The following is a 72,089-nucleotide window of genomic DNA, read 5'->3' on the forward strand; positions in this document are numbered from 1 at the left end:
GTCTTTCGGGTCCATGCTCATCGCCGCGGCTCACTCCCGTCTCTGGAGCTCGTTTAGGCGGCGCTCTGAATCCCCTCTCCTCGCGCACCCCAAAACAATGGTCTTTTGCTCCTTCGGCAGGTCCAGACTTTTCCCGGACTCCCTCCCGTCTAGCTGTGGCGCACTAGCCCCCTTCAGGCTGTGTTCACTCAGCCAACCCCAGTCCTCTCCCTGGGATCCCCTCTCCTCGCGCACCCCAAAACAATGGTCTTTTGCTCCTTCGGCAGGTCCAGACTTTTCCCGGACTCCCTCCCGTCTAGCTGTGGCGCACTAGCCCCCTTCAGGCTGTGTTCACTCAGCCAACCCCAGTCCTCTCCCTGGGATCCAACTTCCGAAGCCTGAGCCTCAGCCCCCAACCCCGCCCTTTCCGGCGGGTGAGCAGACAGGCCTCTCAGGCTGGTGAGTGCTGGTCGGCACTGATCCTCCGTGTGGGAATCTCTCCGCTTTGCCCTCTGCACCCCTGTTGCAGCGCTGTCCTCCTTGGCTCCGAAGCTTCCCCACCCCGCCACCTGCAGTCTCCGCCCACGAAGGGGCTTCCTAGTCTGTGGAAACTTTTCCTCCTTCACGGATCCCTCCCAGAGGTGCAGGTCCTGTTCCTATTCTTTTGTCTCTGTTTTTTCTTTTATTCTTTTGCCCTACCCAGGTATGTGGGGAGTTTCTTGCCTTTTGGGAAGTCAGGTCTTCTTCCAGCGTTCAGTAGTTGTTCTGTAGGAGTTGTTCCACATGTAGATGTATTTCTGATGTATTTGTGGGGAGGAAGGTGATCTCCACGTCTTACTCCTCTGCCATCTTGAAGGTCCCCCGGCACTTTACTTTTTAAAAAACTAAGTTTTTGCATCCTTAAATATTAAGAAATATCACATAATATTTATATGATGTAAAATGTTATATATTTCACAATAGATATAGTAAAATAGCCACAAATTTATCCCACTTTTTAGCCTTCAAGTGATAGGTGATGAGTAAATTAATGTACTAGTATATCTAGAAATATATATATTTCAGAAATGCCATTCTGGGGCTTCTCTGGTGGCACAGTGGTTGAGAATCTGCCTGCCAATGCAGGGGACACGGGTTCGAGCCCTGGTCTGTGAAGATCCCACATGCCGCAGAGCAGCTGGGCCCGTGAGCCACAACTACTGAGCCTGCGCGTCTGGAGCCTGTGCTCTGCAACAAGAGAGGCCACGATAGTGAGAGGCCCGCGCACTGCGATGAAGAGTGGCCCCCGCTCGCCACAACTAGAGAAAGCCCACGCACAGAAACGAGGACCCAACACAGCTAAAAATAAATAAATAAATTTATTTTAAAAAATAAATAAATAAATGCCATTCTGACTCCAGCTGAGTTGGAGTAGAAACGAGACAGTTTTTGGTTGACAAAATTTTATTTGATGAAACTTTGATTTCCTGCTGAATAATTGGCAGATCACATCAGGCCTGCGGTTCTGCATGACAGCCAGCTCCGAGCTTCATATCAGCTTCCTCCCTCCCAGGAGCACAGGCTATTTTTTTACCATGCCCGTGGAGTTCCTCTGCACTCAAGCCAAATGTCAGTTACTGCCATATGTAGGTTATGCAGTTAATAAACTTTGTGAAGTTTAACTTTTTTTATATGAAAATTTAAATATATTTATATTTTATAAGGATGTCATGATGGCATAATATATTTTGAAACACTTTGGATATCTACTATGCTAAGCAAATTCAATATGCTATTAACAACTAAAATTTTTCTAAGGATAGATACTCATATTTTATTACTGCTAATCGAGGCTATTCAAAATCTATGTATTCAGTTTAGGGCGTCATTGCACAAGACAATTTGTGTGAATTACTGGATTTTTTTTTCACCTTGGTATCATATCTGGGATTCTGAAAGAGGAATACTTTTTATCTCCATAAACGTTAATATTGGTAGGTGTTTCAGATCCTCATAATGAAAGACATTCTGTCACAGTAACCAAGTAAACTTTTTTCCTTTTAAGAAGCACAAACTAAATGGGGATGGAGGGAGGAGAAGCCTTCCCAGAGTCGCAGCACATGGCTTGCTGCTAACTCAGGCTTGCTTTCTTTCCTCTGTTGCTGGGAATGTTGAAGAAAACAGTGAGGAAACATGTTTCCCTGTTCTCTGCCTTCTAGGCCTGGCCCTTTAATCTGCTGTTTCTCCAGAGCTTGTTAGATGATTCATTTAGGTGGCTCTGCTAAAAAGTGAAGTTTGATTTTCCATATATTTGTCTAATCATTTCCCTGTCTAGGTTCTCCATTTTCCCTGAAAGTTTGGCTTCAACCAAAACTTCTGGAACATGACCTTGGTTTGTCCATGGGCTTTACATTTTTTTCATTTCATTTATTTATTTATTTATTAAATTTGAACTGATACTAGAAATACAGAAAAGTTACCCAAAAAAAAAGTCTGAATAATTTCCTATATTCCTCACCTCATTCACTTCCCCTAATGTTAACATCTTACATAACCACAGAACAGTGGTAAGAACAGAAAATTAACATTGGTACAATAGTATTAACTATTAATGTATTGACTGGATCTGACTTTCTTCATTTTTCCCACTGATGGCCTTTTTTTGTTCCAGAATCATGTTGTTGTGATTTCTCCGTAGTCTCTTCTAGTCTGTAACAGTTCCTTAGCCTTTTCTTGTCTTTGTATGACCTTGACACTTTTAAAGTGCAGTCACTGATGAAGTGTTTTGTTTTCTTTTAAGTGGTCTTTTTACCATCCTCCCAACACACTTTGTGTCCTTGTGCAGATTTACATTAGGTTCCCTTCCTCTCAGTTTGTTGGAATAAGTACATTTAGGAAGATCTAGCTGCTTGTGAGGCTCCACGAAAAGAATGCAAGGTAGAATATAGCAATAATTTAGAAAGGGAAGAAAGAACCGAACTCTGGTAATTATGATAATCTGGTAAAACACCAGGAATGTTTAAAAATATAGGGCAGTCAATGGATCAAATTAAAATATCTTTATATCCCACAGTGTACTCTTTGAGTAGCTGGTGGAGAAGAATCCCTTAGGAGTGTGGTTGTACATCTGAAGAGCAGCCTTTGCTTGTGAAAAGCTGGGTATCTATTAAAGTGTGGGAGGTATCTGGTAAAGAGACTGGAGTAAAGTGCCCTGTAGTCCTTTTGCTGCTCTGCCTAAAGGAATGAACTTTGTTAAAATAACAAAGCGTGCACTTTATTTCTGGCTTTTAAAACCAGTGTCAGATAGCTCTTATAAACTGTGGAGAGCAACATGATTAAAATGAGAAATGTTCCTCCATCTTATAGGAACAAGTAGGAAGCAGAAAAAGTGTACTGGAATATATGGGTACATAGAACTTGTTAGGTGAAAGGTGTGTTGCATGTGCCTCTCAAGAAGAAATAGGTCTATCAATCTGCTTGTAGTGAGGAAGAGGAAGGACATGGTGTCACCAATATTTGGTCATAGAAAAGGGAGGTTACCATGTTGCTTTTTTTTTTAATGGACTCTTTTTTTTTTGCGGTACGCGGGCCTCTCGCGGCTGTGGCCTCTCCCGTTGCGGAGCACGGGCTCCGGACGCGCAGGCTCAGCGGCCTCGGCTCACGGGCCCAGCCGCTCCGCGGCACGTGGGATCCTCCCGGACCGGGGCACGAACCCGCGTCCCCTGCATCGGCAGGCGGACTCTCAACCACTGCGCCACCAGGGAAGCCCTAGGCTCATTTTTAAGAAGGTTTTCTGTGACTCATCATGATTAAACACTGTTCTATGAGGAGCTGTTAATCATGCTTCTGAATTTGTGGGAGAAAAGTGGATTTCCCCTCAAACCCATTTTATTCTGTCATTAGAAAGTGCCTTTATGTAGTAGGTACTCGATATAGTGATGCTGCTGCTGAAGTAACATAACACATGAGGATGAAGGAAGTATTGGGTTCGGTGCTGACTTTACCTAAGTGTGAAACTAAGTGGTGTCACCACAGTGCTTGGAAAGGAAAAGTAAGGACAGACCGGGAAGACGAGAAGAGTGTGACTATATAAGTGAGTGTGTGTATCAGAATGGCAATAACTTATCACTTACTGAGAGACTGTGTGTGAAGGGAAGTGCTCTAAAATCATACTACTACCTAAGTTTATAGAGATTTAAATGTGCTCTATTGATTCTGTGTACTTCAGGTAGGTGACAGAGTGCATTTTCCTTCCCTTATAGATGGAGGCACTAAGATACAGCTGTAAGTTCTACTTAAGACAGAGTCACCTAGCACGTGCGTCCCCAACCCTGAGCCGTGGGCTGGTACTGGTCCACGGCCTGTCAGGAACCGGGCCGCACAGCCGGAGGTGCGTGGCGGGTGAGAGCGCTAAGCTTCCGTCTGCCGCTTCCCCGTCGCTCGCCTTACTGCCTAGACCATCGCCCCCACCACGCTTCCGTGGAAAAATTGTCTTCCACAAAACGGGTCCCTGGTGCCAAAAATGTTGGGGACCACTGACCTAGCACACAAAAGGAAAATCTATCATTAAACTGAGTTCTGGTGATTTGGTCTTGGAGCCTCCAAGGAATGTGACTTATGGTTGCAATATTTTCTAGCTGAGAAAACACAAAGACTAAGATGATGTAAAAATTTTCCTTTTGTTAACCAAGTCAAATGCTGCCAAATGAAAATGATTTATAAAATAAGGGCTCAAGGTACCTAACCTAAGTCTGTTATTATGATGATTAGTAGCTCCTAGTTCCCTGTTTACTTCCCCTGTGCCATCTTCATCCTCATGCTCTGCATTCATATTCACGTGTTCTTTGTACACATGATGAGAGGCAGAGGACAGTCTATGATTTAACACTGAAGGAAATTAACCAATATTTCAAATGTACATTGAGTTAATAATCTAACAGTAAAGATAATTAAAATTACTGTACTTGTGACCAAGTTAAAAGCAAGGCTTTTAGTAAGCACTTCCTGGACCTTTCAATTAACATAAACTTTGCATCCAATTTCATATGCATTAGCATAGTTAATTTACTGTCATTTAATGCTTTCTTCATGAAGTTTTATATAGAAGATGTGTAAGATGTCTCCACACCCCCAGTCAAGAGTTGGAAACCTGATTTTCTTGCTTAGAACATAATCCAAACATTTAAGATTCAAGACCATATTGTTTGGAAAACTAGGTGGACCCCAACCTAACCAAATCATTCCTTATTTCATTAATTTTTCATAAAAAGAAAAATCCATGCTAGTTAAGGACTTGCCAATGATTAGACCTCTGAGTTTATTAAGTAATTTTTTTAAATAATGCATTTATAACTGATTTCCAAACTAGACCTAGTTCTCTCATATTTTGAAAATATGCTTCCTTATGTTACTTAATGTATTCTGAGTTGCTTTTAACTTTTACTGAATCTTCTTTACAGTCAACAAGTTATGTTTCTGCTTTTTAAAGAAAAGATATTACAATCAAGAGAGTATAGTTATCAAATTTTGTAACTTTACCTAGTGGTTTGCTTATCACAACATGTAAACTTTAAGGAGACTAATAATAATAGTATAGATCCAGATGAAGATAGTAAATAAAGTTGGACATGAGCTCAAGAATTATCTTTCAAGAGGTGACTTTTTCTATTAACTTTAAAGTAAGGCAAAATAGGTAAGGTGAGTTTCTGTTATAGGATGATGGTTTGTATAAAAATTTGAGCTGAGGTTATCTGTGTTTGCAATTGGGCAACTCAGAGCAATGATTCAAGAAATAGTATCATATGGTCAGAGGAAGCAGTTGATGTACCACAGGGACCCAATAATATAATTATAATAATGCATAATATTCATGGAACACACACGGAGAGGCAGACACTATACTAAGCACTTTAGAAATCTGCAAGACCCAGAATAGTCCTTCACCAAGGAAACCCATATTCTTTATTATAGCTAGACATGGCTAGGGATTATTCATTGGATTCTTGGCTTTCATGTGTCTTCGTTGTTGTTCTCTGAAACCTTTATAAGACCTAGTAACTATTTCACATAATAGGAAATGAAAAGATTCTCCAAGGTTAGCTCATCTACACATTAGACCAGACTACGGGTCACAGCTTCACATGGGTTCTGTTTTATTTTTTTTAATGATGTTGCTTCTGTTTCAACTTATAACCATTATAAGGCTGAGGGAATATATCATTTCAGCAGAAAGCTCCAGCTTCAGCTCCAATCCAGGTGCAATGCTATAAACTGAGGTTAGGGGTAAGAGGGACAAGAGGTTACTCGGAGGACAAGGAAGTGCTCTAGAGGAGTTTATAGGTTAAATGAGAGATTCAAAAATGAAAAGTTAAGGTTCTTCATTTCAAGGAGGTCCAGTGATGGGCCCAATATGTCAAGGACTTTTTTTCCCTGTCTTACTGAGGTAATAATTGACATTTAACTTTGTATTAGTCCAAAGTGTACAACATACTTTGATATATGAATATATTGCGAAATGTTTACCACAGTAAGTTTAGTCCACATCCATTACCTCACATAGTTAAATGTTTTTTCTTGTGAAGAGAACTTTCAAGATTTACTTTCTTAGCAACTTTCAAATACACAACGCATGATTGTTAACTACAGTCACCATGCTTTACATTACATTCCCAGGGCTGATTTATCTTGTAACTGGAAGTTTGTACCTTTTCACCCCTTTCACCCATTTCCCCCACCCTCACCCTGGCCTCTGACAACACCAATCTGTTCTCTGTATCTATGAGTTTGTTTTTTAAGATTCCACAAATCCGTGAAATTATACAGCATTTGTCTTTCTCTGGCTGACTTCCTTAACATAATGCCCTCAAGGCCCATCCATGTTACGGCAAAAGGCAGGATTTCCTTCTTTTTTAAGGCTGAACAGAGTATTAGAAACATAGATAATAAAGAACCTCACCGCCTGGAAAATTTGGGTAGGATCTAGGACAGAAATAAAAGACAAGCGTTGAAAAATGGGATTTATGTGCCAAATATAGGAAGAGGAATTAACAAGGCATATTTTTAAAAGATTGAATAGCATTGTATGCCTGGATATGATTATTTTTTTAATTTGTGTCTGCGGAAAGTTAAATTGAGTTCAGCTTTGAAAGACTTTTCTGTGTTGTTTTGATACAGTTAGACTAAGTATGCTAGGCAACACAGCTATTGAATATACATTTTTATTTTAAAGTTATACAAAAATAAATAGAAAAGATATCATTAAAATATATTTTTGCATCCTCCACAATAATACACAATGCCTGAGAAGTTTGTGTGTTGCTACCTACATGCTTGCATTATACTTACCTAGTTAAGTCTAACACTGCATACAGCATTTTTACTCTTTTATTTAATACCGTCCCATAAATATTTTTATATTTTAAATTCCTTCTTTATTCAGGCATTAGACAGTTCAATAAAAGATTGTCATACTTATATTTACATTTTAGAAAGTGTTTACATAAACCAAATAGACTGCCAATTATTTCTCAAAAATGGGTTTATTGAGGATCAGCAAAGAGCTGCAATTTTAGGTCTGCAACCATGGCAAGGCACTTGCAATCCCCCAGCAAAAATGAGGAGAACTCTTTTATAGAGTGGAAAAGGAAGTTGTGAGAACTATAGTAAACAAAGAGTCCAGGACTTTTCATTAGCTGAGCTGTGATAGTCTCTCATTGGCTGAGCTCTTGCCAGGCAAGAAGAGGAAGTCTTTTGTCTCCCTATTGGGCTCCACAAAGTGGTAGAGCATGAGAGCTCCCCTTTCTGGTCCCCTGACTCTACTTAACTGAGGTTTTTGTTTATTAAATTTTGACAAAAGATAGGTTCTATCTTTATAATGGAAGAAAGAGAGGTGGAAATAGGAACACCAAGTAGGAGATTGTTGCTATTCAAGTAATAAATGTTGAAGGGTTTTAGGAAAGCAGGCCAATATGAACAGTCTTGAGAAATGTTTCAGAGGTAAATCAGTGACCAGGAAGTATGAGAAAGAAATGGACAGAGAGGAAGTGAGCACTGAAGATGCAGATCTAGGTGTCATTGACCTAGTTGATAGTTGATGAGAATTGGAGCATTGGAATTTAAAATGTGAGTAGAGTAAAATCAATTAATTAAAATAAATACCTTTTTTATGCAAAGGAATAACATTTTATAAGGAAGGAAAATCTTTTGTGTATGACCATTTAAAAACACAAGATATCCAATACATCTTTTTAAGACTATTTTAAGGCAAAATAATAATTAATAGACATCTCAGAACTGTAGTTAGATAATTTAAAAATTACCTATAGAGTCAAAAATAAGAAACTCAGAAAGTAGAGAAATCAGGGAAGAAACCAAATCACACTTGTCAATGAGCTTCACCTTCACTGCCCCACATACTCCAATGACCACAAAGACTTGGTTATCTGCATCACAATTTGTGTATGCCTGTGTGTATCACTATCATGAATACAGCTTTGGCTCAGCAGCTACTTTGTTCATAAGATATATTTTGGTGCACTGAAAACAAATTAGGCTAATTGTATTCTTTGTTCCAGGGAATTGTCCTCTGTTCTATGACTCTTCTCTAGTTTCTCTATGTTCCTATCAAATAAAAAAAAGAGCTCCTCAGGAAAACATGGAAACATAGTTTTTGGTGTAACATCTATTCTCTCTTTTCTTTTAGGTCACTAGGAAATTTTTAGAAAGCTTTTACAATGATATAGAATTATTTTAAGTTTCAGGTAACTATAGAGATATGCAATAAGTTAAACAAACACTGGACTTAGAAATATGATCCTTGCCTTTGAGCCTCCACTCTGACATTATTTGTTGTATGGCTCTGAGCCAACCTTTTCACCTCTTCAGGCCTCAGTTTCCTCATTTTAAAAATGGAGTTAGGGCTTCCCTGGTGGCGCAGTGGTTGGGAGTCCGCCTGCTGATGCAGGGGACACGGGTTCGTGCCCCAGTGCGGGAGGGCCCCACATGCCGCGGGCATATTTTTAAAAGATTGAATAGCATTGTATGCCTGGATATGATTATTTTTTTAATTTGTGTCTGCGGAAAGTTAAATTGAGTTCAGCTTTGAAAGACTTTTCTGTGTTGTTTTGATACAGTTAGACTAAGTATGCTAGGCAACACAGCTATTGAATATACATTTTTATTTTAAAGTTATACAAAAATAAATAGAAAAGATATCATTAAAATATATTTTTGCATCCTCCACAATAATACACAATGCCTGAGAAGTTTGTGTGTTGCTACCTACATGCTTGCATTATACTTACCTAGTTAAGTCTAACACTGCATACAGCATTTTTACTCTTTTATTTAATACCGTCCCATAAATATTTTTATATTTTAAATTCCTTCTTTATTCAGGCATTAGACAGTTCAATAAAAGATTGTCATACTTATATTTACATTTTAGAAAGTGTTTACATAAACCAAATAGACTGCCAATTATTTCTCAAAAATGGGTTTATTGAGGATCAGCAAAGAGCTGCAATTTTAGGTCTGCAACCATGGCAAGGCACTTGCAATCCCCCAGCAAAAATGAGGAGAACTCTTTTATAGAGTGGAAAAGGAAGTTGTGAGAACTATAGTAAACAAAGAGTCCAGGACTTTTCATTAGCTGAGCTGTGATAGTCTCTCATTGGCTGAGCTCTTGCCAGGCAAGAAGAGGAAGTCTTTTGTCTCCCTATTGGGCTCCACAAAGTGGTAGAGCATGAGAGCTCCCCTTTCTGGTCCCCTGACTCTACTTAACTGAGGTTTTTGTTTATTAAATTTTGACAAAAGATAGGTTCTATCTTTATAATGGAAGAAAGAGAGGTGGAAATAGGAACACCAAGTAGGAGATTGTTGCTATTCAAGTAATAAATGTTGAAGGGTTTTAGGAAAGCAGGCCAATATGAACAGTCTTGAGAAATGTTTCAGAGGTAAATCAGTGACCAGGAAGTATGAGAAAGAAATGGACAGAGAGGAAGTGAGCACTGAAGATGCAGATCTAGGTGTCATTGACCTAGTTGATAGTTGATGAGAATTGGAGCATTGGAATTTAAAATGTGAGTAGAGTAAAATCAATTAATTAAAATAAATACCTTTTTTATGCAAAGGAATAACATTTTATAAGGAAGGAAAATCTTTTGTGTATGACCATTTAAAAACACAAGATATCCAATACATCTTTTTAAGACTATTTTAAGGCAAAATAATAATTAATAGACATCTCAGAACTGTAGTTAGATAATTTAAAAATTACCTATAGAGTCAAAAATAAGAAACTCAGAAAGTAGAGAAATCAGGGAAGAAACCAAATCACACTTGTCAATGAGCTTCACCTTCACTGCCCCACATACTCCAATGACCACAAAGACTTGGTTATCTGCATCACAATTTGTGTATGCCTGTGTGTATCACTATCATGAATACAGCTTTGGCTCAGCAGCTACTTTGTTCATAAGATATATTTTGGTGCACTGAAAACAAATTAGGCTAATTGTATTCTTTGTTCCAGGGAATTGTCCTCTGTTCTATGACTCTTCTCTAGTTTCTCTATGTTCCTATCAAATAAAAAAAAGAGCTCCTCAGGAAAACATGGAAACATAGTTTTTGGTGTAACATCTATTCTCTCTTTTCTTTTAGGTCACTAGGAAATTTTTAGAAAGCTTTTACAATGATATAGAATTATTTTAAGTTTCAGGTAACTATAGAGATATGCAATAAGTTAAACAAACACTGGACTTAGAAATATGATCCTTGCCTTTGAGCCTCCACTCTGACATTATTTGTTGTATGGCTCTGAGCCAACCTTTTCACCTCTTCAGGCCTCAGTTTCCTCATTTTAAAAATGGAGTTAGGGCTTCCCTGGTGGCGCAGTGGTTGGGAGTCCGCCTGCTGATGCAGGGGACACGGGTTCGTGCCCCAGTGCGGGAGGGCCCCACATGCCGCGGAGCGGCTGGGCCCGTGAGCCATGGCCGCTGAGCCTGCGCGTCCGGAGCCTCTGCTCCGCAACGGGAGGGGCCGCAGCAGTGAGAGGCCCGCGTACAGCAAAAAAAAAAAAAAAAAAATGGAGTTAATAATCCTTCCTTAAAACATTTGTTGGAGGATTAGGGCAAATGATCATGTGTAATAAGCCCTTTGTAAACTATCTGCCACTGTTCACATACAAGGCATTTTCCTCTTATTACCTATACCCATGCCTAGTGCAGAGATCTGGTAGGAAAAAAGGTCCACAGACTCTAGCCTGTCTCTGATCAAAACAGGTTAGAGTAAAACAATGTGATATTGCACAATGGAGAATATTAGTCCATGTTCAATGGCTCTGAGTGCTAACACCAGGGAAAGGCAACCCAGCAGTCTCTGCACACGTATTCCCTTCCTGAGAACATCTGAGCACCAGAGCTTGCTTGGAGGAGCCTTCCAAGGAACCACAGTCCATTTGCTTTCTCTCTGCTTCTTTCTCTGTGCAGGGTTGTTTATGAAGTCCATTTCTGAAAACTGTGCTTACAATATTGAGACAATCTCAAACTGAGCAGGCTTTTCCCAGAAAAGCCATCATCAATGTTGTCAGTGGCACAAATTGAATTAGTATGGTGAAAGGAAAAGTACTTGACATATATTTTTTCTCTCACCTTATTTAATAGCCCATGTATTTAAAAAATATGTCTGAGATTCTACATGAACACTCCTTCTGAGTTACGCTCATCCTCACATAATTCTATGGCAATATCTGGATAAGTCCTTCACGTATTTGAGGCTTTATTAGCCAATGTGATAAATAAATTACCTAGGATAACTCCACAGTATGAAACCAGGAGATGCGGCTCTTATACCTTGGAGAAGGTTAGCTGAGATATGCCTTGATTATAAGCATTGCCTGACATGTGTAGTGAAAGTAAGATGGGAAGATTCCAAAGAGGGAAGTTGACGGTAGTGGGGACGGCTGTCAGGAACTGCATGAGGCAGATGCTGAACTTTATTTTACCAGTAATGTTAATTGATACCAAATTTGGCCCCTGCAATAGTCTTGCCTTCCCAGGTTCCTAGTCCTTCCATGTTTTTTGTAGCCAGATTTTCCTGTAACAAACTCATACTTGTGCAATGTAAGGAGGATGATACAGAAAAATACTTCCAAACCCAAACTTTTAGGTTCCTAAATTAGGTTTTGAAATCATAGTTAAGAGGAAACAGTTGGGGAAGAAAGGCCCAGAATTTTCAATAAAGCTTGTGAAATTGTGAGGCTTTCCAGCATGTTATGGCTTTAGAAAGATAACTTCCAAATTCAGATTATGTGTCTCTGTGAAGAGAATAAAATTGTGGATAGAATGTAATTACAGATGGGAAAAGTAATGGTACTAGTGGGCAGCTGGGTGGGTGGAACATTTCTTCTCTGTCTCAACCCTAATAACTCTCATGCTACTCCACTCTTCCTTTCCTGTTTGCGTGACTAAAATGCCCTGAATTCAGTTAAGGATAATTGAGTTAAATCAGTTTCCTATCCAAATAATATTAAAGTAATGATGAATTGCACACAAAAAAATGAAACTGCTTTGTAAACCTTTATTTTAAAACTGAGAAGCATCCCAATGCAATTTATTCCTCTCTGCCCTCCCTCTGTGTTTGAGAAATGAAGCACTGTTTTGCAAAGCAATGTATTTTTTTTCCTTATGCTCATATCTATCTCCTTCATGTTGGCAAAAGATCATTGAATTCTGTTTTCAAACATCTGAACTCTTATTCTTTCTGTAGCGGCTGCCAGGTCCTGCCACAGAGTCAAGGGAACTAGAAGAAGGAGCCCTGGGAAGCGGCCTGCTGAGCAAATGGCTCATTAATATCATGCACTTTATAAGTACCCATAATTAAAAGCTTTGTTGGAGAGCAAGATAAAATCATTCATAGAAGTTTGGCTCCATGTCCCCCAGTAGGCGTGGTTACTTTAAAAAAAAAAAAGTCTCTTAAATTAATCACTGATGGTCTGCAATGTAAATGTTGAATTTTATAATGATTTGCTTTCTCTCCATTATCTTGAAAAGCTGCTTCTGAAGCTGAGGAGTAGCCTTGTTTGTTTGATGTTTTCATGTCTCTAAAATGAATTCACTGGAATTGTTACTTGGAGCATTAAGAGAAGCCCTAGTCAGGGCTGCCAGGTGTGGTTAAGCAGGCTGTAAACTGCACAACTCCAGAGAGCGTTATTTATTAACACATGGGCGATAATGTGACTGCCTCCTGGAATTGTGCAATGCAGCAGCCCTGCTCAGAGCATTATGTTATCAGTGCATCTGTGGCTCATCTTTCACATCACATTTTCTCTTTACATCAGGCTTTTCCTCCCTGGCACGTTTGGGAAGACATTGAGGTTCAGACTTAGGCTGTACTGATGTTTCATCTGAAAAGGATTAAAACAAAAACAAGGAATCTCTTTCTCCACTAGTCTCTGGCTCCCCTGATGGCAGACTTACTTTTATATTATCAGCGCTTAATACATAAGCAATGAATGGACAATGAAAATCACTTCTTGATGGAGTAATTTATTCCTTGGGTTCAAAGAATACTGAGAGAAGTTGAGTGAGATTTTGGGTCTTCTCACAGATAACAATATGCCAAACTCTTTGGAGCACTGTAGGAGCTTTCAAACTTGAAAAATTAAGTGCACTTGTTACATATGAAGAGTTCTACTTTGGTAAGACATTTGTAAAGATTTTGAAATTCCATTGCTAAAAGATTAATATGACTTGTAAAACTTTCAGATATTTTTCCTAGTAAATATTCTAGATAGGGTTATTAATTCAAAAGACAAACATTTGAATGCAGGCAATATATTTGTATATGACTCTGTAAGCGAATGGTTTTCTCCACTTTAGAAGAAATTAGTTTATATAATTTTAGGAGAATATTCATGTTTTATACTGTAAACTAATTTAAACCTATTATTTTTCCCAGGAATTCAGTAGGAAAATGTAGACAATAAGATTTTGCGGATGACAGGGCAGTGATTTTTTTTTGTAAACCCATTTTTAAATGGCTTTAATGCAAAACTGATAGTATGCAAAAGATAGAAACAAATTGTAGACCAAAACCGCCTAAGGACTAATGTAGTGTGGGGTGTGTGTGTATGTGTGTGTGTGTGTGTGTGTGTGTGTGTGTGTGTGATGCATCTGTTCAATACAAGGTATATATATACACACACACACACGCACAGCTTCTCTCTCTCTTCCTCTCTCTCTCCACACACACAATTTATATATAATATATATGTACAGACTATATAGACCTTAGGCCCACAGGTCTACATTAAATCTTTTCCTTTGTGTTCCTCTATACCCTGTCTATACCCTGTTACAATATTTATGTCGCCTTGTAATTGCTCATTCAATTGTGTTCTTCACAAGCTTGTACGTAGAGTGAGCTAAGCAGTTAATTACATATACCTGTAATGAGACTCCATGGATTCAAATCTTGACCTTATTATTTACAACCCCTGTGATCTTGAACAAGTTATTTCATGTGACTGTGTCTCAGTTTCTTTATCTATAAATTGCGGGTGGGGGTAATAATAGTGTCTATGTCAGAACTTGACAGTGAAAATTGAGTTTTCAAATGTAAAACACAAAGAACAATATTTGACATATATGAAATACTTAACATATGTTAACACTGTACTCCCAGTGCACTATAGTATGTTATAGTCTCATGGCAGAACTCAGTAACTATTTGCTGAGTGAATCATATTCTTTATTATAAAACAAATGCTTAGGACAAGATAGCACTAGAAAATATATTAAATAAACAAACAGAAAGCACATTATTATTGCCCTCAGTGAATTTAGAATGTCACCAGGAAGAAGAATCCCCCCATAAATTATTTTATAAAAAGATAAAAGAGGTGATCAAGTGGTCATACTGGTAGATAGAGCAGCATATGTCAGAATAAGTCCACATACAGGCTCGAATGGTCTGCAAGAGGCTTATTAGAAAGGTAGGACTTGAACTACATCATGGAAGCTAGTTGAGATGTAACTGAGTAAACACACACTGAAAAGGGGCTCCTTCCACACAGCAGACCAGTTAGAGCAACACTGCAGGTGGACTGAGTGTGAGTCAATCTGCGGGCTAAGAGGTCATCAGTGCAGCTGGCAGGCAGTCACTTTTTGTAACTACTATTTTAGAATAGCTCTTTTTTTTCTTCGAAATTTAAATTACTATCTATGTTTTGTCACCAATTTAAGAGTCATATTGTTAGAGGAGAGGTAAGGAAAAAGAAGATAGAAAATGAATATAACGGTTTATTAAAGCCCATTTGCTTGCTTCCCTTTCTTATTGCTCTCCTAAGAAAATACATCAATGTTAAGCAGTTTTATAGACAGCAACCTTTTCAAAAAGTTAACTGTGACTTTTGCGGTTTTTCTTTTGTGTATATTTATCTTTATACCGAAGAGGAACACAGAATCACGATGTCCTTTTGTTTGTTATATTCATCTCTATTTTCCAAGGTAATGATATTCATAAAATTTTTCAGCCCAGAGTCTAGAGAAATTTGTTTCTCATCTTGAGATATCTGCCCAATATCATTTAAAATAGGTTGGTAGTTTCGGGGTCATTTAAATAGGTCAGTAATTCTCTGAAAAATGCCTTTTTTCATTCAATTTTAATGAAGTAGCAAAAATTAATTAATTGGCAAACACGTTAAGAGCAGGAACAAAAGCACAGTAAGCAAAACAGACAAAAACTGAAATGTGCACAGACCCTGAGCAGAGAGGGAACTTGGTATGTTTGAAAAACTGAGGAAAACAATGGGGCAGGAGTGTAGAGAGTGAAAGGTATAGAGTTATGAAGGAAGATGGAGCGATTGGCAGCCTCATATCAGAAAGGATTATATAGGACCTGTCTAGATATTTTTATTTCCTTCTAACTGCAATAAGATGCCATCAGAAGGTTTTAAGCAAGGTCTAATTCAAGTTTTTGTTTTGTTTCATTTTGTTTTAATCCTGCTGTCTGCTTTGCACACAATTAGTTTGGGAATCTAAAACTAGACATGCTGAGATCAGTTAGCAAGTAATTTTATGAGGTAAGAATTGATGATTATTTGGTTTACCATGATGGCAGTCAAGTTGGAGATAAAGTGGGTGGACTTAAAATATATTGGTGGGCCATAATTGGCACTGTTTGATTAGATATGGAAGGTAAAGAATAGAGGAATCAGGATGAGTTTCAGGTTTATGGCTTGAGAAGTTTTAGTAATTATGGTGGTGCCATTTGCTGGTTTGGAGAAACCCAGGGGAGATAAAAGTGTCAGAGAGAAAAAAATAAAGTTAAGAACAGAGTTAAAATTCCTCTAAGGGCCTATTATATTTGAGATTATAGAATGAAACCTCAGTAGTCTATGACAAGAAGATATTTGAATATATGAGCTTACTGCTGAGGTAAGTTTGATTTTAAAATGTAAATTTGGGAAACGTAAGCAAATAACTTATATTTAATGCCATTTAAATATTTGAGCACACTATAGGGGCGGAGCAGATTAACAGCATATATAGGATGGTGCTAATCATAGAAGCCAGGATAAGAGCATGTGTAAAGACAGAGAAAATGATCAACAAGATAAGAATAAAAATGCATTCCTTAAATTTTGTAACATAAGTTGTCAGTGGTAACTTGGACAAGAGCTGTTTCAATCAAGTAATAGAGACAGAGCAAAATAGAAATTATTTGAAAGGATATGGGAGGAGAAAAAATCAAGAGAGTTGTCAACAAATTTGACTAAGAAAGGACATATATATAGCTGTCATTTCATGTTTTCCATAACATTCTCCATCAGTAGTATTTTGCTTAGGATTTTCAGTGTTTAGTACTATAACAAGTACAAGGAATTTGTTGGATATCTTTGCTTTATCACAAGTTGATATCTAGCTTTACTTTTTAATGATGAGCTTCTTTTACTTTAATGGTGTTTTTTTAGGAGAGAATAAAATAGATACCATTGATGTGCACATTGGTAATACAACAGCTTACCTAAAGATCAGACTTTAATTGACAAAACTAGATTAATTCTTAACATCCATTTCAAGTGTAAGATACTAAAGTATCTGAGATTGAGCCCAGATTTCATCTGCATGGAACCCTGATGTCAATTTGATTCCCTTTTTCTATCTGATACTCTGTCTACTGGATGCATTTTGCAAAGTTTCATCCCTTCCTCCTGGATACCTGGTGGTATGCTGGATGAGAGTGTCTAGGTGACCCCACAATGCCAGGAGAAGGAAATGTGACCTCATGCATAATTGTGAGTGAACTATTCACAATCTTATGTGCCTCTAAAAAGGATCTTAATTAAATTCTTCTCTCAAAATTCCTGTCATTTTCATATTTAAAACCTATTCTGGTCAGTCTCTACATTATCATTTACTTTACACACACACACACACACACACACACACACACACACACACACACACACAAGAATGGGTTCCTCTAAGTAACCTATAAGAGATTTAAAACTGTTAACACATTTGAATTTATGATCACTCAGAGCCACAATTCACTGTTTAATCACTGAAGGGGAAAAGCTATAATCCTTCCATAATAAAGTACAGTATTCTTAGGTATTTTGCTAAATTACCTACCAACACAGAAATTTCCAAGTATACTAGAACTAACTGCCCATGCACAGGAAAACTGGGGGACTTAGAATTTATTTTCATTACATTCTAACTCTTTCTTCAAGCTGCTTCTTTCTTTTAAAGAGGTGCTTTAAAAAATCTGTCTAAATGTGTCAAGCTGATATTCTCATTATTCAGAGACAGTGTAACTGTTCTTTGCTGTGGTCAATAAAATGCCCAGTGGGTGGAACTATGCTAAGGGTTTGCATAGTGAGGCCAGGAGCTCTCAGCACAAAACAGATTCATATACAGGGTAGGAGTCATTGAAATCACCTTGAATTTCAGTAGAGGTTTTCAACACCATGGCAAATATTTTAGCTGCTTATAAGTTATACACACCTTCCTTTATAACCTATATTCTTTTATCCATCTTCATTACCTCTCTACTGTCTCTCTGTGTTCCCTACTTCAATCTTCAAGTGAAAAACCATTAAGTAACTTTGGATATCAACTTCAACTCAGAAAACAATTGTGTAAACAAGTTTTCAAGTTACTTTAGCCTTGCAGATGTTCACAAAAATCACTTGTCTAGGTTATTTCCATCTGGAAGATAAATTGTCTGAATTTTACTCAATATTCTTTTGCTTACAGGTTTTAGTTTAAGAGATACTTCATATATGCATAAAACAACTAAGATGTAATGGAAATGGAGTTTGTTAGTTCTTCTCTTGGCTGTGGCCCAAATCTTAATAGTGTCACCCTGATTTTCTTCAGATCTTTGATATATTGACCAGAGTTTATCTTCATAACTGCATTACTGATTTTATAGTTTGTAAAATAACAGGTCAGGAATTCCTTGTTGTAAAATATATGTCTACTGTAAAGTAGAGCAATCTTTCATTCTGAGAGGCTGATACATTCATGAGGATTCGTAGAGGAGCAAAGGCTCAAGCTTTGTGCCAAAGGGGAAGCTGATTTAATGTTTCCCATTTAAAATTGTTGTTTCAGTGTGTGGGGTAGTTGGATGTATTAGACATTATAGGAGATGGCATCTTTCACCCCAAAGCCACCCATTGAAATCTGAAACAAATTGAAAATGACTAGAAGTAAATACCATAAAATAATGGTACATAACTTTTTAGTGGAACAGCATGAAAACCACAAATTTCACTTTTCAGTATTTTGGTTTGTTTGCTATTGCTTATTGTCCTTGCCTAATGTGTTCATATCATTTATATCATCAAAACCAGGACACTTCTGAAGGTGAACATCAGTGCTAAAATACCTAACATTATGTTAAGTTTTGAAATATATACAAGTATGTTTGTGTATTGTTACAGCTGTACCTTCTACGTCAACTGGGAAAACACTGCAATTTGTTAAGATGAAGTTAAAAATTAATGAGCACCACAGCCAATTTCAATTATATATCTTCATTTTTTAGTTTCTTTATTTAGTAAGAACATTGTTTTGTTTTAAGATACTGTTCTACACCAAAGTATACATTAAAATTATATTATTACTGCAAAAAATGCAAATAACTATATCTTCATTGTTGAACATATTATAGGATTTACGCATCTCAACTATCATTTCACTCAACCGTAGTATAAGAGAGCTAAATGATCAAGTCCAACCATATTGCAGTTGGTTACATTTGTTCATCTTTTATTACTGCTATTGGACTGTAAGTCCCTTGAGGGCATAAATTGTGTCCTATCAATATTTTTATCTTTAATTAGCACAGTATCTAATGTTAAATTGATACTCAATAAATGTATGTCATACATATTGATACATTAATGAATAAGTGAAACAACCCAAAATTGTTTCAATATTAGAGTGAGTAAATTATAATTTCATACAAGGAAATGTTATTCAGCAATGAAAATAATCATACAAATATAATTTTGAGCAAAATTTTCAGACACAAAAAAGAACATAATATGTATTTCCATTGATATTGTTAGGGAGGAAAAACTTTTCCTCTTAGGTTCAGTTCACAGGGGCCTGGGAATTGAACTGACAAAATACAGATCAACAGAGGAAATATGTATTCATATGTATACAGGAGCTAGCAAAAGAAGTACCTAGTTTGCTGAATAGTTGAAGAGAGAGGTTTATATACCTAACTTATTAGAGGAAAGGGAGGAGGGCAGAAAAGTCTTCTATGGGAAGAAGAAATAGATTTCTTTAGGAAAGACAAATGAGTTTCTAGGCCAACTAATGGGAGATAAGAAAGTTTGTGCTATTTGCATGTGTGATTGCCATTCCGTCTTCTTCATCACAATGAAATTTCCCAAGAGAGGGGATTTATGGTAGCTTCATTTCTCAGAAATTGTTGCTTTTAGTCAGATAAGGGAAGCTCCAAGAAGGCTTCTTTCTGCATCTGTTGAATTTCAAATCTCTTTAGGTGAAAATAATATTCATACCTACTTTGAGGTTCCAAGCAAGGCCCTGCAATATCAAGTTAAAAGAAAATAAAAACAACAACAGCCAACAAGGAAACAGGCACATTTATAAAGTTAACAGTCAAGATAGTGGCCTTTTGTTGACAAGGAAGTGATTGACAGGGAACATGATAGGACTTTTGCACTGTTGGTTGCATTCTATTTCTTGCTGTGGGTGGTGGTTATGTAGATGTATTTAGGATGTGGAAATTCATTGGATGATATCTGCATGGTTGTATAATTTCCTCCGTATATTTTTACCAAAATGTTTATTAAAGAAGGATGAGAGACTAAATGAAATAATTTTACTTTGATGTATAATAGACAGTGATGTTTAATATGTGGAGTAGCAGGTAGAGGAGAAATCATAGAAAGTATTTCTTGAGAACCAGTGCCACCATCTTTATAATTAATCAAGAAAAGATTATGAATAGCAGATTTCTGAAACTGCTTGACTGAAGGACAGGAAATATTCACCCCTCTCCTCTGAGATATATTTGAGGCTCAGACCTGTATGATTAATAATCTACTTTGATCTCTACTTGGATGTCAGAGAGGACCTCAAGACTATTTCCCAAACTGAACTCATCATCTCTTCTTCCTGCTGGCTGGGCCACATGCATCACTTGCTTCCTGATGTGGTAAATGGCACCATCAACAATTTGGTTTCCCAAGCCAGGGGCCTGGGTGTTAAAACTGACTCATCCAAGCAATCAATATATTCTGTTGATCATCCTTTGTGTATATCTCTAGATATGTTCATTTCTCTCAATCTTTACTGCTCTATTCAAGTCCAGAGCATCACATCTTTCACCTGTATCATCACTGCAGCAACCATCTGACTGTTTTACTCATTCCATTCTCATCTTCACTCTCATTTATTTTCTACAATGCAGGCAGAAAGTTCTTCCCAACTAGATCTAGGGAACAAAACAAGTGGTGTTTTAAGAATACAGGGCCACCCATTTTTCACAGAACTAGAAAAATGTTTTACAATTTGTATGGAAACACAAAAGACCCCGAAAGGCCAAAGCAATCTTGAGAAAGAAAAATGGAGCTGGAGGAATCAGGCTCCCTGACTTCAGACCATACTACAAAGCTACAGTATTCAAGACAGTATGGTACTGACACAAAGACAGAAATATAGATCAATGGAACAGGATAGAAAGCCCAGAGATAAACCCATGCATATATGGTCATCTTATCTTTGACAAAGTAGCCAAGAATATACAATGGAGAAAAGACAGCCTATTCAATAAGTGGTGCTGAGAAAACTGGACAGCTGCATGTAAAAGAATGAAATTAGAACACTCCCTAACACCATACACAAAAATAAACTCAAAATGGATTAAAGACCTAAATGTAAGGCCAGACACTATCAAACTCTTAGAGGAAAACATAGGCAGAACACTCCATGACAAATCACAGCAAGATCCTTTTTGACCCATCTCCCCGAGTAAGGGAAATAAAAATAAAAATAAACAAATGGGACCTAGTGAAACTAAACGCTTTTGCACAGCAAAGGAAACCATAAACAAGAAGAAAAGACAACCCTCAGAATGGGAGAAAATATTTGCAAATGAAGCAACTGACAAAGGATTAACTTCCAAAATATACAAGCAGCTCATGCAGCTCAATATCAAAAAAACAAACAACCCAATCCAAAAATGGGCAGAAACCTAAATAGACATTTCTCCAAAGAAGGTATACAGATTTCCAGCAAACACATGAAAGGATGCTCAACATCACTAATCATTAGAGAAATGCATATCAAAACCACAGTGATACCACAATGAGGTATCACCTGACACCAGTCAGAATGGCCATCATCAGAATATCTACAAACAATAAATGCTGGAGAGGGTGTGGAGGAAAGGGAACCCTCTTACACTGTTGGTGGGAATGTAAATTGATATAGGCACTATGGAGAACAGTATGGATGTTCCTTAAAAAACTAAAAATAGAACTACCATATGACCGAGTAATCCCACTGCTGGGCATATACCCTGAGAAAACCATAATTCAAAAAGAGTCATGTACCATTGCATCTCTGTTTACAATAGCCAGGACATGGAAGCAACCTAAATGTCCATCAACAGATGAATGGATAAAGAAGATGTGGCACATATATACAATGGAATATTACTCAGCCATAAAAAGAAACGAAATTGAGTTATTTATAGTGAGGTGGATGGACCTAGAGTCTGTCATACAGAGTGAAGTAAGTCAGAAAGAGAAAAACAAATACCGTATGCTAACCCATATACATGGAATCTAAAAATAATGGTTCTGATGAACCTCGGGACCGGACAGGAATAAAGACACAGACATAGAGAATAGACTTGAGGACATGGGGGGAGGGGGAAGGGTAATCTGGGATGAAGTGAGAGAGTAGCATTGACATATATACACTACCAAATGTAAAATAGGTAGCTAGCGGGAAGCAGCTGCATAACACAGGGAGATCAACTCGGTGCTTTGGGTCCACCTAGAGGGGTAGGATAGGGAGGGTGGGAGGGAGGTGCAAGACGGAGGGGATATGGTGATATATGTATACATATAGCTGATTCATTTTGTTATATAGCAGAAACTAACACATTGTAAAGCAATTATACTCCAATAAAGGTGTAGGAAAAAAAAAAAAGAATACAGTGCCACCAAGTTGAGTTCTGTGAGAGCACAGCAAATAGAGCTTCTAATAAATTGGAAAGAGTGAGCACCAAATTTCATATATGCCACAAACTTAGAACAACAGTCTATTCATATACATAAACAATCTCCCTATCTATCTTAGAGTTAGCATTCTAGAGAAAAGGTTGTTTTCTCAGTCATGCTAACACATGACTTCTCAGAAAACACATGTTTTCTCAGTCACACTGACACATGAATCCAGATTTTAAAATAAAGGCACCCACTGAAAATGAAGGATGAGATGGTGTGATTTCTAATCCTCCCTTTTTTGTTTAGTTGAAACTGTTTTTGCATGTTTGCTTGCTGAATTGTAAAGGGGACCTCTTAAGGTGTAAATTTGCACTTTGGAAACTTATTTTCTTAGGAAACAATATTTGTAGGGCTCAAAGCCCATTTTCCATTCTAATTTAAATTATGTGTAGTTGTCTAAACACTTTGGGCTCTTTTTTCCCCCCTGAACATTCTGAAATTAATGGGCTGTTATGTTTTCTCTGTATGTTTTTATTTCAGTAATTTGGCCCTTCTACTTCAAGGCTAAGAAAATAATCATGTGTATACTACCAACTTAAAGTACATTATCTTGTGTCATTGTTTTTTTTTTTCTTTCTAAAAATGACTGGTTGAAAATGTGTGATGGGTTTTTATTTCTAGGTTAAGCTCTACCTAGAATATTTCCAAGGACTGCCACAAAATCTATATATGTAGTACTTTCTGCTACTTTTGGAAAGCTGCATATTTCTGCCAAATTTTCACATCTGATATACTTAATTTCTGTGCAAACTCGTTTTTGGAGAAGGTTCTGTATATGTTATTGTAGTTCCCACTTGAGTGGTTCTTTCTGTCTTCAACAGGTAGCAATTGTTGTAAAAGACTTCAGAAAGTAATAATTGCATCATCGTTGCTTTGAAATTTAAAAGCTTAGCATTTTCCTAGGAAGAAGATAGGAGACATCTCAGAGCAATTTGGTTTTGTTGTATATGCTCTCAAAGAAAACCAGTGTTATTAATATCATGCCTCAGCACCATCACTTTTAAAACCTGTCAGGGTGGCACCGTAAACTTGGGAATGGGCAGTTCTTAATTTTCCAGTTAGATGTAAACTATAGACTTCAGTCAATATCCAAGCTTATTGTGTTATCCTTTTTTAATAGTGAGAGAAGTAATGGCAAGGCCTATAATTTCAGGAAAGAACTATAGATTTAACAAATAGAAAGTCTTAATATCTTCAGCCCAAAGTTTACTTTTTTTTCTCCACTTGCAAAGCTAATATCTTTAATAAACAAAGGTGACAATATTTATTTTCCAAAGCAAACTACAAGCAAAAAAAGAAAAAAGAAAAAAAGAAAAAGAAAACTAAGAAGAATGAGGTTTTCCAGATTTACCTTAACCAAAGTTTACTAATGCATTGAAGTTTTTGCAATGACTGATTGTGTTTGTTTTATTTAGCTAGCTCTATATAGTGTGCATTTGTTAGGTGGGGGAATGTTAACTGAGTCCTTAATGGTCTATTTTTACTTCATGTGCCTCCTATCACAGGTAATGGAAAACACAAATAGAATAGATGACCTCTTAATTTTGAACATGTTTCAGAGTGGGGACAAATTTTTCATTGAAGTGCTTACAGGGTTACTACCTCAGTTTATAATCTACCTAGTCACTATTTTATTTCTATTTAGTTTGCTCTAAGAACTGCCTCTAGTGTTAATATGTATATATATGGAGATATATATTTATATATATATATTCATACATAAACACAAAGAGAGTACAACAACTAAAAGTCAGATTTTTGCAAAGACCTTCTTCAATGTGTTTTGTGCCCCTCCATTTTAGGTAATCATACGGAATGCATTTATAGAGTCTGGTATAACACCATGGAAATAGGCTAAGTTTCAAGCACTAGCTGTGTCAGTTGGAAAGAAGGTGTCACTTGCCTTGAAAAGAAAACTTTGAAAATGTATAGGCATTCTTTTTAAAGCAGACTGAAGTATACTATTTTATTTCAGAGACTTAAGTTGTGTTTTGTGTTTCTGAAAACTTGCACCTCTGCATATATGAAAATAATGGGATATCTTTACATTTACTGGATTTTGGAGAATTGTTCCCTTGAAATTCCAACCTCACTACCAAATAACCTAAAAGCTTGATGAAGAATTCTCCCATTTACTACCCTCCTTTAAAGGAAGTGATCAGACTGTGATAAGGACAAAAGGGACCATTTTAAAGTTGGACAAGGGAAAAACAGAATTCTTACCAGTTTCATTCTGATTCTAGTTGTTAGAATAAAGTTAAACCTTCAATCTTAAAAAGAAAATCCTTGGAAGTTTTAATTGAACATTTTACACACCTAAAAATCTTGCGATGGTGCTTTAAGTTTCAATGTAGCATATGAAAGGCTTTATACAGACAAGTAAAATTTCCTTTTCTGAGTGTTCAAATGTGATAACATCATCTAGTCATTGTTAACTTGAAATCAAAACTATCAGATTTTATTTTTTTATGATTTAAGGAAGGTGAAGTTAGGGGACTAGAAGACATCTAAATTGGCTTCTACAGATCCAATGATTTAAATGTAACCAGTTTGTTGGGACTTTATAGCTAAACTTATATTTATGTATATAACTGTTAGCTAATCTGTAAATTGTAATAAATATATTTGCAATTATTAAATGTTAAAACAAAATAAATGCAGCCATTTTCAGACAGAATAGTCCCATCTGGCTGCTTTGTATAACAAAGGCTGAAAATTGCGAGATATTTTCCATAAATTGAACGTGTTAAATTTGTACCTCAAAGACTTTGATGAAAATACATTAAAGCATAGATATAATGTATAACACTCTGGAAACTTTATCCTGGAAATTATTTAAATGTAAAATTTTAGATAACATGAAAGCCTATGAAGGAGTATATCATTTTTGAAAACTCTTTTAGGTGGTACATGAGCAAAAACACTTGAAAGCCACTGTTTTATTAGATTAAACAGTACAAAGACCACTACCTAATGCAAGAAGTTTTACTATGAAAATTATCAGAGTAACACTACAATTGTCATAAACTCTAAAGAAAGAAAGACATACTTTTTTCATTATTTTCTTTAAGGTAGTAAGCATTTTACATCACAGGTATATATGGGGTTTTATCTTTTTGGCATTTCAATATATTATACAGTCAAAAAAGAGATTTTAATGATTATGACTATGGTATGGAAAAATAAGAGTTTTAATTTGCTCTATAAGGAAATCCATGCCCATCGCTATGATTATTGTAAATTTCCCTCATTTAACACAAGGCAAATTCTCTCTCAAAGCGTGGGATTTCATCTGAGAGAAGAATAGAAAATTCAGTTCCAAGAATGTAATACATTTTTACTGATATAAAGGATATTTGCAGGTAGTAGTGAAATGTTCTGCTGCCTTGAAAACTAAACAGTGCAGAATACAACAGAAAAGAGGGTGAAATGTGATAGCATTTTGCTGTCTTAAACTTGGCTTATTTTTCAATGTATATAATTTTACATAAATTTTAATATCATAGCAGTGGCAAACAGTCATTTCCACTGTCTACAAATGACAAGTGTTTAACTTAATTATCAATAATCATTTATTCAAATATTTTTGAGAAATAATTAAAATCTTTTAATTACATATTTTCTTAAACCCAAAAAATTTATTCAGATATAGAATATAAACACTTATGCACAAATTAAGAGTTTAAGAATCTTGCTAGAATTTCATTACAGAAAATACTATGTAACTTTTCATTCCTGATAAACTTAACTAATATTTATTACCAATAATTCTTAACCATCTAATTTCTGCTTTTAGCTTTATATTTTCTATGGTTCAAATCTAAATGTAAAATTTCAAAACAACAAATAATTTGTTTCCATGGCAACATGCTGAACATCACTACAATCAAAAACCAAGGATTCTTTATTATTTAGTAAATAATGAGAAACAATAACAGCAATTCCAAAATATTCACAAATGTAACTAATTTTCTATTGCTTTCCCACAAGGACTGGCAAGTAGGTTTATTAAACCAAGAAACTACCATTAGTGTAGGTGTCCAACAGAAATTGTCCTGTCACTAAACGTCCTCTCATTAAGAGTCATCAAGAACAAGCTGTACCAAGAAGAGAAACTGCATAACTGAAACAGTACAAACAAATCAATCAAACCTTAAAGTAGAAGCCATCATGGTCATTGATTCTTAGAGGATCTACCAAATGAAAGGACTCAGTGGATTGGTTGGGTAAAATAGCCACCAGGAGAGACTGGAAATGATATGCTAACTGGTGATGGAGCAGAGATTTCCAGGAATGAAGAGAGGAAACGGCAGTAAGAAAAGAAAACAGAAAACAAAACAACAAAAACGCATCTATCTTTTTGTCTTATGGAATTAAGGTGAGCCACAGATTAAAAACAGATGATGTCCATCCACAAACTGAGACCGTCAACCCAGGAATTCACTGCTGGCCCTCTGAAGATGAATGTCTTCATGAGGACAATGGATAAGCATAGAACAGTAGGAAAGACAATAGACGGACACAGGGTCAGGAAGCCTAAGTATATTTAAGATATCTACATATCTTCAAATATTACTTGCTTGGATTAGAAACTCTTTAATTTAAAGGATAGTCAGCTTGCTGTGCCAGTAAACTAATTAATATTGTTTTAGGCTCATTATATTCACTAATATAAGTTGGTGTTAAGACTGACTGCCCTATATTTCGTATTTTCCTAAAGATTAGAAAATTGTTAAGGGAGGATGTGTCAACCTTGCTGTATCCTTTTTTTTTTTTTTTTTTTTTTTTTGGCGGTACAAGGGCCTCTCACTGTTGTGGCCTCTCCCGTTGCGGAGCGCAGGCTCCGGACGCGCAGGCTCAGTGGCCGTGGCTCACGGGCCCAGCCGCTCCGCGGCATATGGGATCTTCCCGGACCGGGGCACGAACCCGTGTCCCCTGCATCGGCAGGCGGATTCTCAACCACCGCGCCACCAGGGAAGCCCAACCTTGCTGTATCTTATCAGGTTATTGTCTGAGGAAATTCAAGAAAATATGTTGAGACTCCTAGTTGGGTGAGTCAGTTCCTATAATCAGTAGTATCAGCACAACTCATATTATTTCAATGTCAGGTTAATGATTTGAGCATTTTCATTCACTAGCACCTCAGGTACCAGGTTCTGACATAAACAAGAGCCAGTTTAAGAAGAGTGATTTACCAGTGGTAATGAGGAAAGTTTCCCAGTTAATTCAATTCAGTACAACATTTCTTCCTGTTATTCTGACATCAGTAATACTGTGGACTGTTATATGACAAATAAATTCAGTGACTCAATATTGATGGGATGGGACTGATAGAGACATTATTTCTCTCCAATACATTGCTAGGAGCAAACATCTCAGATCCTCTGGATGATTTTCTAAACACCCTTGGGACTCTCGGGACTTCCACTATAAGGTGGTGACACCAAGATGCCCCTAATGTTAGTCACCTGAGGAAGCATGAGACAGCCCTCAAGAAGGACTTCACACTGCTTCTCTGGGACAATGGAAGAAGGAGCAAATCTGTACATGTGCCGCTGAGTTGGGAAGCAAAGTTGAGACACATAGTAATGCTGATTGTACATTTAAGTCTAGAGACCCAAATTGTACCTTATTAATTAAATTCTGAGAAGGAGAAGGGGAAAGGGGTTCCAAAGGTGAGGTGAGAAAGTCAAGTGAGTCCTAATCTCATAAAGAGAAGTCTACAAAGATTTGAGTTATATATTTTGTGAAAAAAAAGAAAAAAAAAAGAAAAATATTACACACACAAGAAAACGTTTTTGCAAGTTTGTAAAACCTTAGAGCATTTTTAAGTTATCCATGTTTGCTTGTTTTTACTTGGGTTTTTGTTGTTATTATTGTTGTTTTTGTTGTTTTATGGTGGTAATATCTATCAGTACATTTGACATTTTACTTAGACATTTAGGAAGATGTACATTACAAAAGCACTGGGATAAGGGAAGAGATGTAAATATCCTTTCCTTCATTAATTTATTGATGAGGAGAAAATAAGCATGCATGGTAGACGTTTCATGGAACAGGATAAAAATACAAAATATATAAGACCAGTAGCTTTTACATTTACCTAATCTTTTGCCAGAACAAATTGAATAGAAATGGAAATGAGTGTGCTCTGTGACATACACGTAAGGTTTGGCTTTTTCCTCCAACATTAGTATGGGGTGTTCTGCCTGTCCTTGACTTCCCCTTTTCAAGCTAAATCTTGGTTTAGCTTTCTTCCAGAGCCCATTTTCACCTACCTTATACTTTTTATTTTCATACCATTTTATACTCTAGAATCATTTATTCCACGTTTTATAAAGTCGATCTGCCTTAAATAAGGCTGTGAGATACATGAAGGCAAGATCTTATCTGTCTGACCAATATTATATTCCATGGGCTAGTAAAGGTCCTTTTTATACCCAATAGATAGTTATGCAGTGACCAAAAGTTCACTAGGCAAGTGATATTTTTCTCTTTTCTTTCCTTTTCTTAAAAGTAACTGATAAAAATTTACTAATTGACCAAAGTCACACTATAAGCACTTCATATAACTCTTCTTTATATGAAATAATATTGCCACCAAAAAGGAAATAAAATCGCACTTCTGAATTCAAATTACAAAGCACTGGAGACAGCATTTAGACAATGAATTATCCAAAATTTCAATACATCACCAAGTCTTCATCCAAAGAATGCACAGATGACTTCTCTTTTTGCTACATACTGACAAGTTTCTTCTGTTCTTTCTTTCTGAGCTTTATTTTCCTTGAACTATAGGAAAAGAGAAATGTTTCTGTATTCCCTGTTGCTTAACTTTCAATAAATCCAGTGATTCAAAAGAAGGAAGCTTGCCTGTGCTCAATTTTATCATTCTTTAATGGCAGAATCATTAAATAACACAACCCCGTCACCTGTTGCTTTGTCCTGAAAAGACATAGAGCCCTCCTCCGTAAAAAGCAAGTTTAGAGAAAATATTAATTACCTGTGAAGGAACTTCAAAAAGAGCACATATTAAGTTTCTTTAGAACATTTCCACCTCCTTTTTAAATATAAAAACTATAGAGGTAAGTCTTCTGAGCCATTATAAAACAAGCTATCTTCTCTTGTGCTCTCTGGGAATAGAGGCAGTGTGAAACTGTGAGGTTTAGGAAACCCAAATGTGCAGAATCTTAGAGGTCCAGACATTCTCCAAGAGAAACATTTTCCAAACTAGTTCTTGAAAGGTGCTCTTCAGAGAAGAGAAAAACCTACAAAATTTTCATGGACAAAGATGTTTGGAAAATACTATATAATAAATCTTTTGTTTAGTAATACATAGAGATTAAATATTCTGGGAAGTACTACAGGAAAGAAATGTGTTTAATTTTGGTGACAGAATAAATTTATTGAGGTTTTATCTCATTTTTAATTTTCTGCAGTGTCCTCTTCTCCTTATTCAAGCAAGGAGCCAGACTCTTTCTGATTTCTTTTGTCTTGGCCCAAAGCAGATGATTATTGAAGTGATCAATTTCTCTTCTTTCTCTCTTTGTGAAAGCCTAAGATTATTAAAGAAAGGATGATAGTGACCTAAAGGGGAAAGAGAGAGTTTTGAGCAGAGTCATAAATGAGAAATTTCCCCAGCCTGGGACCCAGTCCTGAAATCAACAGGTCCTGGTTATAACACAGATGCATTCTCATTTTATGACATCACCCATGACAGATGACAAAACCCAGAGAGTAATGGCTGCATGGTAGGACCCTAGGTCCCAGGGCCTTAAACTTTAGAAAAAGAAAATGTCCTGTGCCCCATGCTGCGCACAAAAGCCACAGTGTAGCCTGCCATATGGGATCACATTGTCTGAGACAATGAGGATGTCTGCAGTTGCTGTGATCATGAGCCACAGTCCCCACATCTTTTGCTGGAGCATTCTAAACCTCGTGTTCTTGTGCAATCTGAAATTGTAGGCAAGAAGTAGAGAGACTCTGATAATGACTAATGTTGAATTTCCTGCCAAACTAGCAAGATGGGTAACTCAAAATTGAGTTTATTTAGATTTCTAAATAGATACAGTATTTCTTATATATTTGTGTTTATAAAATAAGACTCAGACCACTTCACTTATTTTTATCTGAATTTTCTTCTTAAGTAACAATAATTAGCTGGACACATTTAAGGGATTCAAATGTATTAAATGAAAAAGATCCTACTCAACTACTGTTCTATGTAATGTATTTGGGGAGTACAGCTCTGTAGCATCCCGTAGAAGGAATTTCCTCTGTTAGAAATGTATGTTGCCACAGTAGCGCAGTCCTCTCTACTACCACTCAAAGGGCAGATACACAAATTCTAATCAGTAGCCAAAGGGAGAGACCCATCATAATGTAGCTCCTGTGACATCACTTATTTTTTAAATATTCTAGCATCTGGGGAAGCTACCCTCCCTCCTGCCAGCCTGATTATGTGCATCTTCGTGAGCCCAGCAAAGGAGTTCCTTTGCTTTGATGTGCCTTTAAAGCAGAGAAATTTTAGTTAGGAGCCTGTGGCTAAGGCTTAAATATTCCAAGCTAGAAGACATTTGTTAAAATATGTCCAAATTTACAGTTAGCAATACCAAATCTAGACTAGGCTCCTGAACTCAAATCTTTGCTTTGCTACTTAATTGTTGTGAGCAAGTTATTTCAGTTTCTTCTTCTCTAATGTGGGGATAATAATAATACCTACCTCATAGGATTATTTTGAGGATCAACAAACAAAGTTCAGGTATGTGAAATGCTTAGAAAAGTACCTGGCAGCACATATTATGCATTGTGTGCATTTTAGTGCATGTATGTTTTAATTAACAAATAGAAATACGATGCATCATTTCAAAGTTTTATGTCTTTTTCCATGTCTCTACTTTTGTTTCAGAATGCTCTAGGGTAAAAATGAAAATGCCTAAAGATCTCTTCTATTACAATATGTATAAACCAAATCTAAATATGTTTTTTATAATCAATACATTCAGTACTCTAGATAAAAGGAGTACTCCAGATAAAAACAGAGAATCAGAAGAAATATCCTTTTATAAATGCAGTTGGATAGATGTTACTTTCTATGAGTAACATTTAAAATTAAATCAGTTGATATTAAATCAAAGTTTAAAAAAACTTCTGAAATACAGTGCAGTACTACATCAGTGGAAATCACATTTGGGTAAGAACGAGAGATTCTGAAAGCTATTGAACACTTTAGGGTGCAACTGCAGTGCATCATCACAGAGAAATTTGCTCCAGGTGTTGCATTAATTTTGATACATGGGGAAAGTTCACAGCTCACTGGCCGTCAAATGTGAATTTCCATATGTGAAATGATTTAAGTCTATTACTCTGTGCAGGAAAAGAATGAATGTTCTAAATTGAGCTTACATTTGCTATTTATTGTTTGTAACCTTTCATAAATATTTGAATTTTCCTTTAAAACAGTCTTTTAAAGAGCAAAATATGTAATACTCTAATATCAGGACACTTACTGTGACACAGGGCCAAACTAAGAAAATAAGAGTTAAGTATTCTGAAGATGATTAGATTATTGTTCCGAACCTTTAATATTAAATAAAGTAGGTGATTCATACTTGGTAAATATCTCAGTTTAATTGAAAATTACTTTTGTTTTCAATAAAATTTCCTTTTTCAACATGTGTTTTCTGAGATTTAAAAAGGAGAAAATAAATAGAAAAATTAAATTTTACTTTTAAGATTTCCTTCATAGTAAAAGATAACTGTTTTAAACAACTTTCTATCCAAAAAGTTATATGGAAACATAAAAGACCCAGAATTGCCAAAGCAATCCTGAAGAAAACAAACAAAGCAGGAGGCATAACTCTCCCGGACTTCAGACGCTACTACAAAGCTACAGTAATCAAGAGAGTGTGGTATTGGTACAAAAACAGACATACAGATCAATGGTACAGAATAGAGAGCCCAGAAATAAACCCACACACCTACGGTCAATTAGTCTTAGACAAAGTAGGCAAGAATATAAAATGGAAAAGTCTCTTCAGCAAGTGGTGCTGGGAAAGTTGTACAGCTACATGTAAATCTATGAAGTTAGAACACACCCTCAGACCATGCACAAAAATAAACTCAAAATGGCTTAGAAACTTAAACATAAGACATAACACCATAATAATCATAAAAGAGAGCATAGACAAAACATTCTCTGACATAAATTGTACCAATGTTTTCTTAGGTCAGTCTCCCAAGGCAATAGAAATAAAAACAAAAATAAACAAATGGGACCTAATCAAATTCACAAGCCTTTGCACAGCAAAGGAAACCATAAAAAAAATAAAAAAGATAACCTAGAGAATGGGAGAAAATATTTGCAAATGATGCAACCAACAAGAGCTTAATCTCCAAAATATACAAACAGCTCAAACTCAACAACAAAAAAAAGACAACCCAATCGAAAAATGGGCAGAAGACCGTAATAAACATTTCTCCGAAGAAGACATACAGATGGCCAGTAGGCACATGAAAAGATGCTCAATGTCACTAATTATTAGAGAAATGCAAATCAAAACTACAATGAAGTATCACTTCACACCAGAAAGAATGGCCATCATTAAGAAGTCTGCAAATAACAAATGCTGGAGAGGGTGTGGAGAAAAGGGAACACTCCTACGCTGTTGGTGGGAATGTAAGTTTGTGCAGCCACTATGGAAAACAGTATGGAGGTTCCTCAGAAAACTAAAAATAGAACTAACATATGATCCAGCAATTCCACTCCTGGGCATATACCAGGACAAACTATAATTTAAAAAGATACATGCACCCCCTATGTTCATAGCAGCACTATTCACAATAGCCAGAACATGGAAACAACCTAAATGTCCATTGAAAGATGAATGGATAAAGATGCGATGTGTGTACACACACACACACACACACACACACACACACACACACACACACACACACACACAATGGAATACTACTCAGTCATGAAAAAGAACAAAATAATGCCATTTGCAGCAATATGGATGGACCTAAAGATTATCACACTAAGTGAAGTAAGTCAAAAAGAGAAAGACAAATACCATATGAAATCACATGTAGAATCTAAAATATGGCACAAATGAACCTATCTACAAAACAGAAACAGACTCACAGACATTGAGCTCAGACTTGTGGTTGCCAAAGGGGATCAGGGGAGGAAGAGGGATGGACTGGGAGTTTGGGGTTGGTAGATGCAAACTATTACATTTAGAATGGATAAACAACAAGGTCCTACTGTATAGCACAGAGAACTATATCCAATCTCCTGGGATAAACCATAATAGAAAAAGATATAAAAAAAGAATGTATATATGTCTTTTGCTGTACAGAAGAGATCGGCACAACATTGTAAATCAACTGTACTTCAATAAAAAAAATAAAATATAAACCATTTTCTAAAAGTTTTAGGAGATATCTCCAAAGGAAAAAATTGATTGTTTTCTAAAGTTGAATATCAAAACAGTTGAAATCTTACCCAATAAGATTTCTCTTCACATCAATTATATTTCCTTGCATCCACAGACAAAAATAAAAGCAAAAATGAAGTGTTAAAAGTTATTAGAGATGCCCAAATTTTCAGATATAAGGACCAGGGGAAAACAAAGTATAACAACGTTAGAATAGTTTATCCTGTTTTTCTGACAACATCTGTTATATGTTCAAATTTGGAAAAAATATTACATATAAGTATAGGTTTCAGTTGCTTTGTGGCATATTCTACCCTAAATTTGTTGACACAGATGATGAAATTGAAACTTGAGTAATATTCTACATGGTGATTACAAAATTACTGAAAATGAGGGGTCATTATTCTTCAGGTCTCAGTAGTACCTAATGAGATAGTACGAATGACTGAAAGATAGCAAATACCTTTTATATTTACTTAAGGGCATCTACTTCATGTGGGTTCTCCTTATGCCAGTTTATAGCAATTGCACCATTATTCAGAAGGTTTCACACACAATTATTTTACTTTTTCTGCCAGATTTACTCTGAAAACCATTCATTCAGTATTTATTATTCTTTCAAACCTAATAACAGATTAAAAACAAAATTGGAAACATCTATGTTGTTCCCATAAATACAGAAAACCCACATTCTCATTCTCTTCCATCCTCTTGTCTTTGTTTTCCACAGTCCTTATTTGTGTCTTTCAGCCTTTAGTTTCTCACATCACTCAATTCAATTCAGATAAAGGAAATATTATTTATTTTTTAAATTGTGATTAAATATATGTAAAAATTACCATTTTAGTCACTTTAAAATGTACAGTTCTGTGACATGAAGTACATTCACATTGTTATGAAACCATTGCAGCCATCGATCTCCAGAACTTTCTTATCTTCTCTAACTGAAACTCCATACCCATTAAATAATAACTCCATATTCCTCCCTCTGCCCAGCCCCTGGCAACCACAATTCTACCTTCTATCTCTATAAATTTGACTATTATAAGACTTCATATAAGCAGAATCATACAATATTTGCCCTTTTGCAATTAGCTTATTTCACTTAGAGTAATGTCCTCAAGTTTCATCCATTTTGTAGCATTTATCAGAATTTCCTTCCTTTTTAAGGCTGAATAATATTCAATATTATATATATATATATATATATATATATCACATTTAATTTTTCTTTCATTGGCCAAAAATACTTGGGTTGCTTTTACCTTTTGGCTCTTGAGAATAATTCTGCTGTGAACATGGGTGTGGAAGTACCTAGTTGAGTCCTTGCTTTCAATTCTTTGGGGAATGGACCCAGAAATAGAATTGTTGTATCATATGATAATTCTATGTTTAATATTTTGAGGAACCACCATATCATTATTATCCACAATGGCTTCACCATTTCACATTCTTGCCAACAATGCTCAAGGGTTCCAAATGTCCACATCCTTGACAGCACTTGTTATTTTCTGTTGTTGTTGTTGTTATTACTATTATTATATATAATAATATATACTATATATATTATTTATAATTGCTATCCCAATGGATATTCAGAACTTAGTTATATGACACATAACTGAGCAGGAGGTCTTCTGCCCAGTCCCAAACTCTATGGAAAATAAGATACAAAAGAAGAAAGAAGAAGGTGGGAGTGAGGGGTGATGGAGAAAGAGGGAGAGAGAATAGATTTTGGGAGCAGTCCCTGTACATAGTGAATAGATACAGCTAAGATTATGATCATTTTGGTACCTATATACTCAGTGTTTTACACTTGGGAAAATTGTTTGTTGAATTTTGGAATTTCTAGGTAATGTATTATTCCAAATCAGCACTACCTAAAGGCGTGTACATGGATTAGTGTTTGGCTAATCAAAATGAGAAAAATAAGAACAATGTCGTGATAGTCTTATAAAGCTTGATTAGATTTTTAAAATTCAGAATTATGTCTTGGTTTTTAAATGCCCTACCCAGTGTATAAAGATAGTGAGAGAAGACCACATTTATTTTGCATTTTAAATTAAATATTTAAATTGCACAGTATATTACCGTTTAGGATTGTCTTTTTCCACAGAGCATAATTCCCTGACAAGTCATCCAAGTTGTTGAGTGTTTTAATAGTTCATTCCTTTTTATTGCTGAGTAGTATTCCATGGTGTGGATATAACATTGTTTAAACATTTGCCTATTGAAGAACATCTGGTCATTTATAGATTTTAGCTATTATGAATACAGCTGCTGTGAATATTTTTGTACAGGTCTTTGTGTGAACATAAGTATCTATTTTTTCTGGTGTAAATGCTCAAGAGTGAAATTGCTGCATCATATAGTACTTGCGTGGCTAGTTTTATAAGAAACAGTCGAACTATTTTCCAGAGTGGCTGTACTATTTTACATTCCCACCAGTAATGTGTAAGTGATCCAGTTTCTTTGCAATCTTGCTGGAGTTTAGTGTTAGCCATTGAGTATGTAGGAAAAATTTTTTTGAACCCCAGTCACTGATCATCTGGGCAAATAGAGGAAGAGAAGTAAGTTCTGAGAATTTTTTTCTTTTCCTTCCTTCTTCTCTCCCTCCCTCCCTCCCTCCCTTCCTTCCTTCCTTCCTTCCTTCCTCTCTCTCTGTCTCTCTTTCTTTTTGTGTATAAATACATGCGCTTATTACTGGGAAGAATTCCTCTATTCCAAGTATGGCATAATACAACTAGTTTCATAGGGCTCAAATGTAAGTAGTATAAAGTTAAGTTGTAATTGGAATATTGGAATTTGGGGACCAACTCTTGCGTTTAACCATTTTAAACTCACTCATTACCAAATATCTACTGAGAGATTTCTGTGTAACAGGCATGGTGCCATTGTTGAGAGTAACAGATATGGCACCCACCTTTGTGGACTTCATGGACGGAAAGAACACTGAATACATGAATAGAACTAGTAGTGTACTTTGAAGTCTAACTGTACTGTAGATGAGAATATTCTTCAACCCTTATTCACCAAAGTTTTATTTTGTAGAGCATAACTTGAAAAGAAAAATATTAGTTGAAAGAGCTTTTTATCCTTTTACATTTTAATATGGCTTTCAAGATCATGTAGATTTCATGTGATTATCTGATATCTATGGATCTTTTCCTACTTAAATATCATACACAGTATCAACTAACAGATTTAATGGTCAATATCACCAAAACGAGAAGTAGATCTTGCAGTTGGGAGAAATTCTAGCCCAATAAACAAGCAAGCTGCAAATCCAAGTAAAAACTAAGATAATATAACAATCTCGAATCTTTTGCATAATTATTCCTGATTGGTTGTGAAACATAAAAGAAAAAACAAGGAGTCAAAAAGGACCATATCTATAGTTAAAGGATAATCATCAATATGCCAAAATTCAATAAAACTACGAGATCTAGGGGCTTCCCTGGTGGCGCAGTGGTTGAGAGTCCGCCTGCCGATGCAGGGGACACGGGTTCGTGCCCCGTTCCGGGAGGATCCCACATGCCGCGGAGCGGCTGGGCCCGTGAGCCATGGCCGCTGAGCCTGCGCGTCCGGAGCCTGTGCTCCGCAACGGGAGGGGCCACAACAGTGAGAGGCCCGCGTACCGCAAAAAAAAAAAAAAAAACACTACGAGATCTAGATAGGTTGTAAGAATTGATATAATAGAAACATTATTTTAAGACAAAACAAATATTTGTAACATGACCCTACTTTGATTAGTAGTTAATTATTAATGAAAACAATGTAGGAAGCATCTCAACAGAAGAATTTGAAAATATATTGCTTTCAAATTTTAGGAGCTCTTCCCAGAGTAAATGGCTGTGCTTGATAATTACTTATTTAACTCAGTTACTCCTTCTGCACCAGAAAGATTTCTTCTGATATCTGGGCACTGTTAAGGTTATTTACTTATTTTGAGATTTTTTAAAATTAAGTACTGATGCAAAGAATATTGGCATAATGAAGCTGTCAGAATTGGAAATTAACAACATTATCATTTTACTCCACCTCTTAGAAGTGTTCACTGCTATTGATCTCATCCTTCTACTCATGTCTGGCTTCAGAGACACCCTCTTGGATTTTATTTTACTTCTCTGGCCAATTCTGAATCTTTGTTACTAGTTTCTCCTCTACATTGAATGTTGGAATTAGTCAGAAGTCTGTCCTAAGTTTTATTTCCTTTCCTTTCTACACTCTATTCCTAAATTGTCATTCATCCCTAGGAAATATGCCAGATTTCTCTAATTTCCATCTGCAGCTTAGACATCTCCTCTGAACTACAGACTCATATATGAAATTGATAACTGACATTTCCACTTGGACATTTCACAGACATCTCAAACTGAGCATGTCTAAATCCAAACTATTGATTTTACTTCCCAAGTCCATCCTAATTCCCTTAGTTCTTCCCATTTAGTTAAAAGACATTTCTGGACATTTCTACACACCTGGTTACTCAAGTAAGAAATCTTGGCATTTATTACCCTTTCTCTTACTACCTCACCCTAGCTGAACCTTGTACATTTTTATCACACAGACATATATGGGGTACTTCACTTGGCTCCATCTTCAGTGTTGCCACCCAAGCCCAAGCCACCAACTTTCATTGTCTACAAAACTGGAACAGCTTTCTAATGGTCTCTTCATGACTGCATTTGTCATTTTAAATCAATTTTTAATGAAGCAGCTAGAAAAGCCTTCTTAAAATGGAAAGCAGCTTTTATCAATATCCTGCTTAAAACAAATATAGTATGACTTTTTTTAAAACCATGGTTTCCATCTACCTTTCTAACCTCATCTAATTCAACTTATCACCCACCAAACCAATTTCCTTTCAGTTCCTTGAACATGCTGAGTTCTTTTCTACCCACATATCCTTGTGCATACAGATTCTTCTCTTTGCAATATTCTTCCCTTCACTACTTACACGTGTCATATACATTTGCGTGCTCCAATTTAAACTCTGCTTCCCCAGAAAGTCCTTTCCTAACTATACCATTAAATCAGTCCTCACCTAACCCACACTTTCCCTTATCAGAGCACCCATTTGTTCCTTTAATAGCACTTGTATTAACTTCTAATAAGGTTACTTTCTTATAGTCTTTGTTTCTGTTTTGCTCCCTCACTAGACTATTATTTCCACAAGGGAATAGCTGTTTGTTGTCTTATTTCCTATTATATCCTCAACACCTCCTACTTCTTGGAATATAATAGAAGAAATCTTTGTGAAACTTAAGCAAGTATAAGAAAGAGAACCAATCAGAAGGGCTAGGCATTCAAAGACTTGAAAGATCCTTTTGGTTGTTGAAGTGAAGTCTAAGAGGACCCAAGTATACATAAAAGAAGAAATCTCAGCAAGCAAGAGGACTCATGGGAGTCAGAGAGCCAGGATTAGGCAGTGATCCAGAAAGATGGTTTACTGGAATCAGAAGGATGTGGCACTGTACAGAAAGACCAGACCTGGGAACTAAAGGTTAGGAAAGAAACTGCAGTATATCTGAGTTCTGGAAAGTGCCAGAAAAAGGGCTTTGTTCTAGAAACTAGCTCCAAATTCAGATTATGAAAATTATATGCATGATTTTTGAGTTCTGGGTTACAAGAAACAAGAAAATAATCCTGGAATTAGAACTATGACTAGCGGAAAGAGTGGCCTAATGTGAGTCATTGAGTATTTCATTTAGGGATTCCCTAATTCTACTTGGCTCTGGAGAGGATATTTCCTAGGACTTGGAAGACAGTAGCTAAGCATTAAATATGCAGATGTGGTTTTATGAAGTTGAAGCAGTATAGCTTATTTAAAACACAGGCTTGGGGATCAAATCAACCTGAGTTTCTATTTAAAGTCAGATATTTACAATCTAGTAGACCTTGGGCAAGCAATCTGCGAGACATCTTATACCTAGTTCATTAATCATAAAGTTCAGATAAAATACTAGCTTCTTAGATTTTTTGTGAAGAATAAATGGTTAGTGTATATTAAAAGGCTTACCATGATATATACTGTAAAGTACATACTTTGATACATGTATACAATGTACATGGTGCACATTGTAATCAATTGTTAAATGCTGGGTACCATTTTTCATATGTTAGGCAATGGGAAGGAAGAATGAGGAGCAAGTAGGTTATTAGACCCCTCATCTGTTCTCCTCCTCCACATCTTCTCATAGTAGGAACTTGGCTTTGCTTATAGATGCATCACAGCAACATGCACGTGTGAGAAGGAAGAAAATATATTCTTACCTACACTGGGACTGTGCCCTCTAGTCTTATTGAAGATATTTAAATGGAACTTTCAGTGTTTCACCCTAAGAAATTAAATAGGGCTCTGTGAGAGGAAATCTAGTCATGTCTGAAAACTCATACAATGCATGGAAGACTGTATATTACAGTAAACTGCAATGAAGTAGATTCCTTGTTGAGTATGTATTATTTCTACATTTAAAAGGAGCAAATGAGCTTTTAACAAAGTTTTGTTTTGTTTTGGATTAAAATCTTAAAATTAAATAGGGCTCTGTGAGAGGAAATCTAGTCATGTCTGAAAACTCATACAATGCATGGAAGACTGTATATTACAGTAAACTGCAATGAAGTAGATTCCTTGTTGAGTATGTATTATTTCTACATTTAAAAGGAGCAAATGAGCTTTTAACAAAGTTTTGTTTTGTTTTGGATTATTTAAAGTCTTAATAAAAGTCAATCACAAAGGTAGAAATAAAACCAAGCATGAGTGAATCTCAGCATGGGGATGGAATTATGAAGCACAGACCTACTGTTCTTCGGCATTCCCCTCCAGCCAGAATTTAGGTTTATGGTTCATGTTCATATCAGAAATAAAAGAAACATTATTTCAACTCTCAAACTGCATAAGATAGAACAAAATACAAGTAAGTAAATTCAGAAATTATCAAACGGTATCATATGCAGGTGGTATAGATTTGGGAGTTCTTTAATATGCAAAGAAAATTGAGGAGAAGATAAAATGTTCTAGTCATGAAGGACACTGCTGAACATTCATGAGCAAGCATAAATGCCACTTACAGTGCTGCCAGTGGAAATGACACTGGCTTGTCACAGATAGAGCAATAAAATTGTCATAAGATTGGAGAAAAAGAACCAAAGAAGAAAATCAACTGGAAATTTTCTTGTACACAGGTAGATATAAAAATGTTTCTCTTTCCTGGGCATGAATTTCAGAGTGCTATCATCATTTAACATCCATCTTAATAACTACTAATCAAATAGCAATAAAAAAGAGAAGGCAGGGAGGGAAGAAGGGAAGGAAGGAAGGAAGGAAGGGAGGGAGGGAGGGAGGGAGGGATAGAATAAATGAGAGAAAGGGAGGGAGGAAGGAAAGGCAACTGAGGATAAAGGCTAAAGAGGGCTGCAGCTGTGGACACTTACTCAGTTTCTCTTATTTCCCTGTGTACAGTATGTCCCCTACATAACAAAAGGACTAATGTGATTCAGTGGTTGTGTCAAACTACAGCAGCCTAAAAAATGCTATGAAATGTTAAGTTCTGATACCAGATCATTTTCAGAAAAAGAAGAAAATTGAATAATTTTAAATCATATCTATCAATGTATTAGAGAAACCTGAATTTTATAATGTGGAAAAATTTGATGTTTACCAGAACTATATCTGGCAAATATCCAGAATTTTGAATTATGAGAGGAAAGGTGGAAATTGTTATATTTTAGCATAGAAATGTTGAAAGGAAGTGTGCATCTATTGTTGATATAAAATGGTCTTGATGTCAGAGTTTTTTTACATCTTTATTGGAGTATAATTGCTTTACAATACTGTGTTAGTTTCTGCTGTACAACAAAGTGAATCAGCTATATTTATACATATATCCCCATATCCCCTCCCTCTTGCGTCTCCTCCCACCCTCCCTATCCCACCCCTCTGGGTGGTCACAAAGCACCGCTGATCTCCCTGTGCTATGCAGCAGCTTCCTACTAGCCACCTGATGTAAGATTACATGTTTTTGAAATGTTATAAAATATTTCTGCTCAGATGATCACTCTCTAAAGATTTAGGAGACTAAATGATAAAATTTTAGTTCTCCAGGAAATGAAGGCGGAAATTCATGTGAAAATTTTATCAATTCCATATCTATTATTTGGTGAATCATTAGTACTACATTTGGAAAACTAGAATTTGTTAACATAGCTTCTGTTTTATAGCAGAGGGGTTTTTTTGGCATCAATTATTTATGGACTTATAATACCAGTATAAAAAGAAAAGATATATTTGTATGTGGCACAATTAGTTACAAAAAGATGGGAGGATAGTATGACAGTGATAGTCATCTATACTGATGAAAATGAACATGAAAGATCTTACATCAACTATATGAAGATGAAAAGGTGATTTTAGAAAAAATAAGTAGAATCCGTGCCTGAAAACTAACACAGTGTGACAGAGTAGAAGTTCTAGATTAGATGGGAGACCAAAGTAACCTCGGTTTGAATTTTGGAAGGGTCATTTATCCTCCTTGGGCCTCACTTTCTCAATCTGTAGATGGAGTTAATAATTCCTACCTTGCTAAGTTATTATGATGATTACAATAATTTTTATAAAATAGGAAAATACATGATTTGCTGCTCTGTGCGTTGTAGATTCCCTAACATTCCTGACCCTTGTCCAGAAAACTGCCAGAAGAATCATCTACTGATTATCATGACAAAAATTCTCTCCCCACCCCCCAAATATTAAAAAACATTTTCTGAGAGAGGACAACATTCTATGAAGGACCACTGCTCTGGTTCAAATCTGAATCTCTTTTATCCTCTAACTGCCTCAATTTTAAATCACATAGTAACCAAGATCATTTGGATTCTGAGCCTTACCTCTAAAAGGAGTGGAATAAACCCAAAGAGAAAGGCAAACCAGTATGAAAACAATGATGTGCACCTGTTCAGCCACAACCAGCTGAGCTGCCAATCACGAGGGACTCTGGTTAGTTGAGGAATATTATAGGTTCATACATGTTCTTTTAACTCAAGGATTATCATTTTCAGTGACCAGAGGGTGATTTAAGAACCATATTGCGAGGTTCACCAAACTACTTGTAGGTGGTGATAGAAGGTTCTGAGGGTGCCGTTCTCGTTGACACATCAGTCTTCTGTCCTGGGTGCAGGCTGAACTAGGACTTACATGCCCAAATCATTTTGCCTTTTATTGCACAGTTGAAGCCCTCTGTCCCAGTACTGACCTGTTATCTGACAGGTAGAAAACAATGTAGATTTCAGTGTAGATGAACCCAGAGCATTTTGATTCACTTAAAAATCTTTTGCCTAAGTGAGTGTTAATTTCAAGTGAAACAATAGAGCTGCTGATGGAGATGGGAAGAAAGAGATGCCATGTATGTAAGAAAAGGCAGATTGTGGGGTGTGAAGTATAAGGAATAATCTTGACAACAATATTTATATGGAGAAAAAAACTTTAAACTATTGTCTAAACACCCACAAAGTAAATATTTCTTCTTTGCTGTATATAAGCCTTTACAAAATATGGAATATATCATTAACAGTTCACGTAATAAATAATTAATTTTTGGAAGTCACTTTGTGTTTCCCTTGAGAAAAACTAAACTGTGGCTATCTTAAAAGAATAGAAGAATATTAACCAAATGTAATGAATATCTACTTTCATTATAATAGCCTGATGTATTAAAGGTATGTATGAAGAAAGGGGTGTGTGTGTGTGTGTGTGTGTGTGTGTGTGTGTGTGTGTGTGTGAACAACCTGGGGAAAAAACCTGGTAAAAAGTGTCCCCACAGCCTCACAGCAAAGAAACTAAAACACATCCAAATGTTCCAGAAAATAGTATAAATTCTGTGCTTCAATTATCATTATCTTTTTTCACAGTCGAGAAGTTTAGGAGGAGGTTAACAGTGTCCTTTTTTTTTTTTTTGATTGTGTAACTGATGATGGAATAGAGCAGATATATCAGTGATGCTGAAAGCTCGGCCTCTGTGCACTGGCACCAAACTGAATCTCAGAGACAAGAGTTTTGTGTGAAGTAGAAAAGAATAGATTTATTGCTTTGCCAGGCAAAGGGGGACACAGTGGCCTCCTAACCTCAAAAACTATGTGACCCAACCTGGGAGGATTATGATGAGGAATTTTATCGCAATGGTTCAAGGGTGGGGTTGCTGATCAGATTAGGGTGCATGCAGGGTCTGCACTCCTCTAATCTAGTCTGAGGTAATCTTCTTGGTGAGCTTCTCTGGTTCTTTTAATGTAGCCTCAGGTGGATTCTTGGCTGCTACTACCTTGATTAGCAACTGTTCAAATCTGCCCTTTGGAACTCAGGGAAGGTCATGGAGGCTGGGTCTATTCCCTGCAAACAAAAAAATAGGGGACCCCCAGAGGGTCCTGCTCGGTTTCATCAGCACACAGCAGACCTGACTAAATCTTTTAAACTCAGTGGTTCATTGTTTCAGGGCATTCCACAGCAAGAATCACTTTTAAGACTTAACAGTTAGAACTCTTAAATAAAGTCCAGTTATTCAGTGTTTTGAATGGCTTAGTGCAAGAATAATTTTTAAGTCTTAGAAATAAGAGAGGGCTATTTTAATCCTGGAAAGCCTTCAAAAGAAAAAATAGTGAAAAAGATAACAGAAATGAAATTGGTAGCTGGGATATATTTTATTTAATAATGAGAAAGTCTTATTCTCTGACTGCTCCACTCTCTCCAGCTATAAACCAGTAGACTGTCTCCCTGAAGTTCAAACCTCATCCAATCCTAGAGCTACCATGTGTAACAGTTGTTAGAAATCACATCCACAATAGCATGGTTGGGTCTAGAATTAGTCTTACTATCTCAAGCTACCAGGAATTTTGCATGACTAGAGTTGTTCAATCTGTGTACCATACAAATGACTTCTCTTATGAATTTGAAATGTTGTCTTCCAAAATGTCAACATCCTGATCCCTAATCCCTGTGAATGTATTACATGGCAAAGAGGAATTAAAGTTACAGATAAAATTAAGGTTACTAATCAGCTAACCTTAAAATAAGGAGTTTGTTCTAGATTATCCAGATGGGCCCAATGTGTTTACAAGGGCTCTTAAATTGGGAAGAGAGAAGCAGAAGTGTCAGAACAAGAGAGATGTCATTATGATCAATTCTTAGCTTGCCATAACTGTCTTTGAAGACCCAAGTATTTGGATATCATCTTCTTCTTAGCAATATGGATCATGTGCTCAGATCACATCCAAGACTGGGGTGCAGAGAAAGCCAGGTAAAGAGCCAGAAATGGAGCTCAGTTGTTTGAGATAGGGCCTGAGCTAAAATGACCCACCTTATCTGACCCACCTTATCTGTGTGCATCCAGCATTCATACAACATAAGAGTTTATTTGATTGAAACAGATTGTCACCACCCAGTTGGTTGCAGTTATATTCAGATGAAACTATAGCTGCTATTCGGTCAGACACTTTATCTGTATGTAATTAATTGCAGTCATGGTAGCACAAGTGGATTCCACTTTACACACATGGCTCAAACAACAGCCACTTTATGCAGAAATGAATACTTGGAATGGGGGTGTATGCTTTGGTCTTATGGAAACCTTGAGATGCATTGCTGGGAATCATTTTCACAGATAAATAAGGCAGCAAGAAGGAAGTCTGGTAATGTGGATCTAATATCCCTCCTACTACTGTTGGTGTGAGAACGGTCAACTGGTGAGTACATACTATGTGGCAACATGAAGTTCCCACACTCCTGAACGCTAGCACTGCCTCTCGGAGACGCTGAAACATAACCTCCGGGGCAACCCCCCTGTGCTAGGTCTGCTCCTTAGCTCAGTGGTTCCTGATCTTTTGGATCCCATCTTCTTTTCCTTCCACTTTCAGATTAGCTGTTTATTTTAAACAAGAAAAGAAACAGAACAAAACACACTAAAAACAGTCTCTCTGGCCATCTCTTTCTCTCTCTCTCTTTCTCCCTGGTTAGGGAGGTCTTTTTGTTAGGAACAAAACTGTCTGTGTACTACTTCCCAGACAGGAGGGGGATATTCTGCCCTCAATCCTGAGGGGAAGGTGGGGTCAGGACATCAGGTGTCAATTGACTTCTTCTAATAAAGTAGACAAAAGACAGAAAAAACAAATGAAGGTCAAGTTTTTTATGTCCGAAAACATTACATATTTATATATCTTTACACTCTGCTGACATCAATCAACTTTAAACTCAATCGAGAGCATTTTACTTATTAGGAACAAAAGAATGATGTGCATTAAGTAGTTAACATTCCTGTAGATGGGGGTGGGGAAAATCGTGACCCAAGGACAAAATGTAATCCAAATGCAACATTCTTCCCAGTCAATGCTCGCTTTCCTGAATAATGAAATGTAATAGGTTTCTCAAGAATAGTCAATATATGTATATTACTTAAGCCTCTGGCAAATAATTCTGTCATAAGTGAGAGACAGCCTTGCAAAAAAATTTTTTAACAGGGTATTTTAATTTTTGCATTATGTTTGCTTTTATATGAAGTTCTTGATATTACTGTATTATAATAAAATTGTCTAATTATGTGATAGCCCCCTGATAATATTTTATTCATTGGGCTAGGTTATAGTAAAAGAGCAAATATGAGTTAAAGCTGATTCATGCCAACAATATTTAGGTGTTTGTGAAAGAGCAGTGTTTTATGTTTCATGTATAGTAGTAACTATTTTGTTATCACCCTAAACAATACAACATTTTTAAAAATCTTCCAAAATGATTCGCTGCATCAATAATATGATTTAAGGTCCCCAGAAGAAAAATTGTGCTAAATATTTATATACTAAGATTCACTTTTATGATACAGTACTATAAAATTATCTTTTTGCAAAAATAGCTGGAGACATTGAAATTAGCATATGATATTTCTTTTTTCTTAGATAACCCAGATTAATATAGAGCACACTTTTCTGTTTCTGAGTAAACAAATAATGCTATCAAAATCATTGTCTTTTTAAGACTGATAAAATTTTATCTAGAGCTAAAGCTGCCTTAATATATGAATAGTATTATATCACCATCAATCAAAATTAATCTAATAACAAAATTAGTTAAATAACAAAATTAAGAAAAATTTGACACTTTAAAAAATTACACTTAGTAATAATAGTAAATAAGGTTTATTATTCTTCCTATATTTGAGTGGTTAAATAAATACTATTTAAGTAAATCCACCTCCCTACAAAATGTCAATGTTATCCTAAAGTGAAAAAGAAAGGAAAAATCATTTATCTGTTTTGATCTGTGGCTGCTGGGAGATTCTACCTATAACTAAATTAAACTAAGCAAATGTTAACTGAGTGCTTATTTACAAAACACTGAGGGCAAAATAAAGTTAAATATGACAATGCCTCTTACGTAGTAATAATAGAACACCCATTCTCATTGCCTCAGTTCTTTAAAAAATATATGTGAGGGCTATAAGCGAGCACATAAAGAAGGTTGGGTTTGTGGATAACTTACTGAACCGCTTGGCACCACTTTGTCACATGCCAAAGCTTTCCATGCTTTAGGTCTCTATTCAGGTCCTTCAATCTCATCTTCCTCTTTAACCTCCTTGGACTTCTGCAGACTTTCTTCATGCAAGCGCCACATCTCTGCAGACCAGGAGTCAGGTTCTTTCCTCGGCACTACCTAGAACACCCCACCGCTGGCAGATGCTCCTAGCAGCGTCGAGACTCAGCAACACAGGCACCTTTGAAGATCAGGTTTATGGACCCATCTGTCAGATGTTGCTTGCAGGATACCTGCTTTTCCACTTTATGAGAAGATAACAAAAACCTGTTCATCTTTAAAAATCCCTTCTTTTCATATATAATTACGACAGATGTCTTTAATTCTAAAATAATTGATTTTATAGTCTAATAGTCAGCTGGGAGAGAAAACATAAAAGAGACAATCAAAAAACTTAATTTCAACCAAGAGTTTAACATGTCATCTCTCTCAATATCTCTTTCTCATTAAAACTGAAAAATTAAGCAATAGGTAGTATAAAAACAAAAAGTTAATGAAGGAAATAGATGAAACAAAAAGCTAAATTCATCCATCCATGAATTTGCCTTCCCTTTGATAGCAGGGCTGGCCATTTCTGTTTGATTTTCAGATATAATCTACTCTTCAGAAATCCTGAGATTTAAAAATGGATGCCCTCCATTTTATTGAGGTCACTTAATTAACTAAGAAGGGCAAAAGGAGTGTACAAATCCACTGGAGCCCTTTCTTGGGCTCTTTGTTTCTTCTTGTGTTGAAATGATTTTCTTAAAGGAGAAAACTATTTCATATTGTTTATACGTCTACCTGTCGACTAAAAAACATGCACAACATGAGAACTGTAAGTTAAGTTTCATCTGGGGCAAAATGAGGACTGTAGCCCAAGAGATAGCGTTTCAGATAGCTCTGAGAAACTGCACCAGAGGTAAGGTGGAAGGTCAGTATTATATATGATTTCAGTGAAGCGGGAGGGGGTACATGCAGTCAAATCTACATTTTGGCAGAGACTTGCTGCTAGGCACGAGGAGCAGATGTCACCATTAAGATTTTAGTGCTTTTCTAGATATGAGGAGATGCAAGAATTAGGCTCATAAAATCTTCTTCTGATAATATCTAACTATCTGAAGACCTGTGCTGCCAGTTTTTCCCAGAACACAGAGTGCTTCGGTTCCTGATCTCCAGCTTGAACTCCTCTCAGGGTGTGTTGAAGGGCAGCAGCTGCAGCGGCTAGCAACCTAATCCTTGTAGAAACGGATGGCAAGTGCCAATTTTTAGTTGGCATACCTCAGGGTAGTTAAACCAAACTGAAATTCTGTATCTATTTATTTAGCCTGTGTATCAGTCTGGATCAATTTTCCCAAAAGAACACAGGAGGAATTCTGTTGGACAAATCACTGAAAGTTTCGACCTTGCAAATATCTTTTCATTATCGGTGAATGAAATCTGCATCTATTCTCAGTGCCACAGCTTTATTTTTTTTAATTAATTTTTATTTATTTATTTATTAACATCTTTATAGGAGTATAGTTGCTTTACAATGGTGGGTTAGTTTCTGCTGTATAACAAAGTGAAGCAACTATACACATACATATATCCCCATATCTCCTCCCTCTTGCGTCTCCCTCGCACCCAGCCTATCCCACCCCTCTAGGTGGTCACAAAGCACCGAGCTGAACTCCCTGTGCTATGTGGCTGCTTCCCACTAGCTATCTATTTTACATTTGGTAGTATATATATGTCATTGCCACTCTCTCACTTTGTCACAGCTTACCCTTCCCCCTCCCCGTGTCCTCGAGTCCATTCTTTACCTCTGTGACTTTATTCCTGTCCTGTCCCTAGGTTCTTCAGAACCATTTTCTTTTTTTAGATTCCATATATATGGGTTAGCATGCTGTATTTGTTTTTCTCTTTCTGACTTACTTCACTATGTATGACAGTCTCTAGGTCCATTCACCTCACTACAAATATTTCAATTTCATTTCTTTTTATGGCTGAGTAATATTCCATTGTATATATGTGCCACATCTTCTTTATCCATTCATTTGTCAATGGTCAATTAGGTTGCTTCCATGTCGTGGCTATTGTAAATAAAGCTGCAATACATGACTCTTTTTGGATAATGGTTTTCTTAGGATGTATGCCCAGTAGTGGGATTGCTGGGTCATATGGTAGTTCTATTTTTAGTTTTTTAAGGCACCTCCATACAGTTCTCCATAATGGCTGTATCTATGTATATTCCCACCAGCAGTGCAAGAGGGTTCCCTTTCCTCCACACCCTCTCCAGCATTTATTGTTGTAGATATTTTTGATGATGGCCATTCTGACTGGTGTGAGGTGATACCTCATTGTGGGTTTTTTTCTGTTTGTTTTAAAGTTTTATTTCCACATGGTTCTTTTTTTTTTTTTTAGATGTTGGGGGTCGGAGTTTATTAATTAATTTCTTTATTTTTGCTGTGTTGCGTCTTCATTTCTGTGCGAGGACTTTCTCCGGTTGTGGCAAGCGGGGGCCACTCTTCATCGCGGTGCGCGGGCCTCTCACTATCACGGCCTCTCTTGTTGCGGAGCACAGGCTCCAGACGCACAGGCTCAGTAGTTGTGGCTCATGGGCCTAGTTGCTCTGCGGCATGTGGGATCCTCCCAGACCAGGATTCGAACCCATGTCCCCTGCATTAGCAGGCAGATTCTCAACCACTGCGCCACCAGGGAAGCCCCTTCACTGTGGTTTTGATTTGCATTTCTCTAATGATTAGTGAGGTTGAGCATCCTTTCATGTGTTCATTGGCGATCTGTATATCTTATTTGGAGAAATATCTATTTAGGTCTTCTGCCCATTTTTGGATGGGGCTGTTTGTTATTTTGATATTGAGCTGCATGAGCTACTTTTAATTTTGGAAATGAATCCTTTGTCAGTTGCTCCGTTTGCAAATATTTTCGCGCCTTCTGAGGGTTGTCTTTTCATCTTCTTTATGGTTTCCTTTGCTGTGCAAAAGCTTTTAAGTTTCATTAGCTCCCATTTATTTATTTTTGTTTCTGTTTCCCTTTCCCTAGGAGGTGGGTCAAAAAGGATCTTGCTGTGATTTATGTCATAGAGTGTTCTGCCTATGTTTTCCTATAAGAGTTTGATAGTTTCTGGCCTTACATTTAGGTCTTTAACCCATTTTGATTTTATCTTTGTGTATGGTGTTAGGGAGTGTTCTAATTTCATTCTTTTACATGTAGCTGTCCAGTTTCCCCATCACCACCTATTGAAGAGGCTGTCTTTTCTCCGTTGTATAGTCTTGCCTCCTTTATCAAAGATAAGGTGACCATATGTGCATGGGTTTATCTCTGGGCTTTCTATCCCCTTTCATTGATGTCTATTTCTGTTTTTTGCCAGTACCATACTGTCTTGATTACTGTAGCTTTGTAGTATAGTCTGAACTCCAGGAGCCTGGTTCCTCCAGCTCCATTTTTCTTTCTCAATATTGCTTTGGCTATTCGGGGTCTTTTGTGTTTCCATACAAATTGTGAAATTTTTTGTTCTAGTTCTGTGAAAAATGCCATGGTAATTGGATAGGGATTGCATTGAAACTGTACATTCCTTTGGGTAGTATAGTCATTTTCACAATGTTGATTCTTCGAATCCAAGAACATGGTATATCTCCATGTATTTGTATCATCTTTAATTTCTTTCATCAGTATCTTATAGTTTTCTGCATTGGGGTCTTTTGTCTCCTACGTAGGTTTATTCCTAGGTATTTTATTCTTTTTGTTGCAACGGTAAATGGGAATGTTTCCTTAATTTCTCTTTCAGATTTTTCATCATTAGTGTATATGAATGCAAGAGATATCTGTGCATTAATTTTGTATCCTGCTACTTTACCAAATTCATTGATTAGCTCTAGTAGTTTTCTCGTAGCCTCTTTATGATTCTCTATGTATCGTATCATGTCATCTGCAAATAGTGACACTTTTGCTACTTCTTTTCTGATTTGGATTCCTTTTATTTCTTTTTCTTCTCTGATTGTAACTAAAACTTCCAAAACTCTGTTGACTAATAGTGGTGAGAGTGGGCAACCTTGTCTTGTTCCTGATCTTAGTAGAAATAGTTTCTGTTTTTCACCATTGAGAATGATGTTGACTGTGGGTTTGTCATATATAGCCTTTATTATGTTGAGGTAAGTTCCCTCTATGCCTACTTTCTGGATAGTTTTTATCATAAATGGGTGTTGAATTTTGTTGAAAGATTTTTCTGCAGCTATTGAGATGATCATATGGTTTTTATCCTTCAATTTGTTAATATCATTTATCACATTGATTGATTTGCATATATTGAAGAATCCTTGCAACCCTGGGATAAACTCCACTTGGTCATGGTGTATGATCCTTTTAATGTGCTGTTGGATTCTGCTTGCCAGTATTTTATTGAGGATTTTTGCATCTATGTTCATTAGTGACATTGGCCTGTAGTTTTCTTTTTTTGTGCCATCTTTGTCTGGTTTTGGTATCAGGGTGATGGTAGCCCCATGGAATATGTTTGGGAGTGTTCCTCCCTCTGCTATATTTTGGAAGAATATGAGAAAGTCAGGTGTTAACTCTTCTCTAAACATTTGACAGAATTCTCCTGTGAAGCCATCTGGACGTGGGCTTCTGTTTGTTGGAAGATTTTTAATCACAGTTTCAATTTCACTGCTTGTGATTGGTCTGTTTATATTTTCTATTTCTTCCTGGTTCAGTCTCAGAAGGTTGTGCTTTTCTAAGAATTTGTCCATTTCTTCCAGGTTGTCCATTTTATTGACATTTTATTGACATAAGTTGCATGTAGTAATCTCTCATGATCCTTTGTGTTTCTCCAGTGTCAGTTGTTACTTCTCCTTTTCATTTCTAATTCTATTGATTTGAGTCTTCTCCCTTTTTTTCTTGATGAGTCTGGCTAATACTTTATCAATTTTTTTTATCTTCTCAAAGAACCATCTTTTAGTTTTATTGATCTTTGCTAATGTTTCCTCCATTTCTTTTTCATTTATTTTCTGATCTGATCTTTATGATTTCTTTCCTTCTGCTAACTCCTAGGGGTTTTTTTCTTCTTTAATTTCTTTAGTTGTAAGGTTAGGTTGTTTACTTGAAATGTTTCTTGTTTCTTGTTGTAGGATTGTATGGCTATAACCTTCCTTCTTAAAACTGCTTTTGCTGCATCCCGTAGGTTTCAGATCTTTGTGTCTTCATTGTCATTTGTTTCTACGTATTTTTGATTTCTTCTTTAATTTCTTCAGTGATCTCTTGGTTATTTAGTAGTGTACTGTTTAGCCTCCATCTGTTAGTATTTTTTGCAGATTTCTTTCCTGTAATTGATATCTAGTCTCATAGCATTGTGTTTGGAAAAGATACTTGATACAATTTCAATTTTCTTAAATTTACCAAGGCTTGATTTGTGACCCAAGATAAGATTTATCCTGGAGAATGTTCCATGAGCACTTAAGAAGAAAGTGTATTCTGTTGTTTTTGGATGAAATGTCCTATAAATATCAATTCAGTCCATCTTGGTTAATGTATCATTTAAAGCTTGTGTTTCCTTATTTATTTTCATTTTGGATGATCTGTCCATTGGTGAAAGTGAGGTGTTAAAGTCCCCTACTATGATTTTGTTACAGTCGTTTTCCCCTTTTATGGCTGTTACCATTTGCCTTATGTGTTGAGGTGCTCCTGTGTTGGGTGCATAAATATTTACAATTGTTATATCTTCTTCTTGGTTTGATCCCTTGATCTTTATGTAGTGTCCTTCTTTGTCTCTTCTAATAATCTTTATTTTAAAGTCTATTTTGTCTGATATTAGGATTGCTACTCCAGCTTTCTTTTGATTTCCATTTCCATGGAATGTCTTTTTCCATCCCCTCACTTTCAGTCTGTATGTGTCCCTAGGTCTGACGTGGGTCTCTTGTAGACAGCATATATACGGGTCTTGTTTTTGTATCTATTCAGCCAGTCTATTTCTTTTGGTTGGAGCATTTAATCCATTTACATTTAAGGTAGTTATTGATAGGTATGCTCCTATTACCATTTTCTTAATTGTTTTGGGTTTGTTCTTGCAGTTCTTTTCCTTCTCTTGTGTTTCCTGCCTAGAGAAGTTCCTTTAGCATTTGTTGTAAAGCTGCTTTTGTGGTGCTGAATTTTCTTAGCTTTTGCTTGTTTGTAAAGATTTTAATTTCTCTCTCGAATCTCAATGAGATCCTTGCTGGGTAGAGTAATCTTGGTTATAGGTTTTTCCCTTTCATCACTTTAAATATGTCCTGCCACTCCCGTTTGATTTAATTTCTCTCTCGAATCTCAATGAGATCCTTGCTGGGTAGAGTAATCTTGGTTATAGGTTTTTCCCTTTCATCACTTTAAATATGTCCTGCCACTCCCTTTTGATTTGCAGAGTTTCTTCTGAAAGATCAGCTGTTAACATTATGGGGATTCCCTTGTACATTATTTGTTGCTTTTCCCTTCCTACTTTTAATATTTATTCTTTGTATTTAATTTTTGATAGTTTGAGTAATATGTGTCTTGGCCTGTTTCTCCTTGGATTTATCCTGCATGGGACTCTCTGCACTTCTTGTACTCGATTGACTATTTCCTTTCCCATATTAGGGAAGTTTTCAACTATACTCTTCAAATATGTTTTCAGTCCCTTTTTTGTTGTCTTCTTCTTCTGGAACCTGTATAATTCGAATGTTGGTGCATTTAATGTTGTCCCAGATGTCTCTGAGACTGTCCTCAATTCTTTTCATTCTTTTTCCTTTATTCTGCTCTGCAGTAATTATTTACACTATTTTATCTTCCAGGTCACTTATCCGTTCTTCTGACTCAGTTATTCTGCTATTGATTCCCTCTAGAGAATTTTTAATTGCATTTATTGTGTCATTCATCATTGTTTGTTTGCTCTTTAGTTCTTCTAGTTCCTTGTTAAACGTTTCTTGTATTTTCTCCATTCTATTTCCAAGATTTTGGATCCTCTTTACTATCATTACTCTGAATTCTTCTTCAGGTAGACCACGTATTTCCTCTTCATTTCTCTGGTCTTGTGGGTTTTTACCTTGCTCCTTCATCTGCTGAGTATTTCTCTGTCTTATCATTTTGCTTAACTCACTGTGTTTGGGGTCTCCTTTGTGCAGGCTGCAGCTTCTTATTTCCCCTTGTTTTTGGTGTCTGCCCTGAGTGGGTATGGTTGGCTCAGTGGGTTGTGTAGGCTACCTGGTGGAGGGGACTGGTGCCTGTGTTCTGGTGAATGAGCCTGGCTCTTGTCTTTCTGGTGGGCAGGACTGTGTCCAGTGGTGTTTTTGAGGTGTCTTTGAACTTATTATGATTTTAGGCAGCCTCTCTGCTAATGGGAGTGGTTGTGTTCCTGTCTTGTTAGTTGTTTGTCATAGGGTGTCCAACACTAGCTTGCTTGTCATTGAGTGGAACTGGGTCTTAGCATTGAGATGGAGATCTCTAGGAGAGCTTTCACTGTTTGATAATATGTGGGGAGGTTTTCTGGTGGACCAGTGTCCTGAACTTGGATCTCCCACCTCAGAGGTTCAGGTCTGACACCTGGCTAGGGCAGCAAGACCCTGTCAGCCACACGGCTTTATATTTTTGATGGTTGTTGGGCTGCACCCCAGTGGCCTACGAGGCCTGCACTTGCCCAGCTTCAAGACCGAAGAAAGAGCCCCGAGTCAGCGAAAGAGTCATCAATGGTTTAATGGATGGGGGAGCTCAAACGTCTGAAGCAAGGTCCTTGAGTGACACCCCACTATATGTCTACTTATTTATTTTTGGCTGCGTTGCATCTTCGTTGCTGCGCACAACGAAGTTGCAGCAAGTGGGGGCTAGTCTTCATTGTGACCACAGGCTTCCTATGAGGTGGCTTCTCTTGCTGCGGAGCACAGGCTTTAGGCATGTGGGCTTCAGTAGTTGTGGCACATGGGCTCAGTAGTTGTGGCTCATGGGCTTTAGAGTGCAGGCTAAGTAGTTTTGGCTCATGGGCTTAGTTGCTCCACAGCATGTCGTATATTCCCAGGCCAGTGATCAAACCCGTGTCCCCTGCATTGGCAGGTGAATTCTTAACCACTGTGCCACCAGGGAAGTCCAGTGCCACAGCTTTAGTATTTGCAAGTGAATGTTTTTTACAAGTAAATGTAAACAAGATAATTTTCAGGCAGTCTTACCTCACTTTTTCCCTCATAATATTCTCCAGTGTCAACATTAGTTCTTTGACAATTATATTTTCTCCTGTATAAGAGGCTGAAATGATGAATAGAAAATGATGCATTTTTCTCTCATTTTATTGAGAATTATATTTTAGCAAAAAAGATATAGGTTTTAATGAAAATAAAATTTTAGAACCCTATTATTTAAAGCTCCATACTCTGACCAGAAGAGTATTCAAAGGACACACTTCAATTGAAATTTATTTAGTTAGAGATTTAAATAGTCAATAGAGTCAAATGGATAGCTAAGGATATTTGAAATGTGGATGTGCTATGTGAGTGCCAAATAAAAGCAAGCAAACAGAATCCATTTAGAAACATTTATTGAGCACTGTCTGTGACAGGCACTGAGGTAGTCACTGAGATATCCTCATGAACAGTACAGAGGTCATCATATTCACATAAAGATCAAGGTCTGGAATAGAGCCATAAACATCTAATACTAGCTACTTATTCTTACAGACTCTTGGTCTTCTGACATTTCAATACATTGTGAATCACAAAATATTGACATAGAAGCATGAAAATGACAGCATTTCTGGTGAAGTTCCAATTTACATTCTGAAAGACCAACCACAATAACAAAATTGTACATGACAAAAGTGAGGCCAACACTAAAAACCACTTTGTCCCAGCATTTCATGTGTCCCATTTACTACATTAAAATTTAACTTGAGTAATTGATCTCCAATTACATTGCTTAAACAATTTTAGTTTTTGAGAAAGACATATAGTTATGCAATCTATACTTACATAATAGGAGACAACTTCTTCGAGAAGAAATAAACTGGCATTTTTTTCCCCTCTGATATGTTGAATTTCTACCAAACGATTGCAGAGATCATTGTGATTTGTTAAAATAAGGCATGTTAAATCAAGCCATTTGATTAATGTTAATAAATGCTTGGTGTCCTGGGTTCTTCCTCACATCTCTATTCATAATTTAAGGTAACCCACAAGTGATTCTCATTTGACAATTATCCATTTACTAAAAGTTACAGATGACAGGGTAATATTGAGGCCTAATAATTAAAATTAAGAGAAAACTGATTTGTTTATCTCCTTCAAGCAAGTATTTACTGACTGCCAACTACATATCAGGCAGTATTCCAAGCGAAGAGAATACCAAAAAGGAAAAAAAGAGCAGATAAAATCTATGCCTTTCAAGGGCTTATATGTTAGTGGTGTGAGGGATATATAATAAATATGGTGATAAATAATTACTCAGAATGAAGCAAGAAAAAGAAAATAAAGACTGTGGAAGAGTGATAAGGTAGTAGATAGGGAGGTCAGGAAAGACCTCACAAGAAAGTATCAGTAATATCTGCTCCAAGACCTGTTATTAGTGAGGAAGCAAGTCATGCTGTTGTACAAAGGCCCTGAAGTGACAGCAAGTTTGGGGTGCATACCCCAGCTATGTAAGAGGATACAGTTTTTTCCCACAACCTTGCCAACAGTTTGTATTTTCATTGTATTAGTCTCCTAGGTCTACCATAACAAAATACCACAGATTGGGTGGATCACACAACAGAAATTTATTTTCTCACAGATCTGGAGTCTGGAAGTATGAAATCAAGATGTCCACAGGGTTGGTTTCTTCTCCTGGGCTTGTAGGTGGCCATCTTCTCCCTGTGACCTCATGTGGTCTCTCCACTGTCTCTGTGTGTCTGTGTCCAAATCTCCTCTTCTTATAAAGACTCCACTCATATTGCCGTAAGGCTTACCCTAATCACCTCATTTTAATTTAACTACCTCTTTAAAGACCCTATCTCCAAATACAGTCACATTGGGGTACTGGAGGTTAGAACTTCGACATATGAATTTTGGAGGAAACAATTCAGACCATAGCAGTAGTCTTTTCAATTGTAGCCTTCCTGGTGGAAATTATCCCACTGTAGTTCTAGTTTACATTTACCTGATGACCAAAGAGGTTAAGGACCTTTTTACATGTTTCGTAGTCCTTTAGATAACCTTTTTTGTCAAGTGCAGGATAATTACTTGGCCCATTTTTCTATTGTGTTTCCTTTCTTGTTTTCATTGATTTTAGAAGTTCTACAAAGAAAATACAAATTTTCTGGATGTGAACCTTTTGTCAAATATGACTTACAGATATTTTCATCAATTCTGTGGCTTACTTTTTATTCTCTGAATAGAATCTTTTGACAAATGGAAGTTCTTAGCTTTAATGAAGTCCAAATTATCAATCTTTTCTTTAATATTTATTTTGTCCTATGTAAGAAATCTCTGAATCCTCCCCAACTCAAAAAGTATTCTTCATGTTTTCCTTAAGAAGCTTAACTGATTTACATGTCACAGTTAGGTCCATAATCCAATTGCACCTGATTTTATTTAGTGTATAGTTCTAGGTGTAGTACAGATTTTTTTCTATACTATATCTAATTATTCAGCATCATTCCTTAAAAAGACCATTCTTCCCTCACTGCATTTCAGTAATTATTCTGACATATTCAGTGACGGTATATGTATGGGTCTTTTTCTGCAATCTTTTCTTTTCTATTGGTCAATTTTTCTATCTATGGACCAATGCCATTCTTTCTTAAATTTTGTGAATTTAAAATGCTTTGAATAAATTTTATTTTGCCTCATAATCATTTTGTCTAGAAAATAAAGACAACTTTTACGCATTCCCATACTACTCTATGTTACCAGCTTAATAATATAGCATAAAACCAGCAATATATTTTGCATATGACTGGTGAATTTGAAAATACTACCACTTAGTTATCTAGAACTTTATATTTTTGAGGTTATTTATAAGTATGCATCATGAGTTTCTCATTACAATATTCCCACAAGTTAATTGGGTATTATTTGTTCCATTTTATACCCAAGTAAACCAAATTTAATTGCTTCACCTAATGTGAAATGAATCATTATTCAATAGAATATACAGTCCTTGTCTTCTCATTCTGTTGTTTAACCAGTGAGGCAGGTTGCCATTTTAAACCATTAGTCTTCCTCAAGAAAATAGAAAGCAGTGTTCCTGGGATCAAATATTGTTTACAAATTCCCATTAACTCTAAATTTACAGTTAACAAAACTGAATTTCCTTACTAACTAGCATGTGCTTGGATGAGTCATGCCTCACAATAAAACGTATTCAGTTATATCTCAGTAATTTAAGTTAATTGAGTCAAATAACAACATGTCACAGGACCTAAATGTAGAAGATTTCAGATTCTGCCTTTGCTGTCTCTTCAATTACCAAATCACACTAATCACCATTACTGTCCAAATTGACATCTGTATCTTCTGGAGTATTTATCTTACTCTGAAGATTTAGTCCAATGGCTCCATTTGCATTTTTATCCATATCCCAGAAGTAGTCATATTCCCTGTTTGGATCCCTCTGGATGTGAAATATGTAGCTCTCCAATTCTGCCATATGCCAGCATCTGCCTTATTCCAAGTTGTTTCTCCGCAGTACTAATCACATATTTCCTGTATTTATTTGGTCTTTGTGTGTTTCTCAAGGTTAATTAAATAACTGCTTGGGTATTCTAAACTGTCTATGTATTTATTGGATCCTATTTGAAGAGACAAATAGTTGTATTTACTGGATCTTATTAGAAGAGACAAATAGTTAAGTCCAAGATATTGCTTCCACTGGTGAACTTTTGCTCAACTTAAAATCCTGCAATCAAATATACCTGGGAGATTTATATGTAAATCATATAAATCATAGACTTTGGGTGTATACACATAGGTATATCACAATTCTCATATTTTTGATGATTTGAGGCTCTTACTGATTACTTCACCTGTTATTCAGTTATTTTCTTTATTCATTTACGTATTTTTATTTAGCAGTCACATTTTTCTCAGCCTTAACATAATTTTCCTTTTTTATGGATTTTTAAAGTTTTTCAGACAGATTAGATCTCAGAATAATGTGTTTGTATGGCCACCATACAAACCTGAAGGATTGGGTTGGGCTTCTGGAAAGTAGAATTGAAGAGTTTAGCTTACAGGATGTTTATCCAGAAATGCTCTTGAAAAGAAAGCATAACTTGGCAGAAAGGGAAGTTGAGCTACAATTTAGGCTCAGGAACAGCTATTGCATACGCTATAGAAAGCTCTGGACCTAAAATGGGCCAGAATTAGAATTGCCCTGAATTGTGCCTTTACCACCCTGCCTTGAAGAGTCATTGGAATGCAGCCCTGATCTTTGGAGAGGTAGCATTCGTACTTGCAACAATCCCTCAAGGGACTGACAGCTGAAGGCTATTTACAAACAGCAATGCCCAGCAGCTATGACGATAAGTTCTTCCATGAAGAAAGAACTGGGTGACATATCACCATGCCTAACACACTGCTGTTGGAAATGGTGTGAGATGATGGTGATTACAGTAGGCCCCACTGATGGAGGGCTCCCTCCCAAACCACTCCTCTAGATACTAATTGTCCTTTAAAAGATTTGGCCACATTTTCTGCTAACCTAAGGTTGACTTGCAGCTAAAGGCCTCAGAAGACATTTCTTTGATGCTCAGCCTCTTGCACTCAAACACTGGAGGCCCTCTAGTCCTGGAACTGATAGGTACTTTTATATTCTGACCTACGTTTTTCTTGGGATTAGAAATTTAAGTGGAGTAGGTGGATAATACTGACTTGCACTATTACGTTATTAAATATCAAGTTTATGAGCAGTTCCTGTGAGTTGTCCCTTCTTTCCCTTCATGCAACTACATTGTCCATACTCTTTCTTCCTCTTAGCTCTCCTCTAATATTATCTGTGAGGGTAGAGGATAGGAGAGGAGTACTGGTTCTGCTGAAATGGCAGTGCTCAGTAAGCCTGTGCAAGGATGTATGAGGCCTTTCTGAACTTAAAATATAATGTATTAAGAAACATTCTCTCAACATGGCCTTAATAACAATTCTCAAATTTAATATCAAATACAACTCTGTTACACATTTTTATTTCCATGGCTGCCTCAGCATGTAGGAGATTAATAGGCTGGAGATTAACCATCTGAATTTAACATAGCCACCAGTCTTTGGAGATGTTTTTACTCATTATTGAATTTAGCTATATAATCTCAGGGTCTATGAACTGTTTCTACTCCCAGCACTTCTGAGAACAAATGTGTGTTTTTTCCACAGTAACCATCAGTTCTCTGACTCTCTGGATACCAGCTGGGTGTCCTACAATTCAATTCAATTATAACTAACTACCTGGAGATAGCACAGATCCCACACGTAAAGAGCTTAGTCCCACAAGACTGCCTCCCTACTTGATGCCAGTCACAAGTCCCAGGTTGGTATCTATACTTCTAGTTAACCAGCTATTAATTGGGGGGTTCCCACAGGCCCCTCCTCAAGTTCAATAATTTTCCATAATGATCTACAGGACTCAGGGAAACACTTTACTGGTTTATTATAACAGATATTATAAAGGATACAAATGAAGAGATACATAGGGTGAGGTCCAGAAGAGTCCGAAGGGGAGGAGCTTCTGACCCTGTGGAGTTTGAGGTGCACCACCCTCCTAGCATGTGGATGTGTTTATCAATCTGGAAGCTCTCCAAACAAATAGTTTAGCGGGTTTTATTGAGGTTTTTTTATGTACACATGATTGATTAAATCATTGGACATTGCTGATTAAGTCAGTCTCCAGCCCCTTTCCCCTACCTAGAGGAAGTGAATGGTTGGCTTTGAAAATACCAATCCTCTAATCATATTCTGGTCTTTCTGGAGACCAGTCCCCATCGTGAAGTTATCTATGGTCCTCTAAGCACCAGTCATTTCATTAGCATACAGAATGACTCTCCTCACCCATTCTGGAGATTATAACTGTTTTAGAAGCGCCTGTGTCCAGAACCCAGGACTGAGACCAAATATTATAATAAGTGATGCTCCTATCAACTTTATCACTCTCAAAAAATACAATTGATGAATATTTAGCTAGACTCACCAAAAGAAAAGAGAAGGCTCAAATAAATAAAATCAGAAATGATGGAGGAATTATTACGACTGATACCATAGAAATACAAAGGATTGTAACAACCTACTATGAACAATTATATGCCAACAAGTTGGACAACCTAGAAGAAATAGATAAATTCTTAGAAAAATATAACCTACTAAGATGAAATCAGGATGAAATAGAAAATCTGAACTTTTACTGAACAATTACTATTAAGGAGATTAAATCAGTAATCAAAAACCTCCCAACAAACCGAAGTCTGGGAACAGATAGCTTCACCGGTGAATTCTACCAAAAATTTAAAAAAGAATTAATACTAATCCTTCTCAATTTCTCACAGAACATAGAAGAGAAGGGAAATCTTCCAAACTCATTTTACAAGGCCAGCAGTACTCTGATACTAAAACCAGATAAGGATGCCACAAGAAGAGAAAATTTCAGGCCAATATCCCTGATGAACATAGATGTAAAAATCCTCAACAGAAAACAAATTCAACAATACATTAAAAAAATACACCATGATCAAGCCGGATTTATTCCAGAAATGTAAGGATGTTTTATCATCCACAAGTCAGTCAATGCGAAATGCCACAGCAACAAAACAAAGGATAAAAAAAATCACATAATCGGGCTTCCCTGGTGGCGCAGTGGTTGAGAGTCCACCTGCCAATGCAGGGCACACGGGTTCGTGCCCTGGTCCGGGAAGATCCCACATGCCGCAGAGCGGCTAGGCCCGTGAGCCATGGCCGCTGAGCCTGCGTGTCCAGAGCCTGTGCTACGCAACGAGGAGAGGCCACGACAGTGAGAGGCCCACGTACCACAAAAACCCAAAAATCACATAATCATCTTAATGGATGCAGGAAAAGGTATTTGACAAAATTAAACATCAATTTATGATAAAATCTCTCAACAAAGCAGGTATAGAGGGAATGTACCTCCACATAATAAAGGCCATATACGACAAGCTCACAGCTAAAATTGTACTCAACAGTGAAAAACTGAAAGCTTTTCCTCTAAGGTCAAGAACAAGACAAGGTTGCTCACCCTTGCCCTTTTGTTCAATATAGTATTAGAAGTCCTAACCAGAGCAATTAGACAAGAAAAAGAAATAAAGTTCATCCAAATTGCAAGGGAAGAAGTAAAACTGTCACTATTTGAAGATGACATGATATTATAGGCATAATACCCTAAAGACTCAGTAAAAACCATTAGAACTAATAAATGAATCAAGTAAGGTTGTAGGGTGCAGAATCATAATGCAAAAATCACTTGCATTTCTATACACTAATAATGAACTATAAGAAAGAGAGTTTAAGAACACAATCCCATTTACAAACACATCAAAAAGAATAAAATACCTAGGAATAAATTTAATCAAGGAGGTGAAAGACATGGATATTGAAAACTACAAGACATTAATGAAAAAACTTGGAGACACAGATAAATGGAAAGAAATTTCAAGCTTATGGATTGGAAGCATTAATACTGTTAAAATGTTCTTACTACCCGAAGCAAAATACAGATTCAATGTAACCTCTATCCAGTTACAGTGACATTTTTCATAGAAATACAACAAACAATCCCAAAATTAGTGTAGAACCACTAAAGACCATTAATTTCCAAAGATATCTTATGAAAGAGGAACAAAGTGAAAAGCATCATGCTCCCTGATTTTAAGCTATACTACCATGATGTAGTAATTAAAACAGGATGATACTGGCATAAAAACAGATGTATAGATCAATAGAACAGAATAGAGAGCTCAGAAATAAACCTACATATATATGGTCGATAAATTTGTGACAAAGGAGGCAAGACTATACAATGAGGAAAAGATGGTCTCTTTAATAAATGGTGTTGAGAAAATTGGAATGCCACACGCAAAGAAATGCAACTGGAACACTATCTTACAACTTACACAAAAATTAACTCATAATGGGTTAGACACTTGAACATAAGATCTGAAACCATAAAACTCTTAGAAGAAAGCATAGGTGGTAAATTCCTTGACGTAGGTCTTGGTGATGATTCTTTTTTTGAAACTGACACCAAAAGCAACAAAAGCAAAAATAAACAAGTGGGACTACATCAAACTAAAAACTCTGAACGGTGGAGGAAACTATCAACAAAATGAAAAGGCCACCTACTTAATGGGGGAATATATTTGCAAATAATATATCCAGTAAGGGATTAATAGCCAAAATTTACAAAGATCTCATACAACTGAATATCAAAAAAAAAAAAAACCTGATTAAAAAAAATGGGCAGAAGATGGGAATAGACATTTTTCCAGAAAAGACTTACAGATGGCCAACATGCAAAGATCCTCAACATGACTAATCATCAGGGCACTGCAAATCGAAACCCAGTGAGATATCACCTCACACCTGTCAGAATGGCTATTATCAAAAAGACAACACACAACAGGTGTTGGTGAGGATGTGGAGAAAAGGGGATCTACATGCACTGTTAGTAGGCATGTAAATTGGTGTAGGCACTGTGGAAAACAGTATGGAAGTTTCTCAGAAAAATTAAAAATAGAACCACCGTATGATCCAGCACATCCAGCAGTTCTGCTTCTGGGTATTTTTTCTGAAGAAAACAAAACACTAATTAGAAAAGATATATGCACCACTATGTTCATTACAGCATTATTCACAATGCAAGGATGTGGAAACAACCTAAACATCCACTGATAGAGGAATGGATAAAGATGTGGTTTATAGATACAATGGAGTATTGCTCAGCCATAAAAAAGAATGGAATCTTGCCATTTGTGACAACATGGATGGACCTACAGGTATTATGCTAAATGAAACGTCAGACAGAGAAAAGCAAATGATTTCACTTATATATGGTATCTAGAAAACAAAACAAATGAACAAACATAACAAAAGAGAAACAGATTTATATATACAGAGAACAAACAGGTGGCTGCCAGAGGTGAGGCAGTGGGGGCAGGAAAGAAGTAGGTGAGGGAGATTAAAAGGTACACACTTCCGGTTGCAAAAGAATTGAGTCATGAGGATAAAACGCACAGTGTGAAAAATATAGGTGATGATTTTGTAATATCTTTTTATGGTGACAGATAGTAACTAGACGTATTGTGGTGATCATTTTGAAATGTATAGATATCAAATCATTATGTTGCATACCAGGAACTAACATAGTGTTGTAGGTCAAGTATACTTCACACACACACACACACACACACACACACACACACACACACAAAACACTCAGAAAAAGCGATCAGATCTGGGGTTGCAAGAGGTGTGGGGTGGGAGGAGGAGGAGTTGGATGAAAACAGTTAAAAGGACAAACTTCCAGTTATAAGATAAACAAATACTAGGGATGTAACATATACAACATGATAAATATATACAACATGATAAACAACTGCTGAATGTTATATATGAAAGTTGTTAAGAGGGTTAATCCTAAGAGTTCTCAACACAAGGAAAAATTTTTTTCTGTTTTTTAAATTTTGTATGTATATGAGATGATGGATTTCACTAAACTTTCTGTGATAGTCATTTCATGATGTATGTAAGTCAAATAATTATGCTGTACACCTTAAACTTATACAGTGCTGTATGTCAGTATAACTGGAAGAAAAGAAGTCAAACTATGAGTAAAAATGTCTGTGGAATATAGAAGACTCAATATTATAAAGATGTCAATATCACCGACTGATCTAATAGATTTAACATGATTCACTAAAGCCCCAGTAGCTCATCCCCCTCTTTTTTTTTTTTCTTTTGGAAATTGACAAACTGATAGTAAAATTTATATGGAACTGAAAAGGACTAAGAACAAAGCTGGTAAATAAAGCTGAAAAACTTAAACTATCAGATATCAAGTTGTATCGTAAAGTTATAGTAATTAAGACGGAATATTATTGGCACAAAGACAAACAGAAAAATAGAAATGAAAAGAGAGTTCAGAATTGAATCCATAGATGGACTGTCACTTGATTTCTGACAAGGTAACAAACAATGTGGTCAGCACAGTGGGCCAGGAGTTAAGTTTTCAGTAAATGGTGCTGGGTCAGTTAAATATCTATATGGATAAAATAAATCCTGGTCTGTACCTCACACTATGCAAAAGTAAATTCCAGATGGATTGCAGATCTAAATGTAAAAGGGAAATCAATAGAACTTTTCAAAGAGTGAATAGAAAAGCATCCTCATGAATATAGAGTATTCAAAGATCACATATAATAAATGGTGCTAAACACAAGAAAAATGGTAAATAGGACAATGATAAGATTAGAACTTCTGTTCAAAAAACATCTCTTGAATAAGGCTCTGAAAAATGGAAGCCGCAGAGAGGGAGAAAATGCAATACAATATCCTACAAGTCCTGCAAGTAACTTTTTTTTAAAGAATTTTTTTATTGAGGTATAATTAACATATAACATTATTTTAGCTTCAGTTATACAACATAATGATTCAATATTTGTGTACGTTGTGAAATGATCACCACAATAATTCTAGTAAACATCTGTCACCATACATAGTTATAGAAATTTATTTTTTTCCTAGTATTGGACTTTTAAGATTTACTTTCAAATATACAGTGCTGTATTATTAACTATAGTCACTCTGCTGTACATTATACCCCCATGACTTGTTTATTTTATAACTGCAAGTTTTTACCTTTTGACCCCCTTCACCCATTTTGTGCACTGCACACCCTTGCCTATGGTAACCACCAATGTGTTTTCTATTTCTGTGAGCTTTGTTTTGTCTTTTTGTTTTTTCTTTTTAGATTCCATGTATAAGTGAGATCATACAGTACTTATCTTTCTCTGTCTCACTTATTTCACTTAGCATAATGCCCTCAAGGTCCATCCATGTTGTCACAAATGGCAAGATTTCATTTTATTAGCGCTGAATAGTATTCCACTGTGTGTGTGCGGTGTGTGTGTGTGTGTGTGTATAAACATATTAAAATATATATAAACAACCTAAATGTCCATCATTTTATATATATATATATCACATCTTCTTTATTCATCCATCAATGGACACTTAAGTTGTTTCCATATCTTGACTAATTGTAAATAATGCTATAGTGAACATGGGGGTACATATTTCTTTCTGAATTAGTGTTTTCTTTTTCTTTGGATAAGTACCCAGAAGTAGATTTGCTGGATCATACGGTAGTTCTCTTTTTTTTTTCCTTTTCAACACTAAGTTTATTCATATTTCTTTATCATGAACATGGTTTATTTTTTTTTATTTTTTTAGCATCTTTATTGGAGTATAATTGCTTTACAGTGGTGTGTTAGTTTCTGCTTTATAACAAAGTGAATCAGCTATACATATACATATGTTCCCATATCTCTTCCCTCTTGCGTCTCCCTCCCTCCCACCGTCCCTATCCCACCCCTCTAGGTGGTCACGACGCACCAGCTGATCTCCCTGTGCTATGCAGCTGCTTCCCACTAGCTATCTATTTTACATTTGGTAGTGTATAGGTAGTTCTATTTTTAATTTTTTGAAGAGCCTCTATATTGTTTTCCACAGTGGCTGCATCAATTTACATTCCCACCAACAGTACAAAAGTGTCCCTTTTGTCCACATCCTTGCCAACAATTGTTTTTTCTTGTCGTTTCCATTTACAATTGCATCAAAAAAAAAAAAGTACCTAGGAATAAATTTAAGCAAGGGAGTTAAAAAGACCTGCACACTGAAAACTATAAGACATTGATGAAAGAAATTGAAGAAGAGATGAATAAATGGAAAGATTTTCCATGCTTATGGACTGGAAGACTCAATATTGTTAAAAAGTCCATACTACCCAAAGCAATATACAGATTCAGGTAACTTTTGTTTAGAATATATAAGGAAATTTTTAAAAATTTAGGAAAAGACAGGAAAACCGTTCAAAAAGAATAGGTAAGAGTTTGAAACAAAAAAGTACATCTGAAAGGGTGTTTAATTTTATTGTAACTAAGAAAACTAACAAACCAAAGTAACAGTATTATACAACTAGACAGCCACCGGAAAGGCTATAATGAAGAAGTAAAGAACTTTACACAAGTATGTATAGCAATGAGAACACTTACACACTGCTAATGGAAAGATAAGTTGATACTATCACTCTGGGAAAATGTTTGGCAGTATCAACAAAACTAAGCATATGCATGCCCTATAACCCAACAGTATATATGTACATATATATTTCCCCCCCACAGGAAGATATGTAGGAAAATATTCATAGAAATGCTATTTGTAGTAGAAAAAGCTGAAAACCACACTCCATAAATAATAAAATAAAGGTCACACCGTGGAATACAATACAGAATAAAAGTGAACAAACTATAACCCCAAGCAAAGACATGAATTAATCTTACAAACATGAAGTTGAGGAAAAGAAGACAGACAAAAAAGAATACATATTTCTATTTATAAAAATTTCAAAATCAGGCACAGTTAATCTATAGTGTTATATGGGGCTGTTGTGCACTATTGGGTGTTAGTGACCATTGGGAAGGGGCTAGGTGGGACTCCTGGGGCTAGTTGTGATGATCTATTTCTTGTTCTGGGTACTGGTTATAAGGGTGTGTTCAATTTGTGAAAGTTCAGCAATTTGTATGCTTTTAATTTGTGTCTATATGTATTTCATACTTTAATTAAAAGTTTAAAAGTTTTTCAAATCTTTGAATATATTATTTCTTTATATTTTCTCTAATAAGTGAGTTCAAATATTTCATTAGAATCTGTTAAAATATTTTTTTTAAGTAGGGTGTTGGGGGACTTCCTTGGTGGTCCAGTGGTTGACTCCCTGCTTCCACTGCATGGCGCATGGGTTTGATCCCTGTTCGGGGAACTAAGATCCCACAAGCTGAACATTGCAGCCAAAAAAAAAAAAAAAACAGTAGGGTGTGGGGAGTGTGACCAGGATAAATTATTAGAGAAGCTAAGGCACAAAATAAAGTTGAAAAGAACGTTACTTTGTTCTTTCTGTAATTAGGGCTGGTGGTTGTGGGGATGTCCATCTACTCTAGCTCAGGAAAGACTACCCAATAGAGACGAAATCTAAAGAGTGTTAATGAACCAGCTATGTTAAAATGGCTGAGGGAACAACCCGTACAAAGGCCCCGAGGTGGGAGAAGCTTTGGTAGGTTTGCCAAGATAAAAACTATGTCTGTCGCTTAATGTGAAAAAAAAGGAGAGAGGTGTGTAATAAGATGGTCATTCCAGGCTAGAACCAGATCATGGAAAGCCTTATAACCATAGTAAGGGGTTGGGGTTTTATTCTTACTGCGATGCTCAATCCCTGAAGTATTTATGCAAAAAAGAAAAGAAGAGAGCATAATCATATATTTAAAGATGGCAGTAGAAAGCAAAAATAGACTGGAGAGGGACAAAAGTGGAAGAGGTTGGTTTGTTAGAAGGCTACTACAATGATGTGTGTAAGAGATAATGATGCAAGATTAATGAGCAATAAATATCTTGGAAAGGAAGACATATGGAAATACCTACTTCTGTAATACCTGTATTTTTATGATAAACATTTTTGTAATTGTAAGTATTTATCTGATCAATTGTAAAATACTTAGGATCCTAAAATTAAAATATTTATCAAGATTTTTCTACTTTACCAATGAATGTTGAACACTTATTCACAAATAGTTCTCAAGAAGATAAGCTAATTCATGTTTCTAACTTTGGGGAGTTTAGGGGAATGCAGTAAGCCATGAATTTTCCACTAGGGCATCTTTCAACATCACGCCAGTCAGTATATGATCTGTGCAAAAGGCTTTCAAGATTTGAACCTACTTACTATTCAATCTCTCAAATCTGTGTACAAAAGAGAAATAACTTAAAAATGGTCACATATCTTTCTAAACTCAGAGGGGCTTAGATATTGTGGGAATAACCTGCAACTATGTTAAGGAGAGCTATTACTTGGCTCACTAGTTTGTCTGTTTTAGTAAAGAGCCTTGTACGTTCAGTTTTCCATTTAGAAGACATTTAGCCTTAGATCCCTGCTATAGGAACAGCAGTAGATGAAATGCTAAACAAACAGTTCTTCACAGGGGCAAATATATAGTGTAAGCTGATCTCATTTTGTGTACCTGAGAACTATAAAAAGAGAGTTTATTGTCAAATAGCATAATAGGTATACCATACATATGTGTTGAATTGAATGACCCTCTCTTGGTTTGCACTGTAATTTCTGAGAGATATTTACAGGGTAAAACATCTAACCGAATGCCCAATAAAATGGAAAGTGAAATCGTAGCTGCTTAGTGGCAGCACGGTGAAGCAGCAAGAGATGTGGAGCCCTGTGGTTTGATTCCTGCCTTTTCCACTTTCTAGCTGTGGGATTAGGAGCAGTCAAAACAAACTATCTGAGGCTAAAATTTCTCATTCACACAACAACAACAAAAACGATAACAGTGTCCTAATTCCCAAAGCTGTTGGAATGATCAAATAAGACAATACATATAAAAGAATTTGAAAACTCAGTCACTGCTGTTAACTTTCACTACCAGAATGATTCAGCCTTTGCCTATAGGAAACCTGTTTGAATTTAATTTTCCCCATAAGCCTTAGAGAAATGATTCAAATATTTGTAAATTCAACCCTTTTAATCTTCTGTGATTTCTAAAAGTACACATTTTAAAATAATACTGCATAGTTATATAGTACTTCATCAGGATCCCTTACTAAGTCCATGGATTTTATTATTTTGAAAAAAAAAAAAACAAACCTTCATCATTATTCTGGGAAGTAAATTAAATTCTCAATCTGGAAGGTCTTATGGAGGTACTCTTTTGAATTTTTCACAAAGAATGGAACAGCCAGATAGGAGCGGTTCCTTTTTAGACTCCATTCTCTGAAGTGTACACTTCCCTATTCTTCCAAGGGTAGAGAGATGAGTGTGACAAAAGCACATTTCAGGTGCTGTATTTCACAATACCTGAAGAGATGCTTTTACCTTGGGACTTCAAAAAGCTGATGAAATGATTATTTGAATTTAGAGGGCAGCATTGTCTCTCATTCCTCCTCTTTCAATAGAGGGCATGGGCTCTGCTTTACTCTAGGAAAGAGCAATAAGGAAGTGAACATGTGTAGCTTCTCTCTCCACTCCTTACTCTTCAACATTGTAGCTAAGGTTATTGACATGTGTTAGTCCAAGTACTATACTAGTGTCTAAGGCCTCAAAACAGGCACCCATCCCCATCCTACTTCTCACCTGTAGGTAAGAAAAATGACCTGTTCTAAAGTTTTTATATACATTAATTCATTTAATTTTCCAAACAGCCCTGTAAAATATGTCTTTAGTCATCTCCATTTTATAGAGAAGGAAATTGAGGCATAGAGATGTTAAGTGATTTCCACACAGCCCCATACCTAGTGAAGCAGAAACTGCACCTAGGTCAGGAACTCCATCTTTCTCTCTTGAGCTCAATGGCTTCTTATCAGGTGACCTGTTTTGTTAAGTGCACTGATCCTCCACAAAGCTTGTTGATGCATGTACTTTATTTATTCTAATTAATTTATTTATTTATTTGGCTGCGTTGGGTCTTCATTGCTGCACACAGGCTTTCTCTAGTGGCGAGCGGGGGCTACTCTTCGTTGCAGTGTGCAGGCTTCTCATTGCAGTGGCTTCTCTTGTTGCGGAGCATGGGCTCTAGGCGTGCAGGCTTCAGTAGTTGTGGCATATGGTCTTCAGTAGTTGTGGCTTGCGAACTCTAGAGCGCAGGCTCAGTAGTTGTGGCACGTGGGCTTAGTTGCTCTGCGGCATGTGGGATCTTCCCAGACCAGGGCTCAAACCCATGTCTTCTGCTTTGGCAGGTGGATTCTTAACCACTGCACCACCAGGGAAGTCCAAATGCATGTACTTTTAAACTACTTTGTAGTCCCAGCTGTACCAAACGGAGATTTGAGGAGGAGGAAGGAAAAGTGTCCCATTTTGGCTTTAGGTTGCAACTACCTTCTACAGTATAGCACTACTGGCAGTTATTGGCCCATCAAGAATAATACCAATATTGAAATTCTCATTTGGCACCTTGTATCTCTCCCTTTGTTTGCAATACCCTGGAAGGGAAGAATATTTAATTGGGCCTTCCAGCTACCGACAAATTAGATGAGAAGATTGAACTCATGAAGTAGAATCAGTTTATTTATACTTATCTTACACAAACACACACACACACACACACACACACCATAATACATGG

This window comes from Physeter macrocephalus, chromosome 7 (assembly GCF_002837175.3).
Source record: "Physeter macrocephalus isolate SW-GA chromosome 7, ASM283717v5, whole genome shotgun sequence".
NCBI lineage: Eukaryota > Metazoa > Chordata > Mammalia > Artiodactyla > Physeteridae > Physeter > Physeter macrocephalus.